Consider the following 72,089-nt stretch of genomic DNA (forward strand, 5'->3'; position numbering starts at 1 on the left):
AGAGATGCCAAAGGCCCACCAAGTGTTGGTAAAGAAAAAAAGTGTTTCAGATAGTATCTGAAACGGAGGAGGAAATTTTAACTAAATCAGTGGCTCAACATCATTTATCAGTATCATCATGCAGCACAGAAAATAGTTCGTCTACCACGTCAATATCTGACTCTCCTGGTACGGAGTTTGAACCTTCAGCACCACATTTACTATAAACAGTGTTACCATGTTCATTATTTTAACAAATTTACACATGGAAATTGTTTCTCTGAACTTAAATAAAAATTGAGAGAAAAATTCTTTATTTCAATTGCATACCTTAAACATACAGCTATTTTTTCTTCTGTAGGTACGGGCTCCCGCATGTGACTTGGTTTTCCTCTTATGTCATGCTCTATCAATGTATGCACCTCTTAAAACTCCCCTCTGTTCAGTCGGAAGCTTTCCCTGAATACGTGATCAGGAACTTCCGTAGACAACACGTTTTCGCCATGTGTTCTTCGCTTTTGCATGTACTTGCTTTTCCATAGATATCTTTCTCTGTTCTTGTATGCACTGTACAATAAAATAACACTCCTGAGTTCCGAATCAGAATAGGAATCTATGTCTAACTGCACAGACAGACTCGCGGTGGACATTGCTGGGCGTTCTGTGTTTCGCGAGCGCTGGGCCACCACTGAGCTCTGCCGTGCCTCTGCTGCGTGCAGTGTGCGCTGACCGGTAGAACCTCTGTTGCTCTGCTACGCCTCTGCTCTGCTGCGTGCAGTGTGCGCCGGGCTTATACCTCGCCGTGACAACGCAAGCCGCTATATTTCTGTTGCAGGTGGGCTCTGCGTCGGCAGAAGGCAGCACCAGCGCTCACTCCAGCAGCTAAGCAAGGCGGGAGTATGATTGTGGCGTGAATCGCTAATTCGCAACAGGTCTACAACAGCTGAACCCCGTTTTCCAATCTTAGCTGTCGTTTTCGAAATACAGTTTCACCTTCTTTGATGTTGACCTCCATCATTTAGAAGGTCGCATCTTGATCTCAGTCCACGTCAGCCCAACCACTAAGCAACAATATCTCCGTTTCTACAACTGCCGCTCCTTCAACACCAAACAGAATCCTACAGATTAGGCATCCGTGGTAAATGTATCCACTACAACACAAAATTCTTTAACATCTGCACAAGTAATCTTCCTCAGACCTGCTTCCACTTCATCACTGCTAAACCTTGCGACGTAAACGACAGAAAAAAATGGTTCAAATGGCTCTGAGCATTATGGGACTCAACTGCTGTGGTTATCAGTCCCCTAGAACTTAGAACTACTTAAACCTAACTAACCTAAGGACATCGCACACATCCATGCCCGAGGCAGGATTCGAACCTGCGACCGTACCAGTCCCACGGTTCCGGACTGCGCGCCTAGAACCGCGAGACCACCGCGGCCGGCTAAACGACAGAGTGACGCATAAAACCACTTAAGCTGATTGCCAGATAACACTGTTAACTGAACAGCTTTTTGTGTAGGAAGTATCACCGTCAAACTGGCATAATGTTAGAATAGGCGCTGAGCTTGATGATATTCAGTACTCAGCTGCTTAGCCTACTCGAGAAAACTCGAGTGCATCTTACACGTGAACCATTCAATCTTTCTACCCACCACAAGTTTTCATATACACATAAGACAAGATTTTACTCTCTAAGACGTACTCTCATCTTAACACTTTCACTGGACTTAACTTCAGCTAACATAACTTCTTTATTCCCAAAGGAAAACCCTCTGTCTTTTAATTATACTCACAATTTCAGCACTATCAAAAAGAAATTTGCAAACATTCATGAAATGTTTCCATTTGCTTACAAGCCATCATTATAATCATGATCTATTTGACTCTTCCAACCTTTCCCATTCGATACAAGCTTCAGTTACACGTGCCCACGTTCCTCCATCATATTTTCAGTCATATTTTACCCACTACCTTCCAGTGCGTAACCTTCTACAGCTTTTCGTACCTCCAGGAATCCAGGAAAGAACTTCCTACCAGCCAAAGCCCAAAGACAAACCCCTGTACTAGGAACTCGATCGGACTCGTGCCAGAGATCCAACTCTCGCCGGTCCCGCCACGGCTCAATACCAGTGTATATCAATGTCTTAAAACATTTCATCGAAGTAATCATTACCCTATAAAGTGTTGTCCCTTCTAAGAGCCGTCAGGAGCATTTTCTCCTGCGTTTCGGAAGTTATTTGCAATTTAGTTCTTGCAGTTTCTAGCTGAGTCAGCCCAAATAAATACTGCTTACCGTGTGCTTCATGCGACACGCTGTGTCAAACGAAATTGATTTCTTTCCCATTACAAACAAAACGATTTTTGAGGCGGGCCTTTGATTGTGGCACCATACACAATCATTAACCCGGTCCCAGGGAGGTAGGGTCCCCTTCCCTATTCCTCTGCTGTGGTAATTTCTGTCTGGCGCGTCCACGTCGCGGGGGTGGGCATCGTACATTTTAGTAGGCCGGAGTGATAGGATGGATGAGTTCAGACAGGGACCCACTCCCGTGGGGTATAACACGGAATCCATGCCCATGGTTACAGGTGACGGCGGAGAAGAAAGACTTCGGAACGGCGAAGCTGGCAGATGAGGCAACCCTCCTTCCTGGGAATTAAATGAGAATGGAAACACTGCCTTGTGGTGTAGGAGAGACTCCAAAGGGTAAGGGAGACAACCCCAACAGAAAATCCTTTCTTGCGTTAGGCCTAGCAAGGCAGTAGGAAAGTCTTCATATATTGCTTTCAAAACACAGACGAGCCTTGGAACGAACCACTCAGGATTTGACCCCACTGCTTCTTCAAGTACTGGTGCGAATGATGGGAGACCTGATGATATTCATCAGTACAAGAACATGAAACCAAATGGACTAAATAATAACCTAAATATTGGCACCCTTAATATATTAACCATCAATGGAAAAATGGATGAAATGACAGATGTACTAACAGAGAGAAAGTTAGACATTTTGGGATTAAGCGAAACGAAGTGGAAGGGAAAAGATGAGAAGAATTTGAGAGGAGGAAAACTCTACTGGAGTGGGAATAACAGGTTTGGAAGAAATGGTGTGGCAGTGATGTTGAATAAGAATGCACAAAGCTGTATTGAAAGGGTGACATATACCGGGTGATCAAAAAGTCAGTATAAATTTGAAAACTTAATAAATCACGGAATAATGCAGATAGAGAGGCACAAATTGACACACATGCTTGGAATGACATGGGGTTTTATTAGAACAAAAAAAAATACAAAAGTTCAAAAATGTCCGACAGCTGGCGCTCCATCTGATCAGAATAGCAATAATTAGCATAACAAAGAAAGACAGAACAAAGATGGTGTTCTTTACAGGAAATGCTCAATATGTCCACCATCATTCCTCAACAATAGCTGTGGGCGAGGAGTAATGTTGTGAACAGCACTGTAAAACATGTCCGGAGTTATGGTGAGGCATTGGCGTAGGATGTTGCCTTTCAGCATCTCTAGAGATGTCGGTCGATCACGATACACTTGCGACTTCAGGTATCCCCAAAGCCAATAATCGCACGAACTGAGGTCTGGGGACCTGGGAGGCCAAGCATGACGAAACTGGCGGCTGAGCGCACGATCATCACCAAACGACGCGGGCAAGAGGTCTTTCATGCGTCTGGCCATATGGGGTGTTTGTAATAAAACCTCATGTCATTCCAGCTATGTGTGTCAAATTTTACCTTTCAATCTACATTATTCCGTGGTTTATTAAGTTTTCAAATTTATACTGACTTTTTGATCACCCGGTATATCAGACAGGATCATAATCTTAAACCAGAGATTCCAAAAAGAAACACTAAAATTTATCCAGATTCATGCACTTCAAGTGGGATGTAGCGAAGAAGAGAAGATGAACTTTGAAAATGAGTTAGAGAACCAAATAGAGTACTAATGTAGTGATGGGATATTTTAACGCACAGGCAGGCAAAGACAGAAAGGGATTTGAGCAAGTATTGGGATGTTTTGGTATGGAGGCAGAAATGAAGAAGGGGAAAGACTTCTGGATTTGTGCCAGAGGAATAGAATGAAAATAGCAAACAGCTGGTTTATGAAGAGAGAAAGTCATGTTATCACCAGATACAGTTGGGATGGATGAACCAAGAGTGTAACTGATTATATTCTAGTAGATGGGGAATGAGGAGAGAAAGTAACAAATATGAAGGTAATTCCAAATGTGAGTGCAGATGGAGACCATAGATTACTGGTGGGACAACGAAAAATTGAAGACAGAACAAAGTGATGAGGAGATGGGATTGGAAACTAAAGGAGAGTGGAAGTGCTAGGAAGCATAGAGAATTAATCATACAAAAATTTTCAAATGAAGTTGTCTGCGAGGTAGAAAAAGAATGGAGTTAATTCAAAGACTCTTTAGTCGAAGCTGCACAAAAAGTATGTGGTAGAACATCTGGAAAGGAAAAAGTAACACAGACAATTTGGTGAGATGATACCACAATCCATGCGATTAGAAGAAAAACTGGATGCAATTTTGTCATGTGATGACGTGGTTGGAGACCGTGGCTGTTATTTGAAGACAAATGTTGATGGTGTTGGGACAGCAACCAGCCACAAATTTACTTTCAGTTCCTTTATTCAGAGGGTACCGTTAGCGGTTTCGAATCGTTATGATTCATGTTCAGATGGTTTACATGCTTTTCTTACAACATATGGTACGTTTTCTTCTACAGATTAATTGTCCTAAAATATAAATAATACATAATTATAAGCACACCACACAGATGGTTGCGTTACAGATTTGGAGAAAGTGGTGGGAAACTAAAAATGGCGAAGACCATAAAAGATATATAGATGAAAGGAATAAGTGCAAAGAAATAGTGGAAACAGCAAAAAAAGGCCTGGGGAGAGTTTACAAAAAAACTTGAAGATCTGAAGAGCAATAAGAAAATGTTCTAAAAAATGATGAAAAATAAAAGGAAGACTTCTGAAGTACCAGCAAAGATGGAAACAGATGATGGTACTGTGCCTGAAGATCCAGAGAATATAAAAGATTTCTGGAGAGAACATTTTAAGAAACTGTTAAACGCTGAGGAGCAGGTACACGAGGAAACAACAAATAATTGAGAGTAGTTGGGAAGCATAATTAGGACAAATTACACGGGAAGAAATGGAAATAGCTGTGAAGACGATGAATGGGGGGTAAGCCCCAGGAATAATGAAGTATTAGTGGACATGATAAGAGCAGCAGGTCCAGTGGGAATGCAGTGGCTGTATAGAGTACTGTCATGTGTGTGGAGAAATAGTACAATACCTGACGATTGGAGAAGAGGAGACATTGTTCCCATCTTCAAAAAAGGCAATAAAAGACTTTTTAAAAACCACAGATTAATAACTCTTATGAGTCATACAGCCAAGATTTTTGAAAGAATTTTACTAAATCGAATAAGTAAAAAGATAGAAAAGGAGCTGACTGAAGAACAGCATGGGTTTAGGAAAGGAAGAAGCACAATCGACCTGATATTTTCTATCCGTGAACTGATGGAAAAAAGTTGGGAGTATAACAAAAGGGTGATAATGGTTTTTATAGACACAGAAAAGGCATTTGACTCAGTTAACAGGGAAATACTCTTGGAAGAAATGAAGAATATAGGTATAGGAGATGGATACATTAATGTAAGAAAGACGATGTACAGAGGACACAATTGTAGAATTATAACAGCTTTGGGGAAATGTGAATACTTCAGAATAAGACAAGGACTTAAACAAGGAAGTATTTTACGGTTCAAATGGCTCTGAGCACTTTGGGACTTAACTTCTGAGGTCATCAGTCCCCTAGAACTTAGAACTACCTAAACCTAACTAACCTAAGGACATCACACACACCCATGCCCGAGGCAGGATTCTAACCTGCGACCATAGCGGAAATATTTTATCTCCTCCGCTTTTTAATGTTGTGATAGAGGGAATGAATAGGGCAGTTAAAGATATAGTAAAAGAAAAAGACAAAAAGATGATTTTTGCAGATGGTAAGGTAATAATATGAAAAGGTATGGATTAAGAATAAATAAAGATAAGACTGAAGTAATGGTATTTGGAAGAGACAAAGGGATCAATGGGAATATTACTCTGAATGGAGAACCCCTCAAAGTGGTAGACAGCTCACTTATTTAAGGAGTGAAATATCTAATGAGTGAAATATCTAATACAAAATTGTTGAGGCTTTCGTGGCCACTTGTTGACAAACTGCCTATTGGCTTTTGTCTCGGGTTCTTCGGCCGACGTTCATCTAATGATTTTTCTGACGTTTCGCCAGCACGAGTGGCTGGCATTGTCAAAGCTTCACCCTCCATTGCCGGTGGTGAACTGGAGCCGAGCTCGCGGGCGCAGACTATATGTACCTGGCGCGCCAAAGTCTGAGGGCTTCTCCGCGGTCATTTCCGGTGCGGTTCTCCTCTTGCTACCTGCGACGGTCGTTCGCTGCAGTACGGGAAGCCAGGATCCGTTTACCTTAAGGCTTTCCTCTTTCTTGTTCAAACTGTTCGCGTGTTTTTGTATTTCTACAGCTTCTCTGAACAAGCGCGTGTGATAGTGGTTCTCTACAGCCAGAACTTCCGTGTCGGCGAATTTTATTACGTGGTCGGTCTCATTCAGTGCGTGTTCTGCCACGGCCGATTTCTCCACGTGCCCCAACCTGCAATGTCGCTTATGCTCCTTGATCCTGGTGTTAATGGATCGTCCAGTCATCCCGACATAAACTTTTCCGCATGTGCATGGTATGCGGTATATTCCCGACATTGCAAGTGGGTCTCTTTTCTCCTTCGCCGATCTAAGACACTCTTTGATCTTCCTTGTCGGTTTGAAGATCGTCTTTACGCCATGTTTGCGCAATATACGGCCGATTCTGTCCGTCACTCTGGGAATGTATGGCAGGAAGTCCGTACCCGAGTTTTCATTTTCTGGTTCCTTACTTCGCCGAGTGTTTGGCTCAGTTACACTTCTAATATAAGTAGTAGAAAAGGACAAGAAACTGCCATTTCTAGATGTGCTGGTCACAAGGGACGGCGAAAACCTGGGACACAGCGTATATCGGAAACCGACTCACACGGACCGATACCTGCACAAACTGTCAAACCACCACCCGAGCCAGAAAAGGGGCATGATTAGCACGCTCGTAACGAGAGCAGGACGAATATGTGAGCCGCAACACCTCAAACGAGAAATGCAACACCTGGAAACAGTCCTGAGGAGCAATGGGTACTCCACAAATTATATTAGAAGTGTAACTGAGCCAAACACTCGGCGAAGTAAGGAACCAGAAAATGAAAAGTCGGGTACGGACTTCCTGCCATACATTCCCAGAGTGACGGACAGAATCGGCCGTATATTGCGCGAACATGGCGTAAAGACGATCTTCAAACCGACAAGGAAGATCAAAGAGTGTCTTAGATCGGCGAAGGAGAAAAGAGACCCACTTGCAATGTCGGGAATATACCGCATACCATGCACATGCGGAAAAGTTTATGTCGGGATGACTGGACGATCCATTAACACCAGGATCAAGGAGCATAAGCGACATTGCAGGTTGGGGCACGTGGAGAAATCGGCCGTGGCAGAACACGCACTGAATGAGACCGACCACGTAATAAAATTCGCCAACACGGAAGTTCTGGCTGTAGAGAACCACTATCACACGCGCTTGTTCAGAGAAGCTGTAGAAATACAAAAACACGCGAACAGTTTGAACAAGAAAGAGGAAAGCCTTAAGGTAAACGGATCCTGGCTTCCCGTACTGCAGCGAACGACCGTCGCAGGTAGCAAGAGGAGAACCGCACCGGAAATGACCGCGGAGAAGCCCTCAGACGTTGGCGCGCCAGGTACATATAGTCTGCGCCCGCGAGCTCGGCTCCAGTTCACCACCGGCAATGGAGGGTGAAGCTTTGACAATGCCAGCCACTCGTGCTGGCGAAACGTCAGAAAAATCATTAGATGAACGTCGGCCGAAGAACCCGAGACAAAAGCCAATAGGCAGTTTGAAATATCTAATGATGGAAGAATAACCAACGAAATTAATAGGAGGTTACAGAAGGGACGCAATTTCTACCAAACAACAAAACACCTGATTTGGAATAAGGAAGTTTCATAAAAAGCAAAACTCCTGATGTATAAGAGTTATTACTTCCCTGTTGTCAACTATGGGACATGGGAAATGATAGAAAGGGACTGGAGCAGACTGAAAGCAGGGGAAATGAAACTTCTCAGAGCAGTTAAGGGAAATACAAGAATGGTCAGAGTAAGGTATGTAGATATTAGAAAGGACCTTAAACAAGAAAGTACAAGTGAAGAAATCGGAAAAAGAGATTAATATCGTACAGCCATGTTAAGAGGATGTGTGGACAGAGACTTCCCAAAATTATGGAAGAACTAAATATGGCTGGAAAAATAACTAGAGGGCACCCAGGAACACGGTGCAAAACGAGAGTGAGAATATCTGTGAAAAGGAGAGGTGTGACCTGGCAGCAAGTGGAGGAAGAAAAGTGCTGGGAGGACTGAGCCAAATGGAGAGGACTCATCAGCACTCAGACCCAACCGTAGCTGGAGCGGGATCCGGATACAACAACAACCCAAATTAGTTTGCGCAATATCTGCTTTGTCTACAGGTATTTACAGTGACAGAAAACACGAAGAATAACAGTTACTCCAGCAGCGACTGAGCAGCGCTGCTCTGTGGCCGTAGCGGTCAGTGCTGACCGGGGCAGTGCTGGAGTAATGGTTATTCTTCGAGTTTTCTGTCACTGTCAATATATGTCGACGAAACAAATCTCACTAGATAAAATTGGAGAGCTTTATCGAATGGCAAAGTAAAGTTCCGCTTCAAAAATCACTCTGTTTACGTGGGGAAAGAAACCGACAACTACCCATTAACACTCGAGCGTGCAAATGGTTCAAATGGCTCTGAGCATTATGGGACTTAACTTCTTAGGTCATCAGTCCCCTAGAACTTAGAACTACTTAAACCTAACTAACCTAAGGACATCACATACATCCATGCCCGAGGCAGGATTCGAACCTGCGACCGCAGCGGTCGCGCGGTTCCAGACTGTAGCGCCTAGAACCGCTCGGTCACCAAGGCCGGCCACTCGAGCGTCTTTGGAGAGAAGTGATGAACAGTGTTTGCAGCGATTCCATCTATACATTGCAAAAACAAAATTGTAGTGCCGAAACACTAGAGAAAATACGCTTGTAGACTTAGGATGGACACTCGATACCCGCTGTGACAGAAGTATTAGGATAGCAATATTTGCGTATTGTAACGTCCCCATAGAAAACTATATGAATGACTGTGCTAGTAAAACACGTACTTTATTTGATTTTCCAACAGCTGTGTAAAATTGAATGTTCTCTCTTTACTTACTCTGATTATCACTAAACTGACACACAATACTTTTTTAGCGCAACGCAGTCTGACTTTTAATAATCCCTACAAAAGAATGGCCCTGACTAACAATGACCTATACCTTTCATGAATCACTTACCTCACAAAAATCTTCGTTACTCGAACTACTACAATACAGCGAGCGCCAATAGTGCCAGCTAAATAAAAGATTCTAACTACTGAAGGCACTAACTACTGATAGGCATAGTTAGCAAATGAAAGATTTTGATAGAGAACAAATAATGTATTTAGCTTAATAGTGTTCAAAAGTCATCGTATATATATCTACCAATTCATGACATCCATCTTTACAAATGTCCTTTTTCTGGCGGACACATGTCAAGATCGTCCACTTATAGCGACCTCTCAAAACTCTGGCATCTCTCTCTCTCCACATCCACCACTGCTGGCGGCTCATCTCCAATTGCACAACGCTACGCGCTGTTCACATTCAACTGCCCAACACTACATTAGCGAATACGCCAACAATGAGTCCAACCAGCCACAGACTGCACACAGCACGGTCGGTGATTTTCATACAGAGCGCTACCTGGCGTTACCAACATAAAAACCTAAACAGCCTACTTACAGTATAGAGCCGACGGTAGTATCGCGCAACATTGTACAATAGTGCAGTGCGTTGCGGACCTGGCATTTGTACTCAGGCGATTCATGTGAAAATGTTTCAGACGTGATTATGGCAGCACGACGGGAATTAATGGATCTTGAACGCGGAATTATAGTTGGAGTCCGACGCATGGGACATTAAAAAAATGGCTCTGAACACTATGGGACTTAACTTCTTAGGTCATCAGTCCCCTAGAACTTAGAACTGCTTAAACCTAACTAACCTAAGGACATCACACTCATCCATGCCCGAGGCAGGATTCGAACCTGCGACCGTAGTGGTTCAAAATGGTTCAAATGGCTCTGAGCACTATGGGACTCAACATCTTAGGTCATAAGTCCCCTAGAACTTAGAACTACTTAAACCTAACTAACCTAAGGACATCACACACACCCATGCCCGAGGTAGGATTCGAACCTGCGACCGTAGCAGTCCCGCGGTTCCGGACTGCAGCGCCAGAACCGCTAGACCACCGCGGCAGGCCGACCGTAGTGGTCTCGCGGTTTCAGACTGCAGAGCCTAGAACCGCTCGGCCACGCCGGTCGGCTGGGACATTCAATTTCGGACGACTTGACGCCACTTCGGCGACTTGCGCGTCGATGGGGACGAAATGATGACGATTAGGACAACACAACACCCAGTCCCTGAGCGGAGAAAATCTCCGAACCAGCCGGGAATCGAATCCGGACCCTTTGGATGGACTTCCTGTGGCGCTGACCACTCAGCAACCGGAGGCGGACATTCAGTTTCGGAAATCGTTGGCCAATTTGATAGTCAGAGATCCACAGTGTGAAAACTGTACCGAGAATATCACTTTTGGGGCATACCTCTGACCACGGAGAACATAACGCTGGAGGGCAGCTACGTTTGCGTCAGTGCCAACACACAAGCAACACTGCGTGAAATAATGTGGGACGTACGACGAACGTGTCCGTTAGGACAGTCCGGTGAAATCTGGCGTTAATGGGCTGTGGCAGCAGACGACAGACGCGAGTGCCTTTGCTAGCAGCACGACATCGTCTGCGCCACCTCTGCTGGTCTCGTGACCCTAGACGAACGCAAAACCTTGGCCTGGTCACAATGGTCCCCATATTAGTTGGTAAAAGCTGATGGCAGGGTTCCGAGTGTGGCGCAGACTACAAAAAGCCATGGATCCAAGTTGTCATCAACGCACTGTACAACTGGTGGCTTCATAATGGTGTGCGCTGGATTTACATGGAATGAACTGGGTCCTCTGGTCCAGCTAAACCTATCATTGACTGAAAATGGTTACGTTCGGCTACCTCGAAAACATTTGCAGCAAATACCGATGGAATTTTTATGGTTCATATGGTTCAAATGGCTCTAAGCACTATGGGACTTAACATCTGACGTCATCAGTCCCCTAGACTTAGAACTACTTAAACCTAACTAGCCTAAGGACATCACACACATCCATGCCCGAGGCAGGATCGAACCTCCGTTCAGGGCGCTGATGACGATGTTGAGCGCCCATAAACCCCAACACACACTCGAACCTCCGACCGTAGCAGCAGAGCGGTTCCGGACTGAAGGGCCTAGAACCGCTCGGCCACAGCGGCCGGCTGAATTTTTATGGACAGTGCCCTGTGCCACAAGGTCACAATTGTTCCCAATTGGTTTGAAAATCATTCTGGATATTTCGAGCGAATGATACGACCACGCATATCGCCCAACTCCCATCGAATGTTTATGGGACATAATCGAGAGCTCAGTTCGTGCACAACATCCTGCACTGGCAACACTTTCGCAGCTGTGGACCGCTGTAGAGGCAGCATGGTTCAGTATTTCTGCAGCGGGACTTCCAACGATTGTTGAGAGCATACCACGCTCGAGATGCTTCTTTACGCCGGGCAAAAGGAGCTGTGACACCATGTTAGGCGGTGTCTCTAGCACCGTCACTAGGTTTGATGGTCTCGATTTCATTTTTGTATTTTTTCTCGAGATTTATGATTAACCCTTGTAGCCCGGACGGTAGGTAGCGCAGAGAGGAGACGATCGCTAATGTGAACCAACAATGCGCATCCACCAGCCGGACGACCCAGCCACCTAACACGCGTGCCGACGCTGTATCGTGCGCTGGCTGGCAGCGCTGAGCGTAGTGGGGGCGGCGTCGCAGGCCGGTGGCGGCGGTGGCGTTGGGGGCGGTGGTAATTAATTAGGGCCGCGGCCCTCCGCCCCCGACCTGCTCTGCCGCCAGCCGCCAGCCGCCAGACGCCGCTATTGATGCCGTCTGGCGCTCCGCCGCCGCCGCCACTGCGCACGCGCCGCCTCTGACCCAGTTGCGGCGCCGCGACGCACCGTCTGGCCGCCGGCCTCCGCCCCCGCCCCCTCCACCCCCGCGCGCCGCGGCGGCGCGTGCGGCCTCTGCCCCCCGCCCCCGCCCCCGGCGCCGGCACGTGGCGGCGCGGCCTTGGCCCCCGGGCCGGCTGTGCGTACCCTACCTAGGCCGTGCCTAGGCGGCGCCTAGGTCCGCAGCGCTCGCTGCCCCACCAGCCAGCAGCCAGCAGCCGCTTCCCCGGGACTCGTCCGCCACACACGCGCTCCCCTACAACAGCGCGTTGCTTTCTCCTTCACAAAACTGACAGTGAAGGGGCGTGTCGTCGCGCCGACTCTGGAAGAGTTCAAATGGTTCAAATGGCTCTGAGCACTATGGGACTCAACTGCTGTGGTCATTAGTCCCCTAGAACTTAGAACTACTTAAACCTAACTAACCTAAGGACATCACACACACCCATGCCCGAGGCAGGATTCGAACCTGCGACCGTAGCAGCAGCGCGGCTCCCGACTGGAGCGCCTAGAACCGCACGGCCACCGCGGCCGGCTTTGGAAGAGTGGTGCGAGTGAAACAGACGAGTGCAGTCGTGTTGCGACAAAACTGAGCTGCCGTTGGGAAAAAATTGTTCAAATGGGTCTGAGCACTGTGAGACTTAACTTCTAAGGTCATCAGTCCCGTAGAACTTAGAGCTACTTAAACCTAACTAACCTAAGGACATCACACACATCCATACCCGAGGCAGGATTCGAACCTGCGACCGTAGCGGTCCCGTTGGGACATCTCCTTCATTTACATCTGCAATGCACAAGCAACCGCACGGTGTGTGGCGGAGGGTACTTCGAGTCCTACTATTTTTTAGCTTCTTCCTTCCACTCACAAATAATACGTTGCGACGTATGGTACACTTCGGCATTGACTACGAACTCAAATTTAAGCGTCGTGGTTATTTCACGATATATCAGAGGGGTACCAATATCCTTCAAGACTACCTTAATATTCGAAAGTATTTTATTTACGTATCGAGTTTATGTCCAGCGGCGATTTAGTGAAGAGCACTGCGTTCTCAGCAGTCGGTTTGAAGCTTGTTGTTAATGCAATTCTGCAAAATGTCCGTTTCAATCGAACAAAAACTGTTTACGGTTGTAACTTTTTTGACATAAATCGTTTAAAACGAGCTACTCCTGCAAAAAGTGTTGCGCTGAAATTGATCACTAAATTTATAGCCACAGGTTCAGCTGCTAACGCCGATGGTAGCCGTGTAAAAAAAGTTTGTTCACGGTAAAATACCGAACGCGTTCACGAGACTAATGATAAGAAGTCCACGGAAATCAACTAGACGTTAATCCTCCCAACGAATCATCAAATGAACATCACGCCAGAACATGTTTAAGCTGTTACATAAGCGAGCATACAAAGTAAGAGTGAAACAAGCATTACAACCTACGGATTACGCACAACGACAACACTTCTGCGAATATCGCTGATGGATATCTAGATCCAAATCTTTACTTCAAATCAGACGAAGGATGGTTTCACCTTAGCGAGTACGAGAAACAAAAAACACACGCTACTGGTCTACAGACAGTCCTATGGAATGCTTTTAGTTGCCTCTACCTGATGTAAAAGTAGTCATTTCAGGCCATCGGATTGTAGGCCCCGCTTTCTATAAGAACACCATGACCTGTCACGTGTATATAACGAAATTATTGGAAACGTTCATAGCGCAGCTAACGGAAGAGCAAGATGGCTCAACGGTGCATACTTCACGGTTTCCAGTCTCACACGTTCATGAAGCTTGTGTTGTGGCACTGCATCTGGAAACGAAAATCTTTGAAACGGCGAAGCTGGTCGCGTGTTGGCGCACTGCTGTCGTGAGCACCTGTGGAAAGTGGTTGAAGGATGGCGGAATACCGAGTAGGCCGTGTGGTACTGGACGACCAGGTCTCATCAGAAAGAGTAGATGTCGGAAGATGCCTCACAGTGGTTCATCTGTAAAGGAGACCGCTTATAAAACACTAATACGACCTATTCTTGAGTACTGCTCGAGCGTTTGGGATCCCTATCAGGTCGGATTGAGGGAGGACATAGAAGCAATTCAGAGGCAGGCTGCTAGATTTGTTACTGGTAGGTTTGATCATCACGCGAGTGTTACGGAAATGCTTCAGGAACTCCGGTGGGAGTTTCTAGAGGAAAGAAGGCGTTTTTTTCCTGAATCGCTACTGAGGAAATTTAGAGAGCCAGCATTTGAGGCTGACTGCAGTAAAATTTTACTGCTGCCAACTTACAATTTTGCGGAAAGACCACAAAGATAAAATAAGAGAGATTAGGGCTCGTACAGAGGCATATAGGCAGTCATTTTTCCCTCGTTCTGTTTGGGAGTGGAACAGGGAGAGAAGATGCTAGTTGTGGTACGAGGTACCCTCCGCCACGCACCGGATGGTGGATTGCGGAGTATGTATGTAGATGTATGTAGTGTAATCCAGGATAGGCAGCGATCTATGGCAGACAGAATACAAGGCTTGAGCAGGTACAAGTGTTTCGGAGCACACCACTCAAAGGCCATTGTTGGAAATGGGGCTTCACATCACACGGCCCTAAGTGTTTCTATGTTCACCCAACTACAAGGCCTCTCTCCTGATAGGTGCAGAAACGGCGCTCGATCCAGCGCCCGCTATCGATCTTCTCGCAACCTCTTTGCCGACCGGTGTGCTGGTGACAGCTTACGCCAGCCCTGTCAGTCACAGTCTCAGTCTGCCACTAGTTGGCGTCTGTCGTGTAGTGTTTATAGCGGCACCTGCACTTCACCAGCAGTGAGGCTAATGTGGACTATACCACAACTATGGATTAGCTTAGAGATAAGTAGCTTTAAGTTCTGGAAAATAAAGAACCCTTTTAATTCATGTATGCAGTTGTGTTGCAAGAGGATACGGGCCACCCAACAACATTCTCTGCCTTGCTTCCCCTGGTGCAACACTCTACAGTGGCGATGACGACACAAATGTCACAATGAGCGTGAACGTCTACCTCAGTGACATCCAGTTGTCAACTATAGACCTCTAGGAGACCTTTTACAACCACATGGATGTATGGGACAACTCAATGAAAACTCAAAATGCAAGAGTGGAATGATTCTACGTTTGGGACACCTATAAGATATGGCTGGATGCCAACGTAATTTCGCACAGATGCGCCATCCATGCATATATAAATGATAATAGTTGCAGTTTTCTCACTCAATTAGAATGGAGGGTCACCAGAGTGACTTCGTGTTGTTCGTGCTTGTGACCAGGCCTGGTAGGCTATGTAAAGACTGTGAACAGAGTCAGGTGTTGAGTGATCATTGAAGGACACAGAGATGTTGAGCATTCATATGAGACAGCTTAATCAGCACCTGCAGAGGTTGAAAGGGGCCTCGTTGGCCAGCTGGTCGAACTGTTAAGTATCCAGATTTGTGGGGCATTCAGATGTGATGGTGAATCAATGTAGGACTGCATGGAAAAGTAAAGGTAGGCGCACTCTTCGTCAAGGCTCCAGTCGCGCGGTTCCGGACTGCGCGCCTAGAACCGCTAGACCACCGCGGCCGGCCCCCGATGGCTATCGCCGGCGGGTATGGTGGCACTGTGGGGAGACATCCCGTTCTTCCAATGTTTTGAAGAGACACAGCAGCGTTAGTCCCGGCTTCATTGCGTGAGGAATCATCAGATATGGCTCAAATGGCTCTGAGCACTATGGGACTTAACTTCTGAGGTCATCAGTCCCCTAGAACTTAGAACTACTTAAACCTAACTAACCTATCACACACATTTATGCCCGAGGCAGGATTCGAACCTGCGACCGAAGCGGTCGCGCGGTTCCAGACTGTAGCGCCCAGAACCGCTCGGCCACCACGGCCGGCAATCATCAGATATGATTTCATGTCGCAGCTGTTAGTCATTGAGGGAACTACGAAGGCATCTACATCTACCTGACTACGCTGCAATCCACACTTCAGAGGGTTCTTCAAACCACCTGCAGGCTATTTCTCAAGCGCACGGAAAAATGGATATTTAAATCTCTACGAACTCCATTTCCCTTATTTTATAATGACAATCACCTCTGCCTTTGTAAGCAGGCGACAATGAAATATTCTCACATTCAGAGGTGACTGAAATTTCTAAAATATCTCCTCGCAACGAATAATGCCTTTGTTTCGCAACGAATAAGGCCTTTGTTTGAATGATTGCCACCCCAACTCGCTTATCATATACCGTACACTCTCTCCCCTATTTCTCGATAATTCAAAACGAGTTGCCCTTCTTTGAATATTTTTTGATGTCCTCTATCAGTTCTATTTGGTAAGGATCCCATACAATACAAAAATGCTCTAGTATAGGACGAACTAGCGTAGTGTACGCAGTCTCTTTACCAGACTTGTTTATCTCCTCGGCGCTACAGCCCATGTAAGACCTCGGTCCCTCTGGCCATCACAACTCAGTGTTGACGATCTTCTGCTCGTTTCCTCCATATTCTTACGCCCATCTTTTTCAGATCATTTTCCGCGTCCTCCAGCCAACGTTTCCATGGTCTCCTCTTGCACCTTCTGCCAGATGGGTTTTCTCTGCAGACCTTCTTGACAGATCTATCCTCCGGCATTCGCTCTATATGGCCCAGCCATCTCAATCTGTACATTTGATTACTGTAACTAAGTCAGCATTACTGTACAGTTCTTCCAGTTCCGTATTTCTCCGTATTCTACATTGCCTTACTCACAGCTCCAAATTTTTTTATTAATTTTTGCCTATCCCATCACCTTAAGAAATTCTACTGCCATCATTTTCCATGTTTCTGAGCCATACATTACCACACGCTGTATGACTGTTCGATAGACAGTCACCTTCGATTTTCTGCTCGTGCTTCGTGACTGACAGATCTTAATCAGGGCCAAATAAGCTCTGTTTCCCACAGCAATCCTGTCTTTTGTTTCTTTCATGCTATTATCCTCTGTAACCGGCACTCCCACGTATTGTAATTCCTCACGTCTCTCATAGCAGACCTGTTCCAAGTAGCTGCAGCACTCATTACTGCGAATAAAACCCAGTCTTTTGTCTGTCTTCCCCATAGCATTATCTATGTGTTTGTTCCAACTTAATTGACCGTAATAGCAATTCCTCTGTATTTGCTCCAATTGATAGCCTTTAATTTTGTGTGGTTTGTCGTATAATCGAAATTTGACAGACTGCTATTTGTACTCATGTCGATGACCCCACACTTTTTCTTATTGAGAGACAATTGCCACTTTTCGCAGCATTAATATATCGTACCGAAGTCATTTTCCAGTTGATTTTTATCTTATGATGACTTTCCTAAATAGTAAATGACAGCGTTACCTGCACACAATCTAAGAGGACTGCTAAAATTATCTCCTAAATCATTTATGTAGATTAGGAACAGCAGAGAACCTATGACACTACCTTGGGGAATTCCACATATGACTTTTGTTTTACTTGATGATTTCTGTAGTTAACTACCTACTGTGATCTTTCTGATAGAAAGTCACGGATCCAGGATTACAACTGAAGCGATGCTACAAAGGAACGCAATTTGGTTAGAGGACTCTTGTGATGAACAGTGTCAAAAGCCTTCTGGAAATCTAGAAGTATGGAATCAATTTGAGATCCCTTTATCGATAGCACTCATTAGAGAGCTAGTTGTGTTACACAAAAGCGGTATTTTCTGAATCCGAGCTGATTCTGTGTCAATGCACCGTAAACTTCGAGTTAATTCATAACGTTCGAACATAGTATGTGTTCCGAAATCCTACTGCAAATCGGAACCAAAGTACATCACGGACATTCTACGTCCTCAAGCGACAGTTTATTGGTGCCATTTCTCAACAGAACTATGCTGGCCCACACATGGCACATACCTCTGTAAAGTGTCTGCATGATGTTCAGCAACTCCCACGCCCAGCAATATCTCCGGATCAGTCCCCAATAGAACAAGTGTGGCGCCAGTTCGGACATCATCTCCGTCCCAGGGCGAATATCCAGGACATCAAGGACCATCTACAACAGCTGTGGGCGAGCTTGCCTCGGTTGATGAGACGACTGGTATATGAGACCGCAGCCGACCACATCAGAGCATGCATCCAGACCAGAGCTGGCGCAACGTCTTACGGACAAGTGAGCTCTGAGTGCCAAGTTTTTTGTAACTTTGACTCGGTATTGTAAGCACTAAAATAGAATCAGATGGCCTCCCAACCCCTGAAGTTACACGTAGTTACGTGTCCCTCTTCGGGGTGCTTCGGGTTTTTTGTTAGGTCGTGTGTAATATAATCGAATTTTCGTGACGTTGTGAAGCTCCATTTCTCACACCATATAATAATAGTCTTATCTTTTAAGAGTAACATGTTGAGACATGCATAAGTGAAGTATCCACTGCAGTAAGCAGAAGAACTTTAACAGTAATAAGTTTGGCCGGCAGCGGTGGCCGAGCGGTTCTAGGCGCTTCAGTCCGGAACCGCGCGATGTCCTTAGGTTAGTTAGGTTTAAGTAATTCTAAGTTCTTGGGGACTGATGACCTCAGATGTTAAGTCCCATAGTGCTCAGAGCCATTTGAACCATTTTTATTAACAAGTTTGTTTCCGTGGCCATCCTCCGCACCGTTGAAACGAAAAGTCAAATCAGTTGTCACCACAGGTTTCAGCCACTCGCTAACAGCTAGTATATTCATGTTAAACACTCTACAACTCGAAGCCCCCCCCCCCCCCAACCACACACACACACACACATTAAAAAACAAAAGAGGAAGAACCATATAAACACTCTTCAGGTTGCACTCTCTCTCTCTCTCCCGCTCTCTCATACACACACCACACACACACACACACACACACACAAGATGAATGTCATGAACAGAAGTTGGTTTTGAATATATACTTCGTTAGGTTGACAATAGGTAGGTAAACAAACCAAAGAGGAGGAAACACGTAATTAAGTTACAATATTTACGTTGTTAAAAGCACAGATTCCCAAGAAATAGTTACATCGAGTGGCAAAAGAATAATAGTACCCCACAAAAAAGAAGGATAAACATGATGAATTGTGTGTAAAAGTTCGGAATGCAAAATTGTGCCTATGTGTCGGTAACACAGTGGTAGTGCGACCTGCAGACCAGATGAGAGAGAACGCACATCACAGCAAACCGTAAGTAATTACTTTTGTACATAAAAAATCGCAACGTAAACTGTTTGATAATATAAAAATAACAAAATTGTATCGTTATAGATCCCACTGGTGATGCCTTAGAGGTCTAAGGCGCTGCGGTCATGGACTGTGCGGCTGGTCCTGGCGGAGGTTCGAGCCCTCCCTCGGGCATCTGTGTGTGTGTTTGTCCTTAGGATAATTTAGGTTAAGTAGTGTGTAAGCTTAGGGACTGATGACCTTAGCAGTTAAGTTCCATAAGATTTCACACACATTTTTTTGATGCCTTAGAGCAAGAAAGAGGCGAAATATAAATTAATTTCCAGCAAGAAATGGCGGTTCTATTTACAAACCAAGTATAAATTTAACAGTGTTCGAGACGTGCCACAAACACCTTATCAACTGAACATACAAGAAGAGTCCTGTTTGTCATTAATGCATGAAAACAGCCTGAGAAAAAATAACAACAACAACAATGATAATAATAATAATAATAATGAAATAACGCATAAAAAATACATCGAAAGAAATATTGTCAGTTATCAATGTAGTCATATACCATACCCCACGACGCATGACAGTAAATGAAACAATAGATATCCTATAGTGCGTTTGGTAAAATAAAAAGGCTTTTCAAAATCAATCTTCCCATCTAACTCGAAAATAAAGCTTATGGCAGTGGCACATGGATATTTAATGCGAAAACTATTCAAAATTTAGGATTTTTCTGCGAATGAAGGGGAGCTACCCTTTGGGAATAAATGGGGCAGACACGACAACAAACAAACGCGACAGGGATGCAATGGACAGCAGACCGTACTTACTACCGCAATGGAAATTAAATGGATGTGAACGGCACCTGTAACAAGGTGTGTGGATGGTAAACATATCAACGAAGATCTTAGCTGGATCTCAAAACACGAGAAAAGACTGAGACGACAATGTAAGGGAAAGTGGACATATGGCATTGGAAAGCATGTTGGAACAACATGTATGTCCGTAGTAGAAGACCGTTATAGACAGAAAAGTCGAGACGAGGTTGCCATCCAACGAAAAATGTTCAAAATGGTTCAAATGGCTCTGAGCACTATGGGACCTAAGACCTGATGTCATCAGTCCCCTAGACTTTAAACTACTTAAACCTAACTAACCTAAGGACATCACACGCATCCATGCCCGAGGCAGGATTCGAACTTGCGACCATAGCAGCAGCGCGCTTCCGGACTGAAGCGCCTAGAACTGCTCGGCCACAACAGCCGACAACGAAGAATGTCAAGCGGCTGATGGCTAAAATGTAAAGGGCAGACTGTTGCGATCTGGCGTGTGGGAACAAGGGTTATGGAAACTGCGAGGCTGGTTGGGTGTCGGTCTGCCAGTATTGTGGAAAGGGACTGAAGGACGGTGGAACGAGGAGCTGGTGCGGAGGTACGGCACGTCCAAACACCACCACGGAAAGTGGAGATGGGGAGCCTGCCCGCTCTGTTCATCCAGTTAGACGGCGATCTGAGGCAGGTCTGACGGCAGATCACAGTGCTGGTGCACTTACAGGTGTTTGGGTGGTGGTGGTGGTGGTGGTGTGTTGGGGCTTATGGGCGCTCAACATCGAGGTCATCAGCGCCCTGACACACATTAAAAGGAACGAATGTGGACAGACCTAAGAAAACTAAAGCACACACTCAAAGAAAGCAGGAAAAGAAGGAAAATGCTACAAAGTAAAACCTAAGGAAAGGGGAAACATAGCAACAAGAATGTCACAGGAAATTGTTATTGGCTGGCCACTTACATAAAATATGGGCGAGCTTGTCACACAGTGAGCAAATTAAAATCCTCTCCCTAAAATCTTTGTAAAAACATTTGACAGGTCACAGAACTTTAAAACTTTAACCACATTCGTCCGAGTGTTGCCTAAAAGAGACGGCAGGTCCGCTGGCAAGTCAGCCGCGACCCGCTGGTCAGAAAATAAAACGCAATCCAATAAAACGTGGCGCACAGTGACCTGGACGCCGCAAGCACCACAAATTGGAGGGTCCTCTCGCCGGAGCAGGAAGCCGCGCGTCATAGGGCTGTGGCCTATTCGAAGCCGAGTGAGGAGAACCTCGTCCCGTCGATGGGGCTGAAAGGAAGTACACCACACACGCGTTGTGGGCTTGACTATACGGAGCTTATTGTCAGTCACTTCCAGCCACTCATCCTCCCACCGACGCTCAACAGCGAGGTGAGTGCGTGCAAGGGGATAGCACACTGAGATACTTGTGGGGCGAGACACGCCTCCTTGGCTGCGAGATCTGCACTTTCATTCCCAGCAATGCCAACATGCCCCGGAACCCAGCAGAAAGCTACAACCTTCCCCAGTCGCTGTAGTCGGAGGAGGGCATCCTGGATGGTCTGGACAATTTTGTCTGCCGGATACAAACGTTGCAATGAGTGAAGGGCACTGAGTGAATCGGAACAGACAAGAAATTTAGGAGAGGAAGAATATCTCATGTGCTCCAGTGCCCGCAAGATCGCAAACAATTCTGCATCAAAGACAGTAAAAGTCTGAGGCAGTCGGACCTTGAGGACACGATATGGAAAAACAACTGAGCAACCAACAGAATCCCCTTGTTTCGACCCATCCGTAAAAACAGCTACATAGTCGTGGTGCTCAGATAAAATGGCAGAAAATGCTGCATTAAAACGGTGGCAGGAGTGGAATCTCTCTTGTACTGCAATAAATCTAAAATCACTCCGGGCCTCTTCAGTAACCAGGGTGGCAGGCGGTTAAAACCTTGGATTTGGGGTTGTACAGACTCCACACCGAGGGACTCTAGTACACGTTGGACACGGATCCCAAACGGCAACGTAGCCCGGGGACGGCGGGAAAAAAGGCGGTCCAGAGGTGGATGGGCAACAAGATGGTGAGCAGGCGATCTGGGAGCTGCAAGAAACTTACAAGCCTGGCGCACCAGCAGGAGCTGCCGCCGGATGGTAAGTGGCGGTTCGCCAGACTCAGCACAGAGGCTGGGTACGGGACTGGTCCGATAAGCACCCGTGGCCAGTCGGATCCCAGCATGGTGGACAGCGTCAAGGATCCGCAAATAAGATGGCCTCGCTGACCCATATACTGTGCACCCATAGTCCAGCCGTGAACGCACAAAAGCTCCATAAAACTGTAGGAGACGCGCCCTGTCCGCGCCCCAAGACCTGTGGCTGAGGCACTTGAGGATGTTCAGTGCCTTCAGCGTTCTGGCTTTCAAGTCACGTAGGTGTGGCAGCCATGACAACCTGGAGTCAAAAATTAGGCCCAGAAACCGCACTGTGTCTCTAAAATGTAGGACAGTATCCCCCATATGCAAGGCAGGCAAAGTAAAAAGATGACGAGAACGATTAAAATGAACACAAACACACTTATCGGCAGAAAACCGAAAACCCGTCTTTGCAGTCCACTCCTCTAACCGCCGCACTGTTAGCTGCAACTGACGGCTCACGGTTGCAACACTGGAGGAGGAACAGAAAACAGCAAAAGTCGTCCACAAATAAGGAGCACTGTACTGGACTCCTCACTGTAGACGTTATACTGTTGATGGCTATGGCAAAGAGGGTAACGCTTAAAACACTACCCTGGGGGACATCGTCTCTTGCTCAAAGCGATCAGACAGTGTGTTACCAACGCGGGTCCGAAAAAACCGCTGAGACAGGAAAGACCGAATGAAAATCGGGAGGCGGCCACGAAAGCCCCATTGATGCATTTGTGCAAGAATACAGTGTCTCCAAGTAGTATCATATGCCTTACTGATATAAAAGAAGATACCGATACAGTGATGCTGACGGAGAAAAGCCTGCTGAATAGCCGCCTCTAGGAGGGTCAGGTTGTCGACAGTGGACCTAAATTTTCGGAATCCACACTGAAAGCGACTAAGGAGCTGTCTGGTCTCTAACAGCCAGACCAGACGCCGGTTAACCATCCGTTCCAGGGTCTTTCCGACACAGCTTGTCAAGGCGATACTACGATAACTACCGGGACATGTGCGGTCCTTTCCTGGTTTGAGGAGAGGGATGAGGATTGCCTCCCTCCACGAGGTGGGGAACACTCCTGTCTGCCATATGAGATTAAAACATTCGAGGAGGATTTCCTTTGACGCCGCTGGCAGATGTCGAAGCATGGAGTACCGGATGCGGTCGTAACCTGGTGCAGTGTCAGAAGTCTCAGTAAGTGCCGATTCAAGTTCCCACATGGAGAAAGGGGAATTGTAGGCCTCAGAACTGTTCGACCGAAAATCCAATGTCGGTCTTTCGACAGTCGCACGGTAGCGACGAAACGCTGGATCCTGATTTGCAGTGGCAGTACTTTGTGCAAAATGCTCTGCCAGCGTCTGAGCAATTGCTCTGGGTGTCGTTTGGAGGCATCCCTGGTTCAGGACAGTAGCTATTGGTAAACGGCTATGTTTACCGGAAATCCTCCGGATGGCTTCCCATACTCTTGTGGAACAAGTGGAACGGTTGATGGAGTCCAGGAAGTCCTGCCATGACCTTTTCTAGCGTTCAGCTCACGTTGCAGATGTTGAGGCTTAGCAGCAGACGAGCCCTAAGTGTCCCCTTGTTGACCCAACAACGACGACTGTTAAGGCTGCAGTGGTCAAGGGGTCGCTGAGATTGGATCGTCCATGAATGGAAACATGTCGCCTGGACGCGTGAATCCGTTTCTAGTTGCACCAAATGGATGGTCATGCTCGTATACACCGTCATCCAGGCCAAAGGCCGCGCGGTAGATGGACCACGCCACGTACGTAGGCTGGCGGGAGCAGTATTATATTGTGTCGGACACTCACCAGGCCTTCCATGTGTAACTAAGCGAAGCATGACAGCTGTGTGCTATGTGAACGTTATGGTGGAGCTCCTACATCTTATCAAGCTCGATGTCTTCCCTGACAGCGATGACATCTGCCATCACGATAACTATCCATTAGTCAGAATAGTGCTACTGCTGGAGCAGGATATCGCACTCACGTTGATGCCTTGGCTATTTAACTCGAACTATCTGTACCCTGTAGAACACATCTGGGACTACATCAGGCGTTAGCTCCTCGCCCACAAACTGCCGAGAACTGTGCGAGAAACATACCACTTTTACAGGGTGTCCTATGAGTCGCCAAACGCCGGCCGCGGTGGTCTCGCGGTTCTAGGCGCGCAGTCCGGAACCGTGCGACTGCTACGGTCGCAGGTTCGAATCCTGCCTCGGGCATGGATGTGTGTGATGTCCTTAGGTTAGGTTTAAGTAGTTCTAAGTTCTAGGGGACTAATGACCACAGCAGTTGAGTCCCATAGTGCTCAGAGCCATTTGAACCATTTTTGAGTCGCCAAACGCATTATATCTGCTGTTCCAGTAGGTACATGCGATTTTGTTTTTGCAGCGTGTAACTGGAGTCAGCCCAAGTAAACACTGCTCATCACGTCTTTCGTCTGACGCCCATCAACGAAAAGCGTCGACTTGTTTTCCGTTACAAACAAAACGATTTTTAAAAAGGGAATTTTACGTCCCCATACGTCAGAGGGCCCCAAATTAATCTAGCGCGCTATTCCTTTTACCGATGTGTATTTAGAAGGACAGTAAAACACGAAAAATAACCAGTAGTCCAGCAACGACGGCACCGCCCTGGCCTGCGATAACCGCTACCTCCGCGTATCAGTGCTGCTCAGTTGCTTCTGCAGTACCGGTTGTTCTTCGTGTTTTACTGGCCCTGTTAACACACATCGATAAAATGGATATCGCACTAGGCTAATTTGGGACCCTCCGTCCAATGGCGACGTAAAATTCCCATTTAAAAACAGTTTTGTTTGTAACTGGAAACAAACCGAAGCTTCCTGTTCGACACCGGTAAAGCGTTGGTTTGTTTCCCGTTACAAACAAAATTATTTTTAAGGCGGAATTTTAAGTAACCGTTCGATAGAGCTAGCCTAAAGAGATATTCGTTACAGCGATATGTATTAACATCGACAGTACATTACGAGACATAACGTGATTTTTAAATTGTAAGACATTTCCAGGGACAGATGTGCTCTCTGGTTATGAACTGTAGATTAAAACTAAAGAAATAGCAAAAAGATTCGGAAATTAAGGATCTGAGAACTGGATAAGCTGAATGGACCAAAGATTGTTGAGAGCTGCAGAGGGAGCAATGGGCAACTATCGGCTCGAACAGGAGAGAGCAGTAGAAGACGAATGGGTAGTTTTGCGAGATGAAGTAGTGAAGGCAGCAGAGGATCAAATAGGTAGAAAGAAAAGGTCTAGTAGAAATTCTTGGATAACGCAGGAGATATTGCATTTTATTGATGAAAGAAGAAAATACAAAAATGCAGCAAATTAAGCCAGTGAAAGGGATACAAACGTATAAAAAATGAGATTGACAGGAAGTGTAAAATGGCTAATCAGGAATGTTTAGAGGACAAATGTAAGGATTTAGAAGCATATATCACTAGGGGAAAGGTAGATACCGCCTACAGCAAAGTTACAGAGGCCTCTGGAGAAAAGAGAAGCAAATGCATGAATATCAAGAGCTCAGATGGAAAACAAGTATTAAGCAAAGAAGGGAAAGCTGAAATGTGAAATGAGTGTATAGAGGGTCCATACGAGGGGAATGAACTTGAAGGCAGTATGAAAGACGACGTAGAGGAAGGTGAGATCGGAGATACGATACTGCAAGAGACCTAAGTCAAAATAAGGCTGCGGGAGTAAACGACATTCCGTCAGAATTACAGGAATCTTAGGGGAGATATCCATGACAAAACTCTTCCATCTCGCAGGCAAGATGTATGAGACAGGCGGAACGCCCTCGGACTTCAAGAACGTAATAATTCCAATTCCAAAGAAAGCAGGTGCTGACAGGTGTGACTATTACCGAACCATCAGTCTAATAAGTCATAGTTGCGAAATACTAACACGAATTCTTTACAGAAGAATGGAAAAACTGGTAGAAGCCGATCTCGGGAAAGCTCAGTTTGGATTCCGTAGACATGTTGCAACACGCGAGGCAATACTGACCCTGCGACTTATCTTAGGAAATAGGTTAAGGAAAGGCAAATCTACGTTTATAACATTTGCAGAATTAGGGAAAGCTTTTGACAAAGTTAACTGAAATATTCTCTTTGAAATTCTAAAGGTAGCAGGCATAAAATGCAGGGAGAGAAAGGCCGTTTATAGGTTGTACAGTAACCAGACGGCGGTTATGAGAGTCTGAGTGTATGAAAGGGAAGCAATGGTGGAGAAGGGATTAAGACAGGGTTGTAGCCTATTGCCAATGTTATTCAATCTGTACACTGAGCAAGCAGTAAGGAAACAAAAAAAAATCTGGATTAGAAATGAAAGTTCAGGGAGAAGAAATAAAAACTTAGGGGTTTGTCGATGACATTGTTATTCTGCCGGAGGCAACAAAGGACTTGCAAGAGCAGGACAGTGCCTTGAAAGGAGTATATAGATGAACACCGACAAAAGCAGGGCAAAGATAGGGGGATGTAGTCGAATTAAATCAGGTGATGCTGAGGGACTTAGATTAGGAAACGAGAGAGTATGAGATGAGTTTCGTTATTTGGAACAGCAAAATAACTGATGACGGACGAAGTAGAGCGAATATAAATAGAAGATTGGCAATGACAAGAAAAAGCGTTTATGAAGAAAAGAAGTTTGTTAACATCGAATATAGACTTATGCCCTAGGAAGTCTTTCTTGAAGATATTTGTCTGCATTGTAGCACTGATGGAAACGAAACTTGGACAATAAGATTTGAGATGAGAAGAGAATAGATGCTTTTTAAATGCGGTGCTGCAAAAGAAAGCTTAAGGCTAAGTGGGTAGCTCACGTAACTAATGAGGAGGTGCGGAACAGAAATGGTGAGAAAAGAAATTTGAGGCACAGCCTGGTTAGAAGAAGCGACCGGTTGGCAGTACCTCGTCTGTGACGTCAAGGGATCACCAATTTAGTATTGGAGAGAAGTGTAGGGGTTAAAAATTGTAAAGGACGACAAAGAGATGAATACCTAAGCAGATTCAAAAGAATGTAGGTTGTAGTAGTCATGTGGAGACGAACAAGTTTGCAGAGAATAGAGTAGCGTGGCGAGATGCATCAAACCAATCTTCGGACTGAAGACCACAACAACATAACAGCCAGTTCTGCAGCAGTGACAGCACTGCCCAGGAACCTGCTGGCTGCTAACGCCACGCAGAAGCGCTGCTTCTTCGCTGCTGGAGTACTGGTTAGTCTTCTTGTTTTGCTGTTCCTATCGATAAAACGAATTACGCACCAGACCAATTTTGGACCGCTCAAACGAAAAGGCACGTAAAATTCCATTTTAAAAATCGTTTTGTGTATAACGAGAAACGAATCGACGCTTTCCGTAGACACGGAACGTCGCATGAAAGACGTGATGGATTGCATTTGTTTGGACTGACTTCAGCTGGACACTGGAGCAACGAAATTGCAGATTTCTGTGAAAAGTCGGAGAATGTATATGTTGTTGTTGTTGTGGTCCTCAGTCCTGAGACTGGTTTGAAGCAGCTCTCCATGCTACCATATCCTGTGCAAGTTTCTTCATCTCCCAGTACATACTCCAACCTACATCCTTCTGAATCTGCTTATTGTATTCTTCTCTTGGTCTCCCTCTAAGATTTTTACCCTCCACGTTGTCCTCCAATGCTAAATTTGTGATCCCTTGATGCCTCAGAACATGTCCTACCAACCGATCCCTTCTCCTCATCAAGTTGTGCCACAAACTCCTCTTCTCCCCAATTCTATTCAATACCTCCTCATTAGTTATGTGATCTACCCATCTAATCTTCAGCATTCTTCTGTAGCACCACATTTCGAAAGCTTCTATTCTCTTCCTGTCTAAACTATTTATCGTCCATGTTTAACTTCCATACATGGATACACTCCATACGAATACTTTCAGAAACGACTTCCTGACATTTAAATCTATGCTCGATGTTAACAAATTTCTCTTCTTCAGAAACGCTTTCGTTGCCATTGCCAGTCTACATTTTATATCTTCTCTACTTCGATCATCATCAGTTATTTTGCTCCCCAAATAGTAAAACTCCTTCACTGCTTTAAGTGTCTCATTTCCTAATCTAATTCCCTCAGCATCACCCGACTTAATTCGACTACATTCCATTATCCTCGTTTTGCTTTTGTTGATGTCCATCTTATATCCTCCTTTCAAGACACTGTCCATTCCGTTCAACTGCTTTTCCAAGTCCTTTGCTGTCTCTGACAGAATTACAATGTCATCGGCGAACCTCAAAGTTTTTATTTCTTCTCCATGGATTTTAAAACCTATTCCGAATTTTTCTTTAGTTTCCTTTACTGCTTGCTCAATATACAGATTGAATGACATTGGGGAGAGGCTACAACCCTGTCTCACTCCCTTCCCAACCACTGCTTCACTTTCATGCCCCTCGACTGTTATAACTGCCATCTGGTTTCTGTACAAATTGTAAATAGCCTTGCGCTCCCTGTATCTTACCCTTGCCACCTTTAGAAATAGCAAGAGAGTATTCCAGTCAACATTGTCAAAAGCTTTCTCTAAGTCTACAAATGCTAGGAACGTAGGTTTGCCTTTCCTTAATCTTTCTTCTAAGATAAGTCGTAAGGTCAGTATTGCCTCACGTGTTCCAACATTTCTACGGAATGCAAACTGATCTTCACCGAGGTCGGCTTCTACCAGTTTTTCCATTCGTCTGTAAAGAATTCGTGTTAGTATTTTGCAGCTGTGACTTATTAAACTGATAGTTCGGTAATTTTCACATCTGTCAACACCTGCTTTCTTTAGTATTGGAATTATTATATTCTTCTTGAAGTCCGAGGGTATTTCGCCTGTCTCATACATCTTGCTCACCAGATGGTAGAGTTTTGTCAGGACTGGATCTCCCAAGGCCGTCAGTAGTTCTAATGGAATGTTGTCTACTCCCGGGGCCTTGTTTCTACTTAGGTCTTTCAGTGCTCTGTCAAACTCTTCACGCAGTATCGTATCTCCCATTTCATCTTCATCTACATTCTGTTCCATTTCCATAAGATTGTCCTCAAGTACATCGCCCTTGTATAGACCCTCTATATACTCCTTCCACCTTTTTGCTTTCCCTTCTTTGGTTAGAACTGGGTTTCCATCTGAGCTCTTGATATTCATACAAGTGGTTCTCTTTTCTCCAAAGGCCTTTTTAATTTTCCTGTAGGCAGTATCTATCTTACCCCTAGTGAGATAAGCCTCTACATCCTTACATTTGTCATCTAGCCATCCCTGCTTAGCCATTTTGTACTTCCTGTCGATGTCATAGAAAATATGGTCAGGTATCAGTGTAATTTAGTACACGTACATGTCGTAGGTGGGTATGTAAATTATTAGAGTCATAGTTCTCTGTGACAGTTAGAGCACCCACCATAGTGCTTTCAAATTACTCGTGTTTACTGCTGTTACCAGATCTCGTAGGAAAACGTTAGATTTTCATTAATAACTGTGAAGGACACGGACACGCTGCGTATAGCTGTGATACATCGTTACTAGCATCTAAAAGAGTTTGGAAGGGTCCCTCACCGTTAGTCTCCGTTTGGCGGCTGGTCGAATCGTGCAATATCCAGATTTGTGGGACATCAGCATGTGACAGTGGCTCGATATTTGAATGCGTGGGGGCGTGAGGGCTGTTCTCGACAAGGTTCCGGGCAACAACTTCTGACCTCCTCAAGGCAGGACCGCAGCACTGTGCACATTGTAACTCCTTCACCTCTGTGCTTGTCACTCTATAACAAGTAAAGGATGGCCTGAAACAGTCTGTGTCTCCACGCAACGCTGGTCAGAAACTAGCAACTGCCGGACAAGGGAATTACCGTCCAATGGGTATGCTGTGTTAACACCTCAGCGCAAACGGCTGCGTTTCCATTGGTACTGTGACAGGAAAGCACGCTCTACTGACGAACTGCATTGCACTGTGTTCAGCGATAAAATGTGCTACAGCTGATTTCCATTGTCAGTGGGTTGTAGGTTGGTTGATTCGGGGGAGGGGACCAAACAGCGAGGTCATCAGTCCCATCGGATTAGGGAAGGATTTGGAAGGAACCATCCCAGTGTTTGCATGAACCGATTTAGGGAAGTCAAGGAAAATCTAAATCAAGATGGCCAGACGCGGGTTTGAACCGTCTTCGTCCCGAATGCGAGTCCAATTTGCTAACCTCTGCGCCACCTCGATCGGTCGTCATTGGGTATGGTGGCGATTTGAGAGGAAGTATCATTGTTCCAATGTTTTAGAGGGGTTCCACAGGTCAATGCTCGTCTACACGTGACAGGTATCTCTATGCAGTGTCTGCCTGCCATTAAGCTACTCTCATGTTCAGCAAGGACTGCAGAACTCTCCTTGGTAGAATATCTAAAGGACCTTATCAGACGAATATCCCGTCCCAGTACCATCATCCAGGACATCAATTGGTCCTTTGGTGACGTCAAAATTGTATGAGTGGAATTTTGAATTAACAGGAGTTCCGAAATGGAATTGTTTAGCCATGTCGCCACAAAACTCCTCAGGTTCGTCTGTAGTAAGCCTGTACATGTGAAACATCCCCTTAGAAAAATTAATGAATTACTGTGCTGATAAACCTCTTACGTTATTTGATTTTCAAACAGCTGAGCAGAACTGAACGTACTTAGGCAGTTCTCTCTTTACTTATTCTGATCAACACTAAACTGACACACAATATTTTTAGCGCAACGCAAACTGACTCTCAATAATCCCTACAAAAGAATGGTCCTGACTAACAATAACCTATACCTTTCATGAATCACTTACCTCACAAAAATCTTCGTTACTCGAACTACTGCAATCCAGGGAGCGCCAATACAGCCAGCTAAATAAAAGATTCTAACTACTGAAGGCACTAACTACTGATAGGCATAGTTAGCAAATGAAAGATTTTGATAGAGAACAAACAATGTATTTACCTTAATAACATTCAAAAGTCATATATATATATTACTTCATGATATACAGTATTACAAATTTACTCTTTCTGATGGACACACGTCCAGGTCCTCCGCTTTCAAAATTCTGCCATCTCTCTCCCCACATCCACCACTGCTGACGGCTCACCTCCAAGTGCGCAAAGCTCTGCGCTGTTCACATCCAACTGCCCAACACTACAATAGCAAAAATTCCAACAATGCAAACCAGCCACAGACTGCACACAGCAGTCAGTCATTTTCATACAGTGCGCTACGTGGCGTTACCAGCATAAAAACCTAAACAGCCAGCTTACACATGTCCTGATATTGCTTCATGGATCCTATGTAGGACCGCCACGACAGAGCAGGGTCCGGATGGTATAGGGCCTCACCATCACTCATTTCAGCAGCTTAGCCGGACCTCGCTCACACCACACTGCAACACGATTTGTAACAGTTGAGAGCCAGTTTGTCTCAAGAGAGCACATAACGGCTTTATGACACCCTTCCCAACCAAATCACTGGATCATCCAGGACAGTGGGACTGCAATGTCACACTGATAAGTGGGCTTGTGCTGCCGTGTCTTCATCACTTTGAGGCTAATTTGTAATAAAATTAATTGTCCTCTCAACCAGTGAATTTTCGTTTCCCCTTCTCGTTCTGCGTGCTTCACTTAGAGTTGTGTCAAGTGTTGTTAAGCTGTTGTGGATCGACGAGAGGAGTTAACACGCTGCGTGGCTGTCGGCAGATGTAATTTGCGTCTGCAGAGCAGTGATAAACCAGAAATCGAGTCGGGCGGAGTGCACTCCAGCGATCCGCAGCAAATTACGGCGAATGGGAGCTCCGCCAAAGGGCGCCGCCCCCGCCCCCGCCCCCGCCCCAGGCTGCACGCGCCGGCCGCCCACGGCCCGTCCTCGGCGCGCACGTGCGGCCGCTGGCAGAGCCCCGGCGTCGCCCACGCGGCGCCACGTGTCCGCCCGGCGGCCGTGACCTTGCGCCGCAGCCGCCGCGCCGCGCCGCAGCATCCCCCGGCGTCCGGCGCACCCCCGGCGCCGCGCCTACCCCCCACCGCCGCCGACTCCCCTGCAGCGCAGCCCGCGCGTGTGTACCCTTGACATTCGCACTTGCGCTCGCTGCGCATGAAAGCCCCCGGCAAAAGCGAGAATGCGACCTCCGTTCACGTCGTAAAAACTTTACAGCTAAAAAAAAAGTTTATGATGCTTCAAGTTAAAAACATCACAAGAGACTCCGTAACATCTACTGGAGAGACTGTTAGAGTACAATATTATTACATATCACTAGCTATTCCCCACGAGGTCTTACTGCGTCTCAGTCAGGTTAAAGGGAAAAGAAAGAAAAGAGAAAGTACAGACTTCTAATATTTATGGGAATTGGACATGTGTTCTAATCTTCTTCTCTCCTCCCCTGTCTCTCTCCATCTCCTCCTCCCCCCTATTTTTCCATCTCCTCATCCTTCCCCTCCTCTGCCTGTCACCCTTCCTCCCTTTCTCCATCCACCACCTTCTCCCCCCACCTCTCTCCATCTCCTCCTGACCCCTCTCTTCCCCTCTCTCAGTCCATCACCTCCTTCCCTCTTATGTCAATCTTCTCCTCCCCCTCTCTCACCATCTCCTCCTGTTCCCTGTCACTGTCCATCTCTTCCTTTCCACTGTCTATGCCCATTTCCTCCCACCCCTCTATCCATCTCTTCTTGCCCTCTCTCTCTCTCATACTGAGCCTTGCTTATTGTTATTTACTTTACTTTACATGTGGCAAGGGCCTTATCGACCATACGCCTGCTCTATGAGCCTCTTCCACTTCTGCCTGTCCAATGCGCTGTTTGTCCAGTTGCTGTTGCTGTTCGTCCTAGTTGTGTCCTCCCGAATATTATCCCGCCATCTGATTCTGGGTCTCCCTCTTCCTCTCGTTCCATCTATTGTTCTGCTGAATGCCATTCTAGGTAGTCTATTCTCCGTCATTCTTGCTATATGTCCTGCCCAATTCAACCTTCTCCTCTTGAGCACTTCAACGATGTTACGGTGTTTGTACAGCCCTCTTAATTCTTCATTTCTTCTTATTCTCCATACCATGTTACTTTCGTCGTATACAGATCCAAAAATTTTCCTTAGTACTTTTCTTTCGAATATTAACAGTTTTTCTTCATCTTTCTTTCTAAATATTAATGTTTCACATCCATATAATATCACAGGTATAATGGTCGACTGATATAAGCGGATTTTGAAGTTACTGCTATGTGACCTTTTTATTAGAATTTTGATGAAACTAAAAAGTGTCTTGTTTGCTGTTGATTATTGTTATTGGAAATTCATATTCTGTAGTATCATTTAAATCATAAAATGTAAGCTGTACATACAACTTTGCTAATAAAGCTTTTTATGTACAGATTACATCTTAAGATTTGAATGATACTACAGAATATGAATTTGCAATAACAATAAGCAAGGCTCAGTATCAGAGAGAGAGGGCAAGAAGAGATGGATTGAGGGGTGGGAGGAAATGGGCATAGAAAGTGGAAAGGAAGAGATGGACAGAGACAGGGCACAGGAGGAGATGGTGAGAGAGGGGGAGTAGAAGATTCATATATATATATATATATATATATATATATATATATATATATATATATATATATATATATATATATATATATATATATTCATATATATATTCATATATATATATATATAATTTGAAAAAAAGAGACAGCATTGGTCGTATATTTTTTTTTTTACTATTGCAAAATCGATTTTCTGTCAGTGAGTGACCATCTTCAGTGCTATATTGTATAACTTAAATTGGGATGCACTGTTGTCACTAAGCTTACGGCGATCACATAGACTTAAGTTATACAATATAGCACTGAAGATGGTCACTCAGTGACAGAAAATCGATTTTGCAATAGTAAAAAAAAAATATATATACGACCAATGCTGTCTCTTTTTTTTCAAGTAAACCTGTTATCTGGTCGTGGTGCACAGGACAACATGGAGTCGCCAATATATATAATTGGTGTTTTGCCCTTAAAGAGCAGCCTGGACTAAACGACATGGCCAATAATGGCCAATTCCTTTTGCTGCCTTCCTTGCTGCCCAAACTTCCCTCATTCGCTCGCTGTGTTTCTGTTTCCGGTCCTCTGTCCATGCTTCTTGTCGGCTTCGTGTCTTCAGTTTCATATTGGTTGCCTTTATGGTTGCCCATATTTCTTTCATCTGCCGGCTCTGATCTTGTTTGCGTTCTTCAGTCCATTTTACGCCTGTTCGTTTGTCTCAGTGTATCTCATGTAGTTTACTTTTCTTAATGATGTTTCTGAATTTTATTAAAAAAAAAAAAGGGTTCTCGCTTCCCACGCCCGGGTTCCCGGGTTCGATTCCCGGCGGGGTCAGGGATTTTCTCTGCCTCGTGATGGCTGGGTGTTGTGTGCCGTCCTTAGGTTAGTTAGATTTAAGTAGTTCTAAGTTCTAGGGGACTTATGACCACAGCAGTTGAGTCCCATAGTGCTCAGAGCCATTTGAACCATCAAAAAATGGTTCAAATGGCTCTGAACACTATGGGACTTAACTGCTGAGGTCATTAGTCCCCTAGAACTTGGAACTACTTAAACCTAACGAACCTAAGGACATCACACACATTCATGCCCGAGGCAGGATTCGAACCTGCAACCGTAGCGTGAATTTTATTCTTTCGTTTATTGTGTCTGGTGTGATGATGAATTGGTTCAGGTCGTTTTTTACCTCTGCCACCCATTTGTTGTTTCTAGTAGTAACCCATTCAAAGATCTGTTTGGTCAGTCTGTGTGATGGCATTCCATATAGGTGTCCATAGAATTGTAGTCTGCGTTTTCTTATATTTTCTGTGATTGTCTCCGTATGTTTATATAGTTAATCTTTCTTGATCCATATTCCACTGCTGTTAGTTGCGCCAAATGTTATCCTAAATATTTTCCGTTCTACTTTTTCTAGTTGTCTGACACGTGTATGCCCTAGGATTAGTGTGGTCTCTGCTGCATACAGTGCTTCGGGGAGTACCACCGTGTCGTAGTGGCGCACTTTGGCTTTTTGTGTGATATACTTCTTGTTGTAATGATTCCACATTACTTTTTATGCCTTTTCCATTTTAGTTTTTCTTTCTTCGTTCGAGTCTCTGTTATGTTCGCTCGTTTGTAGTGTTTCGCCGAGGTATTTGAAGTTTGCCGTTTTGTAAATCTTGCCACAATTTGTGTTCAGGGATGAGAGTTTCTTTGTGCTCATAAACTTTGTCTGAAGTCCAGTTTTGGAAGCGGTTTCGTGTAGTTTTTCAATAGCTTCTTTTTTTTCGTTTATACCTTTCGTGACAATCGCCAAACTGTCTGCAAAAGCCACGTATTTAATCTGTAGGTTTCTTAAGGTTATCCCCTGTTGTAATATTTCCCATCCTTTTGTTACCTTATCTAACACTTGATTGAAAAGGAGAGGTGAGAGGCCATCGCCTTGTCGGACACCTGTGCGAATTTCAAAGGGCTCTGATAGTTCCCCACAGAACTTTAGTCTGCAAGCCGTGTTGATCGAGGTTTGCTCTATGATAGTCCGTGTTTCGTTGTCTACTTTGTATTCAGCTAGAATTTTGAAGAGAGTTTTCCGGTCGATAGAGTCGTACGCTCTTTTGAAGTCGACAAGGGTAATGATCAGGTTCTGTTTGTGTTGTAAAATCATATTCAGGTTCCAAATATGTTCCGCACAAGACCACCCTTCACGGAAGCCTGCTTGGTATTCCCCAATCAAGTGGCAGGTCTGGCATTCTAGTCTGTTTAGGAAAGCTTTAGATAGGATCTTGTGTGTGGCCGGTAGTAGGGATATTCGTTTGTAGTTGTTCGGGTCAGTCTTGTCACCTTTTTTGTGTAGTGGGTGTACCAGGGCAGTTTTTCAGTCGTCAGGAATTTTCATGGTCTCCCAGATATCTTCCAAGATCCTGTGGATGTCTTTGGTGAGTTTTGGGTCTTGTAACTTCCAGATTTCCTCGATGATACCGTCTTCTCCTGGTGCTCTACGCTTCTTGAGTGACTTGATTATTTCTTTAACTTCTTAGAGAGTTGGAGGTTCACTATCTGGATTGTACGTACTCGTTTCTGTCATCAGTTCTTCCATAGGGGGATCTGTGCTGACGAGTTTTTCAAAGTACTTTGCCAGAATGTCACAATTGTTTTTGGTATTGGTTTCTAGGGTTCCATCCGGTCTTCTGAAGCACAAGTTGGGTGGCTGATATCCAGTCATATTTTCTCTGAACGTTCTGTAGAAGTTTCTGGTATTGTTCTTCGGGAAGTCAGATTCGATCTCCGTCAGTACTGTTGTTTTTCACTGCGAATGATTTTGCTTGATTGTTTCTGTGTTTTTAGGAAGTTCATCCAATTCTCTGGGGATTTATGGCTACTAATTTTTTTCCATGCACTGATTCGTTGGTCAATAACTTGGTCACATGTGCGGTTCCACCAACGGTGTTTCCTTATGCGTGGCGCTTGTGCTAGTTTTATGGCCTCTCGGATTCTTCCTGAAAGTTGTGTCTGGTTTAAAGTAAGGTATTCTGTATCTGGTCTAACAATTTTGTTCTTCTGGAGCTTTTTCTTGGGCAAAAGACGAATCCTGATTTGTAGTAGGTGGTGGTCTGAGTCGAAGTAGCCTTTACGTGTGTCTGTGTTCAAAATTTCTTTTGTGTGTCTTCCTGGACTAATGCGTGGTCGATTTGTAGTTCTTGCTTTCCGCTGGGGAATTTCCTTGTGGTAAGTTTCCGTGTTGGTTTCTTGAATTTTGTTGACATAGTGATGAGGTCGTGGCTTTTGCAAAAGTCTATCAGGTGTTTTCCATTTTTGTTTGTCCCCTTGTGTGGAGTATGTTTTCCTGTGGTATGTTTGTATTCCTTTTCTTTTCCGAGCTTAGCGTTGAAGTCTCCCAGTATTATTCTGACTCTATGTGCAGGAATTTTCGTGATAGTTTCTTCCATTGTCTTCCAGAAGTCATCAATTTCGTCCGGGTTTTTCCTGTTGTAGTCATTAGTCGGTGCATGTTCGTTGATTATTGTGTAGGGTTTGTTGACTGATTTCGTTGTGACGGTGCGATTCTTTCGTTTGGTGACGAAAAGTCGATTATGCTGTCCGTGATGGACCTGTGTAATGCAAATCCTGTGCAAAAAAGCCATAGGTTTTTTAGTTGGCTCGATGGTTTTCCTTTGTATATTCTAAAGTTCTCCATGTTGAAATGGCCTTCGTCTGTGAATCATGTTTCTTGCAGTGCAAATATTTTGATTTGAAATTTTTCGAGTGTGTCTGTGACTTGTTTCATCTTTCCTGTCTTCACCAGTGTCCTCACCCTGAGTGTGCAGATGTAGTGTTTGCGTTTGATCTTGAGGGAGTTTCAGAAGCTCCGATTCTTCTCATGATGTCCGTGACCCCCCGGAATCCGATGCTCACGACGATCCCAGTCTATTGACTGGGGCCCGGGGTAATAAGATTTTTCTTGTTGTACCATCATGATGTTTAGTAGTTGGGTATATGGGATGCTACCGAGTACAACCTGACTTTCCACATCAGGAGGTTGGTTGAGGCCGCCACTGACATGTGGAACAGACGCCGTTTGTAACCGCCCACTATGGAAACAGACGCTACTGGTAGTTTTGGTCCGCCCCGAGAATTTCAGTTCCTCAATACCACCTATATCTAGGAGGCATTCCCCTATCCGCCACCTGGGGAAGCACTCGGTTGCCGGCTATTAACCTCCCCGATATATATATATATATATATATATATATATATATATATATATATATATATATATATATACATATATATATATATATATATATATATACCATAAATCCATCCTCATTATTGGGTAAAAAACTGAAGCAAACCGGTAAAGAACTTTCCAGCTTTTTTGATAATAGTCTTTCCCCTATATGTATTACAAATATATTTATGTATCACATATATTTAAACCATTGGTATCTAAGAACACATGCATATTTGAATGCAACATTTCGAAGCAATCGATGAACAACTTTCACAGATCCAACAAACAATTATGAGATTTTTCCTAACAACATATTGTCTCTAGTAATATATAAATATTTATATATTTTATGGAGTTCCAGTAGGTACATAAAACACATGCAGATTCGTATACAATGTTGTGTCAAAATTTCAAAGCATTCAGTGAAGAACTTTCAGAGATTTACGATGTTATACAAACATTATTATTTATGTAAATGAAAATGTTCATTTGTACAGAATGATAAATCTTCGAAAGTTTATCACTAGTTTCTTTGAAATTTAGATACAATGTTGCATTAGAATACACACATGTTTTTACATACCTATTGTAGCACCAAAAGGTTAATAAAAATAAAATTATATATATATATATATATATATATATATATATATATATATATACTGGTTGAGGCATTTAGAATTTTTTGTCGTAATACTTTGCAAAATACACATTGGGTTAAAAAAATGTAATAAACAACGTTCTCCACCTCAAAGAGAGACATCCACTAACACAAAGCTCGAACCCCCTGTACCAACCTTGGGGGTGGGAGGGGAGGTGATATGGATTTCTTAAATAGGAACCCCAATATTTTATTGCAAATTTGGAGTTATAAATTTCAAATGAATTCGTTAATAAATTGCAGAGATTTAAGACTTTGAACAAACTAAACATCAGATTTTTGCTAACAATGTATCCCATTTATATATTACATACATATTTATACACCACATAACTCTCCATCAGGTATATAAAAATGCACTCTTATTCACATGCAATGTTGTGGCAAAATTTGAACGTATTCGGTGAAGAAATAGGTAATGGATTGCTAAAAACTTGAGTAAGGTAATGTGATACACGTGTTTTTGAGACAAACATTTTGACACCCTCATGTGTCCAGCAAGGTGTACCGTGAAATGGATGTCGTTTGTATCGCAGTCTTTTGTGTTCCTGTTACCTACTATCACTACCTCCCCATTTTAGTGACATTGAACGCAAACATACGGACATGTGTTTATATGTAGAAATTGTTCTCTATAAGATGATTCTGCTGGTTTTTAGTAATAATATACTTTTTTAAAAATATTATGAAAATTATATGTCTATTGATTACCCTTCTGTAAAGAAGTCAATAGGTTGGCTTCTCTGTGTCTGAACGTAGTCTCTGGGGGCTGATGACCTACGATATAAGGCATTCGTTAAGTCTGGTACACTAGCAATTAATGGATTGTTCATCTTTCAATATTTTTGGAAATTTGTATTTATTTTATATTTTATTTTTAACGTATTATTTAAAACATTTTATTATGTTTGTTTCTATGCACTTCAATAGTCTTTGGTCACCGACTATCTGATATACAACTGATCAACTAGCTCTGGCACGCCATTAGTATATGTAATGTTCCTCTGACTTTTGCTACTGCTAGTTCTTCAGTGTTTGGATGTATGTGTATCTTTGATAGAATTATATCAAATGCTGTTAGTTGTCAAGCTGCAATACATGCAGAAAAGTTACCAAAATGACGTATAAAGCAGTCACATTGATGTGGATCTATTCCAGATGTAGAGGTATATTATAACGTCAACTTTTTTATGTGTAGTGGAAAATAATTTGACAATTACATGTTATACGTACTGTCATACATGAAGTAGGAATTTTGCACAGTATGCTAATGTGAGTTGTGTATTCTGCTACTTATAAGTGGCGGTGTCTGAGGATGTATGCCACCCTTCGTTCGATTTTCGACCCAATCTATCTCCAGATGAGCGCGTATAAATGGCTCAACTTAGCCAAACCTACGCAAACATCGCAGTACCCACATCCTGCGACACCTCACTTTAGTGAATACTAACCCTTTATGCAGAGATGACAGTAGACCTTTTGAGTTGGCCATCATGCCGTTGTGGGCGTGGAGGGGCTCCACCTCTTAAAGAAAGAGAAAAAAAAAAGAGGATGTATGCAGACAGTATGTTTACAGGTGCCTGAAAATGACAAGTCGTAGAAATTAGCGAATCACACGGTTTAAATGAAGATCGTTTACATTACAGTCTACTATGGACCAAGTGTTCTTTTATTGAATTGAGATGTCATGTCTGATGCTGGAGTTTCATTACATTAACTGCGAAAACGAGAGTAGCCGCTGATTCTTTTTCCTTTCGTCAGTTTGTGGGGAGTCTCAGTGAGAATAAAGTTTTGAAAACTTTGAAATTGTTTGTCATATTTGTTGGTAGCTATTGAGTGCTCCCATTCTCAAACACTGGATGAATACAGGCGGGGCAGTTTGTCGGCATAGGCTGTGCTACCTCAAGACAAATACAGTTTCTTACAGTAACACTCGTTTCACTGTGAAAAACCTTTACTATTATACCTCTTAAGACTGTGACAGCCTTTTAAAATTTTTAAATTTGGTCAATAATTGTATGAAATATTGAAAATCAAGCTTTTTTTACCCCTGGAAGCCGTTACATTCGTAGTCAATGTGGGCCAGGGTTGGCTGTAACAGATTCCATTTTCATTTTCTTGGTTGACACTACCTTTCCAACAGTTGCCTTTACGTAAAATATATATGGGGTGGAAAGCGAAAAGGACATCTCGTAGAAAATTTTGGGTTTTGACCTGCTCTAATTTTAACGTTCAGTATTAAATACAAAATAACTTGTAAAACTAAGGTTTCTATCTCTAAATATGAGTGAGTTATGATAGGATGATGGTAAATAGTTGTTTTGAGATAATGGGTTTTAAAGTGTCACTTGATTATTATTGTTTATTTTGACATATTTAAAAAACAATTTCTGCATATATGTTACCCTCAAAATGTCCTTTGTGAAGTGGTACAGACTTTTTTTATATTAAGGTTCTACATTAAGCGCTTAACCTTTCCAGGCCTATGGCACCTTATAATGTACAAAAATTTAAAACCAAACCAATTGGCCCCAAATTAAGAAAAGTTAGCGTGCTCTCCTCATTTTTTTAACAAAATATTGGCACTTTCATTCTGTCTTATGTCATCTATCATACCAAAATTGGATTTGAAGCGATTAATGCCCCTAAACAAACGAAAATTTTGAATTCACAAAACCAGCGAAAATAGATTACTAAGAACCCATATTTTATAGCGGTCAAAGGATTTGATTTGCTACTTCTAAAATACTTAAGTCCAAAGGAGTTCAAGATCTCTCACAAACGGCGCTTTCGCTTCCTCTTCGTTGGTTCTGGAATATGTGGCTGGTCACGTTCTTCCTCAGGATCCTCATTGTCACTGACTTGAGGTTCTGATTCTACTTCAGAGCACCAAATGTCTCTTTATTCCACTTTGCATCTGGTTCTGCTGCTTTTTTTTTTAAGAAAAATAATATTTTCGTTGGCTTGCTATCCCCGCTGCAATTACTGCACCAGGAAACACAACGGTCTTGCTTTCTTCGAGACAGATGCAGTGCACAAATTCATTTTCAATGTTGGCCATTTCGCAATGTATGCTATCTTTGTAGCTCCCTATGAACTCAAAGTGGATATATTTAGTTATGAGAGGTACTTTGTTAACATTAGTATTCCTCACGACGTTTAGCCTGTCATACGTATTCACAGCAACTTCACCTTCCCATTTCTAGCAGCATCACCTGAGTTAAAATGTGTTGTAGGTGTCGATCTTTGTTGCTATAGTACCGTCAGCTGTCAGCTGCCGTCTTAGGGCTCCCAACTGCAAGTTAGTAACATCTGTAGGCATTTATAACTATCATGTAAAAAGGGACCACTAGTCTTGCTAGGGGTTCTTGTATCACAAAAAGTTCTCCTTTTGCAGAAAGGTACTCTGAGCCCCATAAATGGCTACAAAATTTAGGAGATATGCACAGCATACGCAACTGCAAGATTTGGAAAAGTGGCCTCTTGTCAGCTCAGTGTTATTTCGCATAACGACAAGACATTCGTTTTCAGAAGACTGACATCAATTGCTTTTAACGGTACTATTGATTCCTGTTGGATTCAGATAACTTAGAAATCGATAAGATCGTGTACAGAATGAAGTAAATTACTGCAATACACAGAAAAAAAAAACAAAAATAGGTATTTTAGACATTACTGAACGTTTCTGCTCGTACTAAAAATTTTACTTCTCTGACAAAAGGTTCCTTCTCGCTTTACGTCTCACATGGTCAAAAGGTGGCAGACTTCTTCAGAAAACTTTCAACTTTCGGCGGATGAGCAACGTTATTCTAGAAATCTAACTGTTCACAGGAAATCAGAAATTCAGAGATATATACAGGGTGAGTCACCTAACATTACCGCTGGGTATATTTCGTAAACCACATCAAATACTGACGAATTGATTCCACAGACCGAAAATGAGGAGAGGGGCTAGTGTAATTGGTTAACACAAACCATAAAAAAATGCACGGAAGTATGCTTTTTAACAGAAACCTACGTTTTTTTTAAATGGAACCCCGTTAGTTTTCTTAGCGCATCTGAACATATAAACAAATACGTAATCAGTTCCGTTTGTTGCATTGTAAAATGTTAATTACATCCGGAGATATTGTAACCTAAAGTTGACGCTTGTGTACCACTCCTCCGCTGTTCGATCGTGTGTATTGGAGAGCACCGAATTACGTAGGGATCCAAAGGGAACGATGATGGACGTTAGGTACAGAAGAGACTGGAACAGCACATTACGTCCACATGCTAACATCTTTTTATTGGTCTTTTTCACTGACGCACATGTACATTACCATGAGGGGTGAGGTACACGTACACACGTGGTTTCCGTTTGCAATTACGGAGTGGAATAGAGTGTATCCCGACATGTCAGGCCAATAGATGTTTAATGTGGTGGCCATCATTTGCTGCACACAATTGCAATCTCTGGCGTAATGAATGTCGTACACGCCGCAGTACATCTGGTGTAATGTCGCCGCAGGCTGCCACAATACGTTGTTTATTATCATCTGGGGTTGTAGGCACATCACGGTACACATTCTCCTTTAACGTATGAGGTGGTCGCCAATGATTCCGCACCATACATTTACAGCACACGGTCGCTGTCGCTCTAGCTGTCTGAGCCAGCGAGGATTGTCCACGGACCAGTAATGCATGTTCCGTAGATTCACTGCCCCGTGGTTTGTGAAACCCGCTTCATCGGTAAACAGGTAGAACTGCAATGCATTCTCTGTTAATGCCCATTGACAGAATTGCGCTCGATGATTAAAGTCATCGCCATGTAATTGCTGATGTAGCGACACATGAAACGGGTGAAAGCGGCGACGATGCAGTATGCGCATGACACTACTTTGACTCAGTCCGCCGGCTCTCGCAATGTCCCGTGTACTCATGTGTGGGTTCATGGCAACAGCAGCTAACACACCAACTGCACCCGCTTCTCCTGTGACGGGCCTGTTACGGACCCGTTTGAGTGCTACGACAATACCTGTTGCATACAGTTGGCGGTAGATGTTTTGCAATGTGCGGCGCGATGGATGCTCTCTGTCCGGGTACCGTTCTGCATACACCCTGTAGGCTTCAGCTGCATTTCGTCGACACTCGCCATAGATGAGTATCATCTCCGCCTTTTCAGAGTTCGAATAGACCATGGTCACAGTTCCTACAACACTACACTATCACAGACGTCTGGTAACACGGTGTACTACAGTTGGTCTGCGTGCGGAGACGAATGCAGAATAACAATAGCAGCAAGCGCTACATGCGGACACTGCGACAGCTAGACCAAACCACAACAGTGCACTACAGCCACACTCGTAAACACGGCCGTCATCGTAAACATGTCCCTGCAGATGCTGCTCGCCGACCGTGGCCCGTGTCTGTTCAACACGCAACTGAACGTCGGAGGTTTCAAGCGTCAACTTTAGGTTATAATATCTCCGGATGTAATTAACATTTTACAATGCTACAAACGGCACTGATTACGTATTTGTTTATATGTTCAGATGTGCTAACAAAACTAACGTGGTTCAATTTAAAAAAACGTAGGTTTGTGTTAAAAAACATACCTCCTTGCATTTTTGTTTGGTTTGTATTAAACAATTACACTAGCCCCTCTCCTCACGTTCGGTCTGTGGAATCGGTTCATCAGTATTTGACGTGGTTTACGAAATATATCCAGCGGTAACGTTAGGTGACTCACCGTATATATATATATATATATATATATATATATATATATATATATATATTCAGGGTATATATATACCCTGTGGACTGCTGTGTATACGTATGTAGGGTCTATATATCTATATATTTTCTCTTTTTATGAACTCTTCCGTCGGTAGATGCTGCCCTCCTCTTTCTCCTATCTGTGCTTACCTTTCTGTACATAATATGCAACTATTACTCCCAACATATACATAATCTGTTTATCACATTCTCATTTTTGTTTGCCTCTGTCATTTCTCACCTGCTCTGCTTCTTTCAGCGCCAGGTCAGCTGAACCAGTGAACCAAAATGTTGTAGCAGATTAGCTCCTAACCTATCCCTTCTTCACGTTAGTGTCTCTCATATAATTCAACCTTTGTCTTTTTGTTTTAATATCTCCTCATTCGTATCCGTCCAATTAAGTTTTAAGGGGACTGGCTCGTCACCACAAGGGTAAATCTTGAAGAATGTGCAAGTTTTCTAAATAGCATAGGACAGAGAGCAAGAAAGGTCTTTTAGCAGATCTTTTTGGAACAATTTAATGCACGATGCAACTTTTGGTGTCACACTTTTTTCTGAATTCTTTTTGGTGTTCCAAGTGAAGTAAAGCATGTTAATTATTTATATACGTCATAGGCATACATACTTCGAAATAAAAATAAAGTAGACGCTTGATTTTTTTCTGAAAGTTCTTTACACTATGAAGTTTAAAACAGACTTTTAAAAACATGTTGCTGTTACACATTATGGTTCAAAAATTGTAGTGATGATTATCAAAAACTTCAGCAATCAAATCACGCTTTTTCTCTAAAAATGTATTTAATTTCCATACTTCAGTAATAAGAAAAGTCTACGTATTTTTGAAACAGTATACAAAATTTCCGGGAAATTCAAGTTAAATTTAAAGCTTGTTTCTCTACCTACCCTGCATAACACGAATGCGCCCCAGGCCCATATTCATCTTCTTCCTGGTGTTGTACTCTCTCTCTCTCTTTTCTTTTTCAGACTTCTTTTTCTTATTCCTGCTTCTTTGGTGGCTGCCAACACTGATTTCTCTGCTTCGAAGGGTCTCCTGCGGTCTGTGTCAAAGTTCTTTGCATATTTCCAGCCACTCCCACCAATTCCATAGCCTTAAACCTTGACGCTGCACCATTATAGTAATATAGCAGAACATCCAGCACACATATTTTCAAAGCATTTAGTCCTATCAGAACAGTTTTTGGTATACGTTCCTGTATGTGGTTGTTAAAATTCTCAACTTGGTATAGAGTCCTACCATGTAATTTTTGTTGTTGTGGTGGTGGTCTGATGCCGCTCTCCATGCTACTCTATCCTGTGCAATCCTCTTCATCTCAGAATAACTACTGCAACCTACATTATTCTGAATCTCCTTACTGAATTCATCTCTTGGTCTCCGTCTTTAATTTTTACCCTTCCCCCTCCACCACACACACACACACACACACACACACACACACACATATATATATATATATATATATATATATATATATACACTCCTGGAAATGGAAAAAAGAACACATTGACACCGGTGTGTCAGACCCACCATACTTGCTCCGGACACTGCGAGAGGGCTGTACAAGCAATGATCACACGCACGGCACAGCGGACACACCAGGAACCGCGGTGTTGGCCGTCGAATGGCGCTAGCTGCGCAGCATTTGTGCACCGCCACCGTCAGTGTCAGCCAGTTTGCCGTGGCATACGGAGCTCCATCGCAGTCTTTAACACTGGTAGCATGCCGCGACAGCGTGGACGTGAACCGTATGTGCAGTTGACGGACTTTGAGCGAGGGCGTATAGTGGGCATGCGGGAGGCCGGGTGGACATACCGCCGAATTGCTCAACACGTGGGGCGTGAGGTCTCCACAGTACATCGATGTTGTCGCCAGTGGTCGGCGGAAGGTGCACGTGCCCGTCGACCTGGGACCGGACCGCAGCGACGCACGGATGCACGCCAAGACCGTAGGATCCTACGCAGTGCCGTAGGGGACCGCACCGCCACTTCCCAGCAAATTAGGGACACTATTGCTCCTGGGGTATCGGCGAGGACCATTCGCAACCGTCTCCATGAAGCTGGGCTACGGTCCCGCACACCGTTAGGCCGTCTTCCAATCACGCCCCAACATCGTGCAGCCCGCCTCCAGTGGTGTCGCGACAGGCGTGAATGGAGGGACGAATGGAGACGTGTCGTCTTCAGCGATGAGAGTCGCTTCTGCCTTGGTGCCAATGATGGTCGTATGCGTGTTTGGCGCCGTGCAGGTGAGCGCCACAATCAGGACTGCATACGACCGAGGCACACAGGGCCAACACCCGGCATCATGGTGTGGGGAGCGATCTCCTACACTGGCCGTACACCACTGGTGATCGTCGAGGGGACACTGAATAGTGCACGGTACATCCAAACCGTCATCGAACCCATCGTTCTACCATTCCTAGACCGGCAAGGGAACTTGCTGTTCCAACAGGACAATGCACGTCCGCATGTATCCCGTGCCACCCAACGTGCTCTAGAAGGTGTAAGCCAACTACCCTGGCCAGCAAGATCTCCGGATCTGTCCCCCACTGAGCATGTTTGGGACTGGATGAAGCGTCGTCTCACGCGGTCTGCACGTCCAGCCCGAACGCTGGTCCAACTGAGGCGCCAGGTGGAAATGGCATGGCAAGCCGTTCCACAGGACTACATACAGCATCTCTACGATCGTCTCCATGGGAGAATAGCAGCCTGCATTGCTGCGAAAGGTGGATATACACTGTACTAGTGCCGACATTGTGCATGCTCTGTTGCCTGTGTCTATGTGCCTGTGGTTCTGTCAGTGTGATCATGTGATGTATCTGACCCCAGGAATATGTCAATAAAGTTTCCCCTTCCTGGGACAATGAATTCACGGTGTTCTTATTTCAATTTCCAGGAGTGTATATATACGCAAAATTTCCCTCCAAGACTAAACTGGTGATCCCTTGAAAATTCAGAATGTGTCCTATCAACCGATCCCTTGTTTTAGCTGTGCCACAATTTCCTTGTCTCCCCATTTCTGTTCAGTACTTCCTCGTTACTTACGTGGTTTACCCATCTAATCTTCGGTATTATGCTGCAACAGCACATTTCAACAGCTCCTGTTGTCTTCCTGTCTGAACTGTTAATCGCCCACGCTTCACTTCCGTACACGGCTACACTCTAGAGAAATACTTTCAGAAAAGACTTACTAATATTTGAGTCTGCAGTCGACATTAACAAAGTTCTCTGCTGCAGAAAAACTTTTTTCTTGCCATTGGCAGTCTAGATTTTATATCCTCTATCCTTCGGTCAACATCAGTTATTTTGCTGACCAATTAACGAAACTCTTCCACTACTTTAAGATTCTCGATTCCTTATCTAATCCCCTCTGCATCTCCGGATTTAACGCAACTACATTCCATTATTCTTTGGTTTTTGTTGATGTTCATCTAGTATCTTCCTTTCAAGACACTATCCATTCCGTTCAGAAGCTCTTCCAAGTCCTTTGCTGTCTCTGGCAGAGTTATAATATCATCGACAAACCTTCAGGCTTTTATGTCTTCTCTCTGAACTTTAGTTCCTACTCATGATTTTTCTCTTGATTTCTTACTGCTTGTTCAATGTACAGATTGAATACCACTGGCGACAGACTACAACCCCTCGTCTCTCCCTTCTCAACCAATGCTTCCCTCGCGTTCCCCTCGACTCTTATAACTGGCGTCTGGTTTCTGTACAAATTGTAAACAGCCTTTCGCTTCCTGTATTTTACCCCTGCCACCTTCAGAATTTCAAAGACAGTATTCCAGTCAACTTTGTCAAAAACTTTCATAAAGGTACATCTGTCTTTCTTTAACCTATCTTCTAAGATAAGTCGTAGGATCAGTGCAGCCTCGCCTGTTCCTAAATTTCTCCGCAATCCAAACTGAAATTCCCCGAGGTAGGTTTCTACCAGTTTTTCCGTTCTCCTGTAAAGAATTCGTGTTAGTATTTTGCAACCATGACTTATTAGACTCATAATTCGGTATTTCTCACACCTGTCAGCAACTGCTTCCTTTGGAATTGGAATTATTTCGTTCTTATAAACAATCCTGCTAGAGGAACATCCGCAGCTCAACATTATAAAAAAATGGTTCAAATGGCTCTGAGCACTATGGGACTCAACTGCTGAGGTCATTAGTCCCCTAGAACTTAGAACTAGTTAAACCTAACTAACCTAAGGACATCACAAACATCCATGCCCGAGGCAGGATTCGAACCTGCGACCGTAGCGGTCTTGCGGTTCCAGACTGCAGCGCCTTTAACCGCACGGCCACTTCGGCCGGCTTCAACATTATAACGTCGGTTGAAAATACCGCTTCAGCTGTAGGGTTCCTTTTATTTTTCAGTTGTTAAAACACATCATCAGGTGCTATAACTTTGTGCTATGGCCCCGACAGCCGCGGTGAACGAGTACAGGTCACGGTGCATCACCAGCAAGCGCAGGGCATGGTGTACCTCCACTGGTGATACACAGAGACCTGCACTCGTCCATCGCGATGCTGGGGATCGTAGTACAAAGTTATAGCACCTGATGATGTGCATGTAAAAGCTCGAAACCGGTCGTGTTTTAACTACTGAAAAATAAAAGTAATCTTTACAGCTGAAGCGGTATTTTCAACTTCCACTATTTCTTCTTGAAGTCTGGGGGTATTTCGCATATGCACCCAGTTTCTGTTTTCCCGCACGTCCTGTGTTCCACGATGCTCCCGATTTAAGGTTTCAGTAGTTCCTTTCTCGCTACCATATCGATTTCTGGAGCTCTATTCGAGACAGATTTCTTCATATAAGAATATACAGCCTACAGTTGCAGGTTAACTATATCGTTTTCCTAGGTTTCAACGTTAGTAATAACGTCTTCTTCAGAACATAAAATACTATTTAAATGTTTGCCGCAGTCTCTAGTCACACGACGAGTCCCATACAACGGGCTTAAAGTGAATTTGCTACAGCTTGTTTAATAGAAGTGACAAAACCTTATGGTTATGCATCAAGTTTTATAAAGTTGACTTAGGACATGGCTTGTTTTAGGCAAACATTTAAATAATATTTTATGTTCTGAAGAAGACGTTATTACTAGCGTTGAAACCCAGGTAAACGATAAAGTTAACCTGCAACTGTAGGCTGTATATTCTTATATAAACAATATCAGTTGCTGTCGCTGCATAAAAGTGTTAGAAACAGATTTCTTCGCCTATTACAGTCTTCTTCAGGTATCTGCCTCGCTAAAGCCACCCTGTGTAGTCTTGCTTCCTACATGCAAGTTCTTCCATTACTGTATCGTTGTCATTTTTTTAAGGAAGCAGTGGTTCTCGTCCCTGCTGCCCTTCACCACCTTAGAATTTTCTCTGTTTATCCTTAAGCCACATTCCACGACAAATATATTGTCCATTCGCTTTAACATATCTCCAAAGCTTTCCTATATTTTGTAAAGAATATTTTGTCACAGTATGGCCCCTATGTTAGAGGCATGATTATGATGGAGCATTATGTATATTTGTTCAAAGTTGCAACTACGTAATTAGATTTTCGTCAGAACAGCACGTTATTCACAGCTAAGCAAATAAAGGTCGGTTTAAGGCCTCTGCAGCACTGATTCGTGGACCTTATTATTTTATGTATGGCAGATTTTACTCACGGCGTTTGGTCATAGCTCCGTGACACAATACGTTAAATGTAGTGTCTATGAAGTTGTCGTAAATTTAGCACACAGTGTTTGTTTTGTAACACAACGGTTCTTTGATTTGCATCACACCGTACTGTTAGTCCAGAGAGGGCGCCTCAAGTCCACACGGCACGGTTTACGTCAGTGGTAGTCATTCTGCTCCCCACCGCCCAACAGTGAGCGTTCAAGCCTTCATTGTGGGCGGTAGGCGGTTGGAAGTTAAAGATATCTTCACTGTACTTTCATAAAATTTTGATCTACTGTATTTGGTAAGCTATTATTATTATATGCTTTAACTTGCTGCAACTCTGTACTTCCGTACTTCATAAATCACCAGTACTGTGGAACTGCTGGGTGGTTAGGAAATTTTACTGCCAACAGATATACATGAGTGGACGTTAGGTAAAGGAGGTTAACAACCTCTGGTTTACAATGTTATACCTCACTGTACACATTGCTCGATGTTACACGGTTTTAAGCATATTCACATACTTTAAATCTTTTATTGGCTGAATTTTTGTGAATGAATTCTAATTCCTCAGTCTTAATATTGAATGCAACAAGCATTTGTCGTATACTGATTTCTATACAAGATACTGCATGTACTTATGTCTTCACTCACATACCTTTTATGAATTTGTAAACGCTTTGCATACACTTTCATAAGATTCACTTATCAGTTATGGTTTTATTACAATAATGATTTTTAGATAAATATTAAATCTTTTTATGTATACTCCAATAGGGGGCACCAGAGTCCCTCGACGATGTATGTCCAAGTCGACTTCGATTATGTAAACAGTGCCCTCAGTTCTGTCAGTCACACGAATGTAAATATCATGTATCAGTGTTTATACCTCGGCACACTGGCAACTATGTCACCTACTCGCACCTGGTATGTTGTTACTGCGTACTTACTTACGGACTCCTGTACCTGTGGTATTCGATGTATCACCTGTTCGCACCTGGTATGTTGTTACTGCGTACTTACTTATGGACTCCTGTACCTGTGGTATTCGATGTATCACCTGTCCGCACCTGATATGTTGTTACTGCGTACTTACTTATGGACTCCTGTACCCGTGGTATTCGATGTATAATTTGTACCCGTTGTTATCCTCTTTTCCTTGTACTTTTTAACATCGATGGTATGTAACAGTCGAAATCTAGATCTGCTCCAATAAAAGACGGATTTTGCGACTGATTTCTGTCCTTTCCTTAATGCTAGAATTCCTTATGTCCTTTCAGAAAGGCTATGTCATATGTGAATCTCAACACCTACCAGGTGTAGAAGTATGGAACCAGAATTGCCCTATACGTGATGCTAGCCGTCAGTGTAGGGCCAGTGAGACTGCGTCTGCAGTGCCATCTGCTTCCTGTAACGGCTGACGGCGAATGTTAACACACATTAACCCAAGTTCCACACATCGGTGTCTGTTTCAGACCCGTAAACCTGTCGAGTTTTATGCCTACGAACTGCGATTTGCGGATAGCATTGGTTTTCTGTTATCATTTGAAGAAAACTGCTGCGAAAACACGTCGAATACTTGTCGAAGCTTTCGCCGAACATGTTCTTGAGAAAACACAGTGTTTCGAGTAGTTCAAAAAATTCAAAAGTGATGATTTTGACGTGAGAAACGACGAAGGCGGGAAACCACCGAAAAAGTTCTAAGACATCGAACGCAGGCGTCATTAGCTGAAGATGACACGTAAACTCAACAGGAACTAGCGAAACAACTGAATGTGACGCAGAAAGCCGTTCCTCTTCGGTTGAAAGCTATGGGAAAGGTACAGAAAGTGGAAAAATAGGTTCCACATGAACTGAATGAAAGACAGCAAGCAAATCGAAAGACCATTTCTGAAATACTGCTCGCCGGATACAAAAGAAAGTCGTTTCTCCATCGAATAGGTGATAGGTGATAGGTGATAAAAATAGATATATTTTGGTGATTCTAACCGTCGTTAATCACGGATGAATCCAAGAAAACCAACGACATCCACTGCAAGACCAAATCGGTTTGGTGGGATTAGAAGGGTGTCATCTAATATGAGCTCCTAAAACCTGGTGAAACCTTTAAAACGGATCGCTACCAATTGCGTGAAAAATAACCGGAATATGGAAAAAGGCGACACAAAGTCGTATTTCTCCAAAGGCTCTAGATACCGGCTCCCAGATTGATGCCAATTTCTCGACTTTCGAAAAGCGTTCGACTCAGTTCCGCACTGTCGCTTGCTCCAAAAGTGTGCGCTTATGGTCTATCCGATGACGTATGAGGTTGGATAGGAAGTTTTCTAACAGACAGGGAGCAGTATGTCGTCCTGAACGGGGTGACTTCAACAGAAACAAGCGTAACTTCAGGTGTGCCCCAGGGCAGCGTAATAGGTCCGCTGCTTTTTACGATTTACATAAACGATCTGGTTAATGGTACTGACAGCGGCATTAGACTGTTTACCGATGATGTTGTAGTCTACAGGAAAGTAGTATCACACGAAAGTTGTGAACAAATCAATGAGGATTTGCAGAAAATAAATGCGTGGTGTAATGACTGGCAGTTATCTCTCAATAATAGTAAGTGTAACCTACTGCGTATAACAAGGCGAAAATCCCCATTAATGTACGAGTACAAAATAAATGCCCAGTCTTTGTAAGCGGTAACATCCGTCAAGTATCTGGGTGTGACTATTCGAAATGATCTCAAATGGAATGATCAGATTACACAAGTAACGGGTAAGGCGAACTCTAGATTGCGGTTTATTGGTAGAATCCTGAAGCGATGCAGCCCTTCAACAAAGGAAATAGCTTACAATACGTTAGTTCGTCCAGTCTTGGAGTATTGTTCGTCTGTATGGGACCCTTACCAGTTGGGTCTGACTCAGGAGATAGAGAAGGTCCAAAGAAGAGCGGCAAGGTTCGTGACTGGTACATTTACCCATCGCGAGAGCGTTACAAATCTCATGGAAAATTTGAAGTGGGACACACTTGCAGACAAACGGCGGCCTAACCGGAAGGGGCTGCTCAATAAATTCCGAAATCCGATCTTTACCGAGGATGCACAGCATTTGCATCACTGGGACATGCTCTCGCTGAACAACGCTTCAATTCGTACGAAAATGGCTCGCTGACTGGTTCGCTTCAAAAGAACCGCTTTTTGACGTGGCACTCATAGCCTGCCGGAGAGGTGAGAGAAATGTATAAACAGCAATGGAGATTATTTTGAAGAAAATATTATCAGTTTCAAACAACAGACATGTAATTATTGTATCCCAATTCCGGGTTCATACTTCTACACGTGGTATATTTGTCACCCTTGAAGTTTTATTCCTGTTTGGAAACTTTAACTTGGTTCAAAAATGGCTCTGAGCTCAAAATGGCTCTGAGCACTAAGGGACTTAACATCTATGGTCATCAGTCCCCCAGAACTTAGAACTACTTAAACCTAACTAACCTAAGGACATCACACAACACCCAGTCATCACGGCTCTGAGCACTATTAGACTTAACATCTGAGGTCATCAGTCCCATAGAACTTAGAACTACTTAAACCTAACTAACCTAAGGACATCACACACATCCATGCCCGAGGCAGGATTCGAACCTGCGACCGTGGCGGTCGTGCGGTTCCAGACTGAAGTGCCTAGAACCGCTCGGGCACTGCGGCCGGCAAACTTTAACTTCCTTTATTGCTTCTTTGACGTATCACTTCAACAACACTGTTGATAAACTGAAGTCCTTTAATTGCATCATAACGGGAACTTACGTTTTTCGCGCGGCTTACCCCGTCGGAGATTCAAGTCCTCTCTCGGGCATGGGTGTGGGTGTTGTCCTTAGCGTAAGTTAGTTTAAGTTAGATTAAGTAGTGTGTCAGCCAAGGGATGACGACCTCAGCAGTTTGGTCCCATAGGAACTTACCACAAATTTCCAAAGAAGTTATGTTTGTTGACCTTACGTATTTATTACTACCACGAAGACGAGGTCTGTTAAAATGTCTTACACTGTCTTGCGTGGAATAATGAGACAGACGAATAGGACCTAATCAGTTTAGTACCGGGTCTAAATCTTGGATGGAGCAGTATTTTTTATTCAGAGGTGATGCTCATTTAGCCACTGAACGAAAAGTTTATATACGCTATAATCCAGTATCTCGTATGTTGCCTTGTACTGAACGAGACAAATCACTATGGGCCGCAGTTGGTTATTATCAAAAACAACTGATTTCTTAAACATGGTTTCAAGAGCTGTCGATTGCTGAGGAGTGAAACGTCATCATCATCATAATCAGCGTCACTGACAACGCGCCACCGGCGCGCTCGACGCAAACTTCTGTCGCAGGGAGGCAATAGAGACACAGCCGTTCATCAGCGTAGGATGTAACTGTATTGTAATAAACAGCAGAATCACATTGGTGGCCCAAAATATCCATGCTTTTATCGCGCAGTAATACACTTTACTTCTTTACTTCGCTAAACTCATCGCCAGTCCACGTATGTAGGGCATTATGTTATGGAAATAGACGCACAACTCATTTCCATTCTGCCAAATTTAAGTGTGTACTCAAATTGACGTAGTGCCATGGGATACCTAAGACGCTTTTTCTTATTCATAACAGTAGCATGTAGAACCTGTTACTGTAAATCACATGGTTTCTCATATCTCAGTATGCAGCACAGATGCTGTATGGGGATAAAATGTACTGAAGTTTCCTTATACCACGCTGTGCCATAAGTTTCAATAAAATGTTACGTTTGTCTACCATATTTAGTCTCTAACGAACCAGAGTTCCATATCAGTCAAAGAAGGATTGTAAAAGGGAACTATCTTAATTATTTACGGGAGGTTGCTGTAGTGTAACATTACGAAATCAGTGTCTTAATGACAAGGCATAACACCATAAACTTGTAGGCTTGGAGTTTAAAGTAACGGAAACTGAGAATAATTTTTTTTTATTCACCGCTTTTAACTCCTAGAAATTTTTCTCTGGATTTCTATAAAAAATTATAACCAATATACAGTTGTCGAGTTATGTGGGGTGCGCCAGGAGGAATGGCCAACATTCAAGCATTTGACAGGAATGGTCATTAGAAGCAAATGTGTCTCGTAAACACGGGCTGTACAAAACGCATACCTGAAGAGCTATAAACACTTCATCTTCTATTGTGTGAAACAAATTTCTTCTACTCCAAGCTCTTTGTTTACATATTTTGGGAGGAGATAATACGTAGCAAAACAAGAAAAAATTGTCCAGCAAACATGGGCTCTAACTGCATGCCTTAAGCCTTTCAGGGGAAGTGGTTCCGTTTGAAACCACCTTCAATTTTCTCATTTAGTGGCAAAAGGGCAGTGGCTACATTTGGGGACACCATTCATCAGCCTAGTTGGTGCTGCCCTCTAGTGTCTGCCACTGGAACCGCTTCAAAATCTGTAAATATTAGCAAGTAGTAAGTGGAGTTGGGCAGCCATTTTTGTACGCTGTGCGCGAACGTCTTTGTTCTCAAATTGTGACTGTATTCTTCTGTATTAGGTAACTTTTATGCATGTATTAAGTGCAGAATACTGTTCTGTTTACATTAATACTATATGTACTGCAATAATAACCAAAATAATGCATTTATTTCCGTGAATGTTGTGGTGGTTCCATTTGAAACCACTGCTCCTCAAACGGCAGCATTAGTAGGTGTGACGAATTTTTTTCTTTTTCCAGTTTCAGTTTCACGTGATGTATTCTCACAGACTAAAGGATGAGGAAATTCTGGAGTGGCTTTTCGCATATATTCCTTGAGATCCCGACTCACTGATTGACATCAGCAGTGACAGTGAAAGTGATATGCTAGCTGAAGACAGTGATCTGGATTTGCGAATGAAAACACCTGTTTCATGTCAAATTATTTCGGAAAGTGAGAGTGAGGACCATTTTGACAATGACAGTGGTGATAGTTTCAGCACTAATGAGGATTTGCCGCCGGCCGCGGTGGACGAGCGGTTCGAAGTGCTACAGTCCGGAACCGCGCGACTGCTACGGTCGCGGGTTTGAATCCTGCTTCGAGCATGGATGTGTGTGATGTCCTTCGGTTAGTTAGGTTTAAGTAGTTCTAAGTTCTGGGGGACTGATGACCTCAGATGTTAAGTCCCATAGTGCTCAGAGCCATTTGAGGATTTGCCACTGTCTTCCATTGCGAATTTTTCATGGAGGAAGGATGTCAGTGCAATGAACTTTGCCGCCAATTTTTCAGAGGAAGCTGGTGTACGAGGAAAACTTAAAAATGACAGTGAAGGTATGCAACCAGTAGATTTTTTTTTGTCTGTTTTGTGACACTATGTTACAACACATAGTTTTCCAGTCTAATCTGTACGCAACACAGAAAGGTGGCAATTTCAGGCCTCTTTCTAAAGCAGAACTAAAAGTATTTTTGGCTATAAACATTCTAATGGGAATAAAAAAACCTTGTTATTATCGTGATCGCTGGTCATCCTTTAAGGAACTTCGAGGTGAGTACATTTCCTCACTAATGTCGGTAAAAAGGTTCAGCTGGATTTTGACATTCACATCAATGACAACGCTGTTATGCCTCCAAGGGAGAGCAGAAATTATGACAAATTATATAAAATCCGTCCACTAATCAATCAGATACTGATAAACTTCAAAGAATTTTATGTACCTGCTAAGGAGCAAGCTATAGATGAATGCATGGTGCAGTTCAAAGGACGAATAGCATTCAAACAATATATGCCCAAAAGCCAATCAAGAGGGGATACAAAATCTGGGTTAGAGCTGGTAAGCTTGGATATATTTGTGATTTTCAGATATATACTGGAAAAGTTGAAGGCATAGTGGAAAAATTGGAAAAATCCTTAGGAAAGATAATTGCGAGAGATATGTGCAAAGGCTTGGAAAGGGATACCACACATACTTTGACAATTTTTTTACCAGTATCTCACTTTTTTATTTTGCCCATGAAAGGGCTAAGAGCTGTGAGCTCTTTCTCAGTAGGTGAGATGTGTTCAAACGTAGCGGAGCTGAACAAGCGGCCATAGCTCTTAGGGTACGCCCTTTAGGGCCCTTGTTTATTGGATTCTTTTTCCATACTACCACCTCTCAACATATGGAAAGCAAAAAGGTTGCAGTAGGAGATATTTATTTCACACTAACGACGATGAAGAAGTGCCCTCAACTCTGAAGGTATGCATTTCGGATCCCCTGTGTACTGGACGTTTTTGCTTTGAACGGTAATTCCTGTCATATCCCGGAATATTGGCCATTCCTCCAGGGACACAAATTGCTTGATCGCTACAGCCAAGTAAACAACAATTCCATTTCCTCTCACTAAATTTCCTATCTACCGAACACTTTATTTGTGTCATGATCTTTCCTTCCGATGATCTCTTGACAGAACCTTCTTTCGTTGCTGATTCTCGTGGCTTTGACCTTTTCTTTGTTCCTAATATTTCCCAGATCGAAAGATTCGGAAGATTTGCAGCTTTTTCATTGCGCTTTCCGCCTCCCAGTACGCTTATCTGTCATCGTCTCGCCTACTTAACGTTGACAGCTTACATGGATAAGACTAAAATTGGATTAACTATGGATTTTTTTCTTCTGTGATCGTAAGAAGTGAATGGGTTTATGCACGTGTAATATATTTTCGTCGTCTGTTCAATTGATTTCTCGCAATTCGGTGGAAGTAAACCACCATAAATTATGAATTTGTCAAAAAAAAAAAAGTTCAAATGTGTGTGAAATCTTATGGGACTTAACTGCTAAGGTAATCAGTCCCTAAGCCTACACACTACTTAACCTAAATTATCCTAAGGACCCATGCCCGAGGGAGGACTCGAACCTCCGCCGGGACCAGCCGCACAGTCCATGACTGCAGCGCCCAAGACCGCTCGGCTAATCCCGCGCGGCTATAAATTTGTCATTTCCATTGGTACCAATACATTGTAGAAGTATGAAAAACATTCACTTCATTTTGTCTACCCAGATCGTGTAAGAAGATTAATAATTGCATAAAGATCAGTGAAACGGGTATCTCCCAGACCTTTCTGGACTACATATTATTAATTTGTAAGATGATCGTTTCTACCAATGAAGGCGCGCCCAATACAGGTGTGCTACCGTACCAGTCCACTAAGGGCTTTTCAGGAGAAACAACGTAACGGGGCAGAAGGTTGGCCGTACCGGGATGCAGTCGATATATGCTCTTCGGCGATTGTCAGAGGAAATGGCCAGTCATTGTTGTGGTTGACTCGACTAGTTGTTGGTACACGTGCAGAAGAAAGACACTGGCTCCACAATCGGGTCTAATATCGTGAAGCTAAAAACCGCTGCAATCCTGCTCCTGCTATTAAAAAGGCCACTCACAAGCGTGAAATGTGAACCACTCATGTCGATTCTATCATTTCAGAGGAATATAAGCTTTGAAACCTGCAGTCACGAGTGTTCAGTTGGCCGTTTTCCCACATTCACTGTCCCTTCCAAAACGACCTCTGGGTTAATAGGCTCAAATAGCACATTCTTGTGAATAAATTTGCAATCAAGATAAGATCATAACGAATTCATCCGAACTCACAGTATCTAATAATGCATTAGTAATTTTCCTACTGGCTTACTTTTCTGAAATCATTTGAGCTCTGGATTTCAAATCAATCACTTTAATTTAACAGATCATCAAATTGTAGAAAAGTGGCTTCTTAATTATCAGTATTAGAAGTAATATATTTTCTTTATTTAGCGTGTGGCTAGCATCAGATCACAAATGGTTCAAATGGCTCTGAGCACTATGGGACTCAACTGCTGTGGTCATCAGTCCCCTAGAACTTAGAACTACTTAAACCTAACTAACCTAAGGACATCACACACAGCCATGCCCGAGGCAGGATTCGAACCTGCGACCGTAGCAGTCGCACGGTTCCGGACTGCGCGCCTAGAACCGCGAGACCACCGCGGCCGGCCATCAGATCACACAAAAAAACATTTTTACTTAATAATACATATACATACAGGGTGATTAACTGCCCCTACTGCTGCCGTTTTATGCAACCCGCAATGTTATAGTTGTCCTTCAATAAACCTTGCGCAAACTATTAGTGCTACATAAGACCTTTATAGAAAAGTTGATGTGAATAATTTTTTTACTGGGATACGTTTTCGCTAGAGGCGTAGGAGTTCTTTAAGAAAAACTCAGCTCACCCCCATTCCCACATTCAGCACTCCCTCCTAGCACTGTACAAATATTTGCGACTCCATGAATTTTTTCTCACTTTCGACCTTTTTTGGTCGCCGTTGACTGGTCTTATTCCTCCACCGGCTTAGTGAAGCACTTACAAATTGTAAAATTAACGTTTCTGCAAAGCTTACCTAACAATTTTGTAAATTTTAACAGCAAAAAATAAACAATTACATCGTTCCTTTAGCCCTGCCTTCTGACTACGAAACTACTGTGCTTGTAAGAGTTAACCTTGGATAGAATTGCCAGCCTAATAAGTTTTAGCGCAACATTCAAAGAAGATGTTTTTCTTCGATTATCCTCATGGGCCCGTTTAAATTAATAATGTTAATGAAGTAGCCGACTATGCTGATGGTGTAAAATCCCAATCAATAGAGGCCGAAAAAGGTCCAATATCTAGAATAGTTCGTGTAGTCGAGAATTTTTGCACTGTGGTAGGAGGGAATACCACGAACAATGTATTAGAAATCCTGACTGGTGAGGGATGAGTGCGGGATGGAGATGTGTTTCAAGGTCACTTTTCTACATTTTTCTTGAATAACTCGTAAACCGTCCGCAGCTCGTGGGCTCGCGGTCGCGTTCTCACTTCCCGAGCACGGGGTCAGAGATTCGATTCCCGGCGGGGTCAGGGATTTTCACCTGCCTCAATATGAGTGGGTGTTTGTGCTGTCCTCATCATTTCATCATCATTCATGAAAGTGGCGAGATTGGACTGAGCAAAGGTTGGGAATTTGTACTGGCACTGATAACCGCGCACTTGAGCGCCCCACAAACCAAACATCATCATCATAATCGAAAACCGTGGACTCCAGAGGAATGTATCCCGGTACAAAACTTAACTACATTTGTATGAAAACCCCGCTGTGAACGACAGCTATAACATTGTTTTTTGCATAAAACGACAGCAGTGGTGGTAGCTTAATGATCCTGTATATTTAATGCATAGAAAAAAATCATAATTAAGATTACAGAGTTTACAAAGCACAGAATGTCATGGACTTATATCCAACTGCTGAATATACACACCTGATGACTTTGTTGCCAACAGGAACGCCTCAGGATCGACAGAAAAGGATCATTTTGGTCATCCACGTAAGATAGGCTGAACAGTTTGTCGTTCTACACTAGAATCAAGCTGGGCAATGTTGTTAATCTCCTTTGTACATTAAGTCAGCACGTCTTCCACTGTCTGTCCTTATTCTTTTGAGTGCTGACAAGATCAAAAGCTGATGTCCTGGTCGAGATGCAGAGCATCTCCAGCCGTTCTGGGGCACCTTTCTTCGGTCATATTTCTATCCTTTACAAAAACAGGCATAATGTCTGATGGGATACAGCAATCACTGGTTATACAATGTTACTTAAAATCCGTCTTGATTCCAAAAATGTTTATCCACTTGACCGGTTTCGGTCCCTCTAGAACCATCTTCAGATCTGCAATTTCGGTTACAGGAGTAACCCGTCCACACACAGCAACCTTCACATGCTGCGCCACGATTCTGTAACCGAAATTGCAGATCTGAAGATGGTTCTAGACGAACCGAAACGGGTCATACGAATAAACATTTTTGCAATCAAGACGGATTGTAAGTAACATTTTATTTCTGTCCATTTGTCTGTTGTTGTTGCTCCACTGTCCATCAAACATTTTGCACCTTTTAGAGGTTGGTGACGGGAGCGAAGTCTTTTTTTGTTGAGAGCAGGAATGTCCTCAGGTACAGGGAGGTAAAAATCATCAGACGTTGTAAACTCCCGCTTGAGAGCAGATTCTCCCCGTAAAAATGGAGGAGCTACACGGCTGAGAATAGGCAGCCAGAAAGGAAGAGTGCTTCTGACTTTTCCTTTGATGATGTGCGTAGTCGGGTTCAGCTGCGTATCAACGAGTCTTAAGTATGGGCCGTTGAACCAGACTGCAGCGCAATGTTCGGCCACAGGTCCAGGAGCACGTATCCTCAGTGTAGGAGCCGATGATCCCCATGTCATGCAACAAAGTTTCTGGAAGATGTTGTTTCTTGACTTTATCTCAGCGGCGGTTTTCAGGAAGTACTCTTTAAGCCTGAGCATCTTGTCAAAATTAACCGCCAAGATAATGTGGACTTTCGTAATGGCTCAGTTGTTACCCTTCTGAATATGTCTCTATTTACTTATTTGTGAGCTTGTTATTAAGGTGGAAGATGGTGACTTTTGGTATGGCGGCACTTGGCTGTATGTGGACGTAGTGCAATAGTGTGAATACTTATAATATTTTGATCTCTTGCATTCCGTCAATGAGTCCTGACGCGAATGTCAGCGTGAATGCGACGCTGTAGTTCAGTTTTTGTTGACACGTGCAATCTGCCTTCATTGACGTTGATCTGAATTAGGAAACCATGTCATCTTGCTCTTGACATTGTCTTGTGTGGGTTCTGATTACTATCAATTGACAATGTCAACGCTTTTAAGCTAGAAAACTTCCTGGAACATTGAAACTATGTGCTGAACCGAGATTTGAACCCGGAACCGTTGCCTTTAGCAGGCACACGCTCTAACATTGAGCTATCCAAGCACGACTCACGACCCGCCCTGACACCTTTACTTCCGCAAATACCTCATTTCCTATTTCCAAAACTTTACACAAGCTCTCCTCCATAACTTTCCTATGTTCATCTGTGCCTTCCGAATGGATCTGAGAAGGAAGAAGTTAATATCAAAACATCTTCTGGGTGCGTGACGACCAGTAACGTACTTTGGCATTCAAACCATCACTTGGACTGATGAGTGATTTTATGTTTGCTTCAGCTTGTCATAGTTCCTTGACACGCTACTGCTGTCAATAACAGAAGGCAAAGTGTGGTTAGGAATACATGCACTGTTTCAGTCGTGGAGCCCGTTTGAGCTTTTTTTGTTTTATAGGAATAGTGTCACTGAATCGGTACTTCGTAAGGCTTTCTAACGCAGCGGGAGTTGCCACAACTCTTGTAAGCCCAGTCGCTTGAGTTGTCGGAGGCTGGTTCCTTGTATGATGATCCCGGCCGAGGTATCTGAGATTAGAGTTTTAGGTGCTCCATCTCAGCTTCCTAGCTGAAGTGGCATGGGTGTTCCACTGCCCTCAGCGCCGACGGCCATCCATTTGCGCCAGGAATCAGAGGTGATTTCGCGTGCCCAGCCTACAACAACGTCCGTATTTTGAACAAGGCCACGTGTCCGTTGGTAAAAGAGTCCCAACATGTGTTCCGCTCCAGCTAACTGTGGTGGCAAGTAGCGGCTTACGCGTTTGGATTTGCGTCCCAGTGCTGTCGTCGCCTGTGAAGACGACTTATTCAGCGCAACGTCAACTGGAAACAAGCCTCTGACGTGCAGACGTGTCCTACTCCATGGGGATGAACTGTAAGCACTCCATATACTAACTAGAGTAGAGGACCAGTCATAATTATTAAGTGGCTTTACCTAAAAAGACGTAGAGTATATTCCTCTCTGTTTTCCATTTGAAGTAGACCACGTCCGATTTTTCTCGCGGGACTTACAAAAGACAGTCATTGCCTGTATACAGTCCCCCATCAACTTTATCTACAGATAAATTGTGAGTCTGAGACAGGGAACTGAATTTATATGTTCAATGAGAAGTCAAATTTCTTGTCTAAAATTCTTTATAGAATCTCTCAGGTCTAAGGAATCACTGAAAGGTAATGTAAGGGTAGAAAATTGGGTGGTGTCAAGCAATAATAAAACAAAGCACTTTTACTCTGGCGTACACGTGTTCGTATTTCCTTCAGTTCACAGTGACTTACGTTTTGCATTATCTTGCTTAAGGGGGGATGTTGATGAAAAACACACACTATTTCAAAAATTCATCAAATCCACAGTTTTGGAGGTATAGCATTGAAATATGTAAGTAGGCTGTTTAGGTTTTTTTATTAGTAACGCCACCTCTGTATGAAAATCACTGGCTGTGCTGTGTGCAGTCTGTGGCTGCTTTGCATTGTTGTAATACTCGCCATTGTAGTGTTAGGAAGCTGGCTGTGAACAGCGCGTAGCGTTGGGCAGTTGGAGGTGAGCCGCCAGCAGTGGTGGATGTGGGGAGAGAGATGGCGGAGTTTTGTAATTTGTCATGAACTGCTATATATATGATGATATCAAGGTAAATACATTCTTTGTTCTCTATTAATATCTTTCATTTGCTAACTATCCCTATCAGTAGTTAGTGCCTTCCATAGTTTGAATCTTTTATTTAGCTGGCAGTAGTGGCGCTCGCTGTATTGCAGTAGCTTGAGCAGCGAAGATTTTTGTGAGGTAAGTGATTTGTGAAAGGTATAGTTTAATGTTAGTCAGGGCCATTCTTTTGTAGGGAATTTTGAAAGTCAGATTGCGTTGCGCTATAAATATTGTGTGTCAGGTTAAGCACAGTCGTGTAAAAATTTTTCAAAGGGGACGTTTCATATGTCGAAACATAGCCTAGGATACCTCACTGGAATCTTCTGATTTTTTTCTTGTAGTTTGTGTAATTAGTGTAGATTTTGTTTATTGCTAGCGCGTAATTGTAGAAAAAATCTCCTTTGTAGTTGCAGTCTTTCATTGTTGTACAGTAAAACAGTTGTGGCATGCATGTAGATTTGTACCAAGTATTTCGCAGCTGCAATTTTCAGTGTTATGTTAATGTGTTCTCTTATTTTTGCTCTTCAAATTGTGTTTTTCTGTGTTGTCGTGTGAAATACTGTGACAATAATGGCGTGTGAAAAACGTAATACTAGGCTCCAAAGTAAACTGCGAAATGACAGTGAAAACGAAAGCAGTGTGTTAGCGCCACCGAGTAATGAATTAACTGATGTTCAAAGTAATAATTTGGTAATTGTGCATAGGGAAATGGAGCGGGCGGCAAACAATGGCATAGACAGTGAAACAATTAGTGAGCAGGGAAGCATTATCGATCGGTCGGTCGGCAATAGCTCGCCTCAGGAAGCCGAAATGACACGACACGATTTCGCAAATACTGTAGATTCAGGTTCTGGGTCCTCACCGTTTTCTCAAATGAGTCAAGACACATTTTCTGCTTGTCAAAATGTGAATGTTGCCGGTGCAACTTCACTGCCGAATAGCACTGAGGAACATGTTTCAGACACCAGTGCACTGTTATTACAATTAATGCAACAAATGGGACAAAAGCTTCAAAAGTTAGACATAATGGAACAAAATCTTCAAAAGTTAGACACAGTGGAACAAAATCTTAAAAAGTTAGACACAATGGAACAACACCAGAGACAAACACAGCAACAGTTAGACACAGTGGAACAAAATCAGAGACAAACACAGGAAAAGCTTCAAAAGTTAGACACAATGGAACAACACCAGAGACAAACACAGCAACAGTTAGACGCAATGGAACAAAATCTTCACACCACGCTAGAACAAACACGTGAAGATTTAACTACTGAGTTACATAACATCGAATCGAAATGTCAAAAAGTCTGTAACGACGTAAAAACACAAATTTGTGAGCATTTCCAACCTATTTTTTCGCGTCATGAAAATGCACTACAGAATCACGAAGCAGCCATAAAAGAACTGCAAACTACTGTTCATGAAAATCATGAGACCTTGCAAGCTAAATTTGACTCAGTTGCATCTACCGATTCGGTTACGCAACTTGCAAAAACACAGGAAAACTTGAAGGACACAGTAGATTCGATTTCAACACAAATGGACACTCTGAAACTTGGTTCAGAAAAACACACTGAGGAAATGTGTTCACTATCGGAGAAAGTAGCCGAACTTTCGGATCAGTTTACTAATTTATCTACGAAGGTAGATGATGATCTGAATGACACAAGACCTGTAGCCTTCACTGACACAGAAGAGTATGAACAAATTAGAAAATTCAAACAAAATCAAAATCAAATCAATACACAGTACAAAAGAGAAATCCGGGAAGTACAAGATCGGTTGACACAGGTAATACGAGAATTACGTATTTCAGAGGACACTCGCGCTCCAACACGGGAAGAGGGACATAGAAATACGGAAAAGCCGCAACATAATAACACAGGGCATTTCGGAAGTTATGAAAGAAATTGGCAATGTGCACCGAATTTTGAGATGGAACCGCCGACACGACCTAACAATGACCGATATGCGACTCGCCGACATGATGATTTTGACTATAAGCTGTTCATTACTACTCGTAAATTCAAAACATTTAAGAATTCTGGTAACGACATTCATCCACAAGCATGGCTCCATCAATTCTCTCATTGTTTTCCTCGCAACTGGTCGTTAGAACACAGATTAGAATTTATGTGTGGCTACTTAGAGAATGAACCAGCTGTAAGAATGCGATCGGTCATTCAAGATTGCCACAGTGAAGGAGAATTTTACCATGCCTTCCTCTCAGCATATTGGTCTCAAGCCACACAAGACCGAGTAAAACATGGCATCATAATGATGAAACATTTCGAACAATCTGAATTCTCCAGTCTTGTGAAATATTTTGAAGACATGTTGCACAAGAATCAGTACCTGTCAAACCCATACAGCCCCTCAGAACTCATCCGCATTTGCTTAATCAAATTACCTGAACATTTACGACATATTATTTTAGCAGGACGTTGCAAAGACGACATTGAAGCATTTCAGGGACTCTTACAAGAATTAGAAATTGACACTCACAATCGCGGAACGCGAAACCAGGAACACAACAATTACAGGTCACATCCGTCGCAATTCCGCGATGAAAGAAGTAATAACTGGACAAGACAAGGCTATTCTTTCAACGTAAATCGTGACCGAAACAGACACCACCCGTATGACAACCGTTGGCAGAGTAGTAATAATTACAGGGAAAGATCACCTCTCCGCGGTAATGACTATCACAGAGACAATCAGAGGAACAGACAATATGGGAACCAAAACAATTATTTTCAAGGGCGGCAGAATAACTTCAGACGCAACAGTTCGGCGCACAGTTACGATTCAGGGAGAAATTCTCCACCACGTGACGGACAAGGAAGAAACTACAGAACCTACCGACATGACGACAGACGATATATTCGTAACGACAGACCTGAATTGCATCAGAACTGGCGGGATTTAAACACGGCAGGGCCCTCTCGGCAAGGCGAATTTGTAGAAGTTCGGTCTCCGAATCCCATTAACGACGCGCGCCAACAAAGAGACAGACAATGACCCACACAGCAGGCAGCCGCGTGCGCCAGCTGGCTCAGGGAAAAATAACATAGACGCTAAGCTTGAGAAAAATTCCAGTATTCTTTACCGACGTATACTACTAGATAATTGAGTTAAAGTTGAAACTCGGCGTACTAGGAAGAGCAAAGGTTTACACCACATTTCACACGTAAAACCGTTTCTTGAGAGATAATGTGCTTTTTTAACTTGAGATTTTAATGAAACATTTTGGTTTACTTGAAAATACATTCTGGATTTAAAATTCTTTCTGTGAGATACCAGACGACACAGTGGTTAGTTTATGTGACAGCTACACGATTTTATCACGACGCTACTAATGAGTGACAATTTACAATGTTGCTTTTGCGGTGTATCTGTTTTACATCTGCACAGTTTTTCTGAATTCTTTTGGAAAAAAAACATGTTTTAGTAGTAACTTTCGTGAAATAGCAACAATGAGACAGCCTTTTTCGTGGCACAACAATACTTTACAGTACAGTACTTTCTTCATCACAACAATAAGCGTAATAACTAAGATATCTATTCGCAAAGCATTTCATTTTTGTGTATCGTGAGGTAAGTACATTGACTTCTGCAGAACTTAGCTTTCGCAGGACGATAACTACGAGACTTTCACAGAGATTATCTTACAACATGACGCACAGTTTAGCGCTACAGGACACACATTTGAGTGATCAATTTTGTACTTAAACCATTTATTTTTCAAGATTTTTGAATTACAAAGAAAGTTTTCCGTGATACATTTCATTCCATTGCTGTAATATGTAACTCCTAAGGGTATAATTACATTTATCCTCAGGGGGGTACACGCTTACTTTGTGTACCATGTGTCTGACACGCACAAGGAGCCCTAGCTAATATGGTATTTGCTTATACAACTTTACACATCGGTACCATATTTCTCTAACACAGAATTACACAGCTATCAGATCATTTAACTGAGAGACAAACATTTTTTCTTACTACGTCAGTGACAGATGTTTATGCAATTACACAGTTGGATACCTTCACACTTATGAAATTGTATTTTGTCTGTACTTTGTAAACTGTTCATATTTTTTTGGAACCATTGTGATACTATGAGAGCTTTGAATGATGTATTTGGTATGAGATCATGAATTTTAAGGTACGTTTGAGGTAGATGACACTATTGAAATGAGCAGAGAATATTTTTTAGGGTTTTGAAATTATTCCAGGAAGCTACGACGATTTTGAGATTTGGCTGAGGTTTTATGATGTTATGATGACGATGTGTATTACGCTGTTGCGGTATGTTTATGATAAAGAAGCTGATGCTATATGAGGAATTTGATTATGCTATGTATCTTATGATGAAGTATTGAAGAAGCGTCGACGAATTTGTATATGTGTAATAAGGTAAGGAGTAATGAATAGTGATTTAGGGCCTCTGACTTGTGAAGAAGTATGTTGGAAACCAAGAATCGTACTTTAAGAGTTATGAAATTTGTGTAAATGCATGACTGTATCACAATGCTGACGAATATTTTTTTTGGACACTTATATTTATAGGATTTTGTTTCTACAGATTTGTAACCCAAATTCTTGACCTGTGAAATATTTTTATATGAGACTGTCACTGTAGCGGAAACTGGTGTCGTAAATATTTCGGTAAGAAAGTTCAGTGACCACCTGCACGTAATGCGTCGTGGGCACCCAGGTGAGCGGCCAGGTGTGTCAGACGCCTGGAGAAAAAGCCATTATTGCGAGCAGCGGCACAGGTAAAAAAAAAAAAATGGAGGCCATTATCCTCGCTATTGACGTTCCTTTGTAGAAAGCATCGCAAATGTGACACGCTCATTACTTGGAAACATATCGTACTTTCTGATATTTACTGAAATGCCTAATGAAATGACAAGAAATAGTTTGTCTACACACCTGATTATGACTACTGTCTTTCTAGATGAGATATTTTTTTACTACTTATGAAATGCCACATGGCTATTGAACGATGTTCTTATGCTTTGCTTTGTACATAGTTGCTTATTTCATTTGATATCTAGTTTCTAGCTGCACTGCAGCATTGGTTAAAATAAAATTTTATAGATGTACTAATACAAATATTTTATGCCTACAGATCCAGTAAATAATTTTATGATCTATTCAAAAAAACGAAGGAGTATAAAAAGATATTTCCCTTCACAGGAATTGCATACGGAATTTTCTTTTCAACTACTGAGTAATTTTTTGTAGAATTAGTTTTTGTGGTGCACCACTTTAATTACTTAGACATTAAGATGTGATTATACATTTTCCTTACCTGCATTGTTATCTTTAGTGTAATATTTTTTCTGCTTGAGCTATGTCATGTTTAGGTATAAGTTGCTGCTGTTTGCCAGGCATAGTGTTATTGAATTTGACTTTGTATTATTCTGTTAAGCCAGTTTTACTAATGATTTATTGTTATTGTTTGCTGCACATTGCCTTAGATTAGCTGTAATATTACAATTGCTTTGCTAATTTCTTAATGCTGCTTGCTTCGCAAATCTGCGTTTTTTTTCATTGCTGTTTATATTAATTGTTTTATGTGATGCTGCATTGCCTCATCCCTTGGTATATATATCTGAGCTCAGTAGATTTAAGTTAGCTTAAGAGGGGGTAGACTGTATAAGAGAACAAGTTGTGATGAATTGGATGAAATGCACTGAGAAGCTATAAGAAAATGGTTTGGCCAAAAAAGGATTTTGAAAGAGGATATGAACCAAAAAAGTAGGGTTTAGGGACAACAGGTTTAGGTAGGATTTTCTTGGCAATAAATGATGAGATAAGATAATGGAAAATAAATAATGAGGTAAGAAATATGTGAACATATAAATATAGAAAGCATGCTTGGATAGGATTTTTTTGGTGGAAACAAATGCTGAAATAAGACAAAAGATCTACAGAATGAAGTTTTAGGTTGGACTGCAGTACCAAATGTTACACTGAAAACGAACCCTGTCCTTTCCATTGTGTTATCCCCCTATGTGTTTGTGTACCCTTGTGTATTTGTTTTCTTCCTGTCTCTGTGTAGTTTCATAGAATTTTTTTCTCTTCTAATACTAAGCTACATTCACTATGATGAGGAATACTGTTATCCTCAAATATAATTGGCATTAATAATATGTTATTTTCTTTGTAGAGATGTTAGACATTATTTATCTGTTCTGTTTTGTTGCTCATGTGTGAAGTTGATGTTTCGAGGGTTATTCTGATCTTTTATGTATGTGCTTATGTCATTATTTATGTAACACTGATGTATACATTTTTATTCTTTTGTAAAGCCTGTATTACTGCAAGTGTTATCTGTATTGTTATGTTCCTTAATGATGTATTTTGTATCTTTGTAATTGTATTCTTATGTTATAAAATTGTAATTGACACCGGTTCGTCAAATTGGGTAACTTGTAAGTTACATTTCACTGCACACGTTTCTATTGGTCATAGTATATGGACAATATGTGAAAAGTAGGGACTGTTAGTGTTTGCACGTGTGTTAACAATTCAGCAAGGGACTGGTTAACAGCATTGCTGGTTCTCAGGACAATTCAAAAACTTTGTGAGTGCACAAGTGGTGGTTATGGACTTGCTACATTATCCGCAAGACTCTTCGATGGTGATTGTGCACCTGCACAGTCGCAGCAGATGGCTGCTGGCCATCTCTACAAGGACTACAGTGGGTCTGCATCTTTGATGACCCACCAGTACCTTTATCTCTACCAGCACTACTGTGGGTCTGCTCTGTGATGACCTACCTACCAATATTCTTCAAAACTTCGACTCACTCTGCTGTGGGTTTGCTCTGTTGTGGCCCATTACCTGTCTGCATGTCGAGTCAGCACTGTCTTTCCGTTGGAAGGACAACACTACTTCTTCAAGACTGCATGGAAATCCACTACGTCTGTGTGCATTGTCTTTTACTGCTCAGACTTTGAGAAAAACACGGCAATTTTAGTGTGATCAACGATCAGGACTGTCTTTATGGACTGTGAGAAAATTTTAGCTTTTGACCAACATTGTATCAATAAGTGTGTGCATTTGATTTCTTTGCTATTGTAATTGTGAAAAAATTTTTTAACAAATATGTATTGGCCAGTGCCCAACAAAATTTGTAAAATTTTTTGTGGGGAGCATGGGGTCTATGTAAGTAGGCTGTTTAGGTTTTTTTATTAGTAACGCCACCTCTGTATGAAAATCACTGGCTGTGCTGTGTGCAGTCTGTGGCTGCTTTGCATTGTTGTAATACTCGCCATTGTAGTGTTAGGAAGCTGGCTGTGAACAGCGCGTAGCGTTGGGCAGTTGGAGGTGAGCCGCCAGCAGTGGTGGATGTGGGGAGAGAGATGGCGGAGTTTTGTAATTTGTCATGAACTGCTATATATATGATGATATCAAGGTAAATACATTCTTTGTTCTCTATTAATATCTTTCATTTGCTAACGAGATAATCATAGGAGCAAGCAATATACTGCTTGACTCCTCGGTGAAGGTATGTTCTCGAAACTTCAGCAAAAGCCTGTACAGAGCTACTGAGCGTCTCTCTTGCAGAGTCTTCCACTGGAGTTTATTTATCATCTCCGTAACGCTTTCCCGATTACTAAATGATCCTGTAACGAAGCGCGCTGCTCTCCGTTGGATCTTCTCTATCTCTTCTATCAACCCTATCTGGTACGGATCCCACACCTGTGACCAGTATTCAAGCAGTGGACGAACAAGTGTACTGTAACCTACTTCCTTTGTTTTCAGATTGTATTTCCTCAGGATTCTTCCAATGAATCTCAGTCTGGCATCTGCTTTACCGACGATTACATTTATACGGTCGTTCCGTTTTAAATCACTCTTAATGCCTACTCCCAGATAATTTATGGAATTAACTGCTTCCAGTTGCTGACCTGCTATATTATAGCTAAATGATAAAGGATCTTTCTTTCTATGTATTCGCAGCGCATTACTCTTGTCTACATTGAGATTCAATTGCCATTCCCTGCACCATGCGGCAATTCGTTGCAGATCCTCGTGCATTTCAGTACAATCTTCCATTGTTACAACCTCTCGATATATTACAGCATCTTCCGCAAAAAGCCTCAGTGAACTTCCGATGTTATCCCCAAGGTCATTTATGTATATTGTGAATAGCAACGGTCCTACAACACTCCCCTGCGGCATACCTGAAATCACTCTTACTTCGGAAGACTTCTCTCCATTGAGAATGACATGCTGCGTTCTGTTATCTAGGAACTCTTCAATCCAATCACACAATTGGTCTGATAATCCATATGCTCTTACTTTGTTCATTAAACCACTGTGGGG

Source organism: Schistocerca nitens, chromosome 7 (assembly GCF_023898315.1).
Source record: "Schistocerca nitens isolate TAMUIC-IGC-003100 chromosome 7, iqSchNite1.1, whole genome shotgun sequence".
In the NCBI taxonomy this organism is placed as follows: domain Eukaryota; kingdom Metazoa; phylum Arthropoda; class Insecta; order Orthoptera; family Acrididae; genus Schistocerca; species Schistocerca nitens.